This window comes from Typopeltis vanoorti, chromosome 5 (genome assembly GCF_054136105.1).
Source record: "Typopeltis vanoorti isolate ZY-2024b chromosome 5, IOZ_Tvanoo_1.0, whole genome shotgun sequence".
In the NCBI taxonomy this organism is placed as follows: domain Eukaryota; kingdom Metazoa; phylum Arthropoda; class Arachnida; order Uropygi; family Thelyphonidae; genus Typopeltis; species Typopeltis vanoorti.
In genome coordinates, this window is record NC_143553.1 from 112,180,256 (window position 1) to 112,252,344 (window position 72,089).

Genomic DNA, 72,089 nt, shown 5'->3' on the forward strand with positions numbered 1-72,089 from the left:
TCTTCCAATTAATCGTCATACGAAATATGTGTTGCTAGAGAAAGTGAGAACGTGTTTTGAATGTGCAAACTTTTATTTCTTCATCTACCGAAAAATAACGAAGTATCTAGCTTTCGAATATTCATTTATTTTTAAAGCCAAGTGAGAGTATTTTGTGTCATCGTCATTTATTAATTTATTGTGAATTATCACTAATAATAATAATAATAATATTTTTTACTGATTTCTCAAATATTTACATTTGTACAATAATCATCTTGAGTAATATTCAGTATATTATTTTACAATTATATAGGTTCAGAGTTAATCAAGTTGTATAATAATATTACATGTTGTAGTTTACTTTATTTTTTTAAAGTTTGAGAAAGTGTGATTATACAACAGTATTCAGACATATGCAATTAAAATATTATATTTCCTAATTCTCACAAATATACAATGTAAACTCATTATTTACATAATTTTTTATTAATAAGGATTACGTGTAGATCAGTGAGGCAAGTTAATCCCACATACTTCGAAGCTTCGGTTAGCTTTTATGGAGAGAGTGGGATTTAGCGTTCACTATTTATGTTGTTGTTACTGTTTATGCATGGGCTGTAGGCTTTGGATGCTGGTGATTTGTGATGGGTATATTAGTGTTAATGATATATTAGCTTTGTTGGTATATTTTCCAGAGTTCGTGTGTTAATGTTCTGTAGTTATATGTGTGTTTTAAATTTCTTGCTAGGTTGTGGAGTTGCGTGGATATCTGATATGATCTCACAAAAGAACCGCACAAGTTGTTGAAGGGTGTAGGGATGTAGAAAGTTGTTGTAGGTCGTATTATACGATATGTGTCTCTGTTGTTTCGATAGGTGATATTGAAGTAATTCTTTGTTAATGTTATGTAGTGTTTCAGGTTTTTAATGCTCAGGATTCTGTGTCTCGCCATGTGCTGGTCGGATATTAGTTGTTGCGTGTGAGGTGTCCAAATCAATGTTGACACAATTTTCCTGTATAATGTTTCTAATTTTGTTAGGTGGCTGTTTGATGTGTTTGCGTAGACTGTTATAACGTATCTGAGAAGGGATTCGCAACTCTAAATTTAAAGAGAAGAGTTTTCACCACTTGCTTAATGCGACGTATTATTAAAACGGAAGAAATTACAGTTAATAATATTACACTTAACAATTCTTGCGTTCAGCTGCCAAGTAAAATGTAGATTTTCTTGGCGTAATAATCAACCACGACATTAATATAGTTCACTCAATTGTATTTTCTTTATAATTACAAAAATTATATTGTTATGATTTTCAATTCAATTTACTAATTTTTCATCTTTTGTTGTCAGTAGTAGGATTATTCTACTCAAATACCCATACACAAGATATACAAAATATCTTGTGTATGGGTATTTGAGTAGAAATAAAGAGGGTGCTTAAGGGTCAAAGCTGTATAACTGAGAGGAGACCTCCACATAGCCTTTAAAGGAATGCGGAGAACCGACCAGGGCTTCTGACCTAATGTCCAATCCTCACCTTCTCGTGGTGCACCCTGTTGGGTATCTACTTTGATACTGAACGAACGAGGATGGGCTGGCAATTTGGGATTTAGCCGACCAAATTGTATTCTTATTGGTTAAACCAAAATAAAAAATGATGGTACAACATGACAAAATTTCATGCCGGCTGGGGCGTCGCCCGGTTAAACAAGGCCCCCGTTGTTTTCTCCAGGGAACCAGGGCGAACAGCGAAAAGTCAGCTACTGGAACAAATCTGAAAACAAACCCCAACTCAACATCACCAGAGTTAAAGATCGGTACTATCAACGTAAGAAGCCTGAATGGCAAAGAAATGGAGCTAGCTGAGGAATTAGATAAGTACCAGATCGACATAATAGGGGTGAATGAAACAAAAAAGACCAAAACTGGTGAGATCTTTCTGAGCAATAAATACAAAATGTTATATTCAGGCAATAACAATCAAGGAAAAGAAGGAGTAGCCATAGTATTCAACACAAAATACGAGGCTAATCTTCTTGAATGGCAGTCAGTCTCAAGTAGAGTAATGTGGGCAAATATGAGAATGGGGAACTGGACAATGAGACTTATTTGTGCCTATGGTCCCACAGAAGGTTCTACTAAGGCAGAAGTGGAGGAATTTTTGAGGCTTTAGAAAAAGCAACTGACACAATGAAAAAGGAAAAGTTGGTCCTTGTTGAGGATCTAAATAGTAGAGTAGGAAATGATTGTGAGACATACGAAAATATTTTGGGAAAATTTGGAGAAAAGAGCAAAGCTAATAATAATGGCAAATATCTGTTGGATTTCTGCTCAGGACATGGAGTGGTTATTACTAACACCATGTTCCAACATAAAAATGTGCACAAATTCACATGGAGAGAAGAGGCTAGGAATAAGAAAAGTCTCATTGACTATGTTATTGTTGATAGTGATGTTTCAGAGGATTTGAAATTGGAAGTGATCACTATTTAGTCTTGAGCAGGATAAAATTGAATTTCATATTGAAAAGAATAACATGTAAGAAAGTTTTAAAGCGAATAAAGGTTGAGCAGCTCTCAGATGTAAACTGTAGACTAAAATACAGAAATATTATTGAAAAGAAAATGAAAGAGTTTGAGAACAGGAATCAAACCTTGGAGATTCAGTGGCAAACTCTGAAGGAAACATTGATTGATTCTGCCAGAGAGGCATGTGGTGAGGTTGTGTGCAAAGATAAAAAAATCAGAACTCCCTGGTGGACACAGGAAGTTAAAGAGGCAGTGAAGGAAAAGAAGAAAGCATATCAAAATTTCCTGGCAAATACAGTAAGTCAGCTTTTTTCTGTTTTTACATTTGTCTCTGTATTCTTACAGAATACAGAGACAAATGTAAGAAAGCTAAACAGTGTGTAAAACTAGCTAAACAAAAGTCATGGGAGGACTTTGGCAAAAATATAGAAAATAAATATCAAGAAGGTGGTAAGATATTTTGGAGGTTGTTGAAGAAGCTTAGGAATGGAGGAAAGAGTGCTGTAAAAGGAATTAGGGATGATAAAAGTGAAATGAAAACAGGAGAAAAAGATATCCTTGAAGTATGGAGTAATTACTTTGAAAAACTGCTAAATGAAACAAGCAGTGATGACAGCACAGTGATAAAAAACACTGACCAGGCATGCAGTCAGGAATACATATCCATACTTGAAGTAGAAAAAGCCATCAAAGGCTTGAAATGTGGAAAGGCAGCAGGAGTAGATGATATTCGACCAGAAATGCTGAAGTATGGTGGTATAAGGTGGCATTATATCAAGCAATACTTACAGTGGCTGCAATGCATAGTTCAGAAAGCCTGGACAGAGGGACGAATTCCCGATGATTGGAGTAGAGCTCTCATAGTACCCATATATAAAAAGGGAAATAAAACTGAATGTGAGAATTACAGAGGTATTTCCCTACTGAGTGTTCCTGGCAAGATCTATGCAAGTATACTTGAGAAACGGTTGAGAAGAATTGTGGAAGAAAAGCTTGGTGAAGAACAAGCTGGATTCAGGCCAAATAGAGGCTATCAGGATCAGATCTTCACTTTACGACAAATAGTCGAGAAAGCATGGGAATATAACAAAGATCTGTATTTAAGTTTTGTCGATTTGGAAAAGGCATATGACAAGGTGCCCAGAGAGAAGCTATTCAATACGCTGCAGTTATATGGTGTCAATGGGGCATTATATCAAGCAATACTTAGTCTTTATTTGAGTTGTGAGTCAGCAGTTAGAATTGAAGGAAGTACAGGAAGATGGTTTAATGTTAAATCTGGTGTGAGACAAGGATGTACATTATCCCCTCTGTTATTCATTATCTATATGGATCACATTATGAAGGAATGTGGTATTAAACCTGATATCGAAATTGGAGATGTTAATGTCAGCTCTTTGCTTTATGCGGATGATGTTATACTTCTAAATAAATCCGCTACAAGTCTGCAAGATTCTCTGACTAAATTGAATAGCTGTTGTAATAGATATGGTATGAAGGTCAGCAATAAAAAGACAAAGACAATGAAAATAGGCAGAATCATTGAAAATGATTCTGCCTATTTTCATTCTGCCTAAATCATTGAAAATGTCAACTGTGTTCTCCATTCACAACTGTGTTGTGAATGGAGAACCTGTGGAACAAGTAAAACATTTCAGCTACTTAGGTACAATTTTTACTGAAGATGGTAAACTAAATATAGAAATAGACAACAGAATCAGCAAAGCTGGTATCGTGGGAAGTCAATTGAATAAATTCATATGGAATAAGAAAGAAATTAGTCGGAACACTAAATTAGCTGTATACAAGACTGTGTTCAAACCAATTTTAACTTATGGATCTGAGAGCTGGGTCAGAAGTAAAACACTTGATCAAAGACTAGAGACCGCAGATATGAGAGTCCTGAGAAAGATTAGAGGCGTGAACAGATGGCATCAATGGCAATATCATATTAAAAATGAGGATATTAGGAAAGAACTTGACATTGTCAGCATCCAGGAATGCGTTAGCAGAGCTAATCTCAGATGGTATGGTCACTTAAATAGAATGGGAGAGGAAAGATTAGCAAAACAAGTGTTCTCTGCCAGGTTGGCAGGAAAACGACCCAGAGGAAGACCAAGATATAGGTGGATTGATACGGTACAAAGTGCCTTAGACGATAGAAATATAAGATCTGATAATGTTGGAGTCTTGACAAGTAACAGACTGATTTGGAGGAAAATTGTAGATAGGAAGTTAGTAATGATGTAATTTTTTCATGTAGTACTGTCATATCCTGTACACCCCTTGAGGGTACATGGCAGGAATTTGATGATGATGATGATGAAGATATAGAAATCTACGTGTTTGTGTGTGTGTGTGTGTGTGTATTATGTTAGTCAGTTCATGACGTTTGTTACGTTTCAAAACTATATGGGTTTTAAAATCCCAATATCCCCAAATTTCCATAATAATATACAGCATATAATATATGTTATGTATAATGTTGTGTGTTTTTATGTGTTTGTGTGTGTGTGTGTGTGTGTGTGTGTGTGTGTGTGTGTGTGAGTTCATTCATTCAGAGCCTAGTGTTTAACGTTTCTATCCTACAACGGCTTATACTTCCAGATAAAAATACCCCAAAAATAAATAATAAAATAAAAATGAAATGAAATTGTTTTATTATTACATGATTACATTAATAGAGTAATGTCTATACTTCACAGTACTACTCGCACTGTTACGTTATTATATAATATACGAGATACACGTGTGATACAACTAACCAACTTATCCTCGATACTGTAGCTGTTAAATGAATAGAAAATCCTCGACACCGCAAGAAAAAAGAGAACTGAAGAAATATGAAGAAGGAATATATATATATATATATATATATATATATATATATATATATATATATATATATATATATATATATATATATATATATATATATATATATATATATATATATATGAATCTCCATGCATATATATATATATATATATATATATATATATATATATATGCATGGAGATTCATTTACTCGGTTGTTAAACTTATTCTTTAAAAGAATTGCATGGCATTAACCTTAGAGAAAAGGAAAAGGGTTTCATAGTATCACACGACTAGTTTCGGCTTTTTACAGTCTTCTTTCGGCGTTTTTATAAAAGAAAAGAAAAAAACATTAAACATTGAAGATAAAAGCTGTGAACAGCACGGGAAAGTCACTATGCATATTAAACGCGAGAACGTTGTAGTCAACGTATTCCAAGCTGTTCCTTCGTTGGCCACATTGTTGGGTGAGTGAGTGCGTATGGCAACTCGTGAGCGCCAGTATTTGATCACAGCTGGATAGCAGTCTGGGAGGTTGTAGCTTAAATTATTATTTAAATGTACAAGATTGAGGATGATTTCTCTGCATTCTACAATTTTTCTCTCCAATTCGTCATGGCAACGGAAAAAGTTGTTAGATCTGTCCCAAATGATTGTATGACCATGGTTTTTCATCATCAGAATCGGCCGAAAAAAGGATATGGCTGGATAAAACACTGACACCTGTCTTCTTTTAAGCGATGTCCCTCCTGTGCTCCTGCATACGCATTTCAATAGACTTATCTGTCTGATCTGACCAAAGTAAGGAATGTCGCATTCACACCATATCTTTTATACACCGGGATATTTTAGATTGTGATGGCTAGGCTTTGGACGTCTCACTAGAGAGGTTATCTTAGGAAGCGGAGTAAATAAAGTTCTAATGTTATATATTTTAAGAACCTTGGCAAATTTTTGAGAAACTGAACTTGTGTATGGTATAGATATATTGTCTTTAACATTAAACATTTCTTCAATATGGCGACTAAGAGGATTAAAAAGGAATTTTTTAATACTTTTTTGAGAATAACCATTCAGTCTGAAAGTAGATCTAAGAAAATTGATTTCTTTACGAAGTTCATCTGGGTCGTCAAGAAGAGAGCGAGCTCTTTGTCCCAAAGTAGAAATAATTTCAAGTTTCTGAGGAGGGAAATCATGGGCCTGACTATGGAGATATCTATTGGTGTGTGTAGGTTTTCTGTACATCGAAATTTTAAGTTTTTCAGACGAACGGGTGAGTTTCACGTCCAGGAAAGGCAGGAACCATTAGTTTCAAACTCAGTCGCGATTTGGATATTCAGGTGTTGACTATCAAAAAATGTCGTCCGCATATCGTTTCCAAATTCTAGGTGCTAAGGGACAGGAAGAGATAGCTTTAACTTCAAATCTTCCAGATAAATATTGGCAAGTTCAAGAGATAAATGATTACCCATTGCTAGACCATGATTTTGCTTGTAGATGGTGTCCTGAAATCTAAGGTATCCAGAATTGACGCAGTGACTAAGTAAGGCTAACATTTATTTGAATAACGTATCTTTGTGTAGTGTCAAGACTTCGTCTGTAGAAACATTTGTGAACAATGATACTCTGTCAAAGCTAGCCATAATTTCATTTTCCTTAATAGTAATATCCTTAATGTATGATACGAAATCCGCAGAGTTATTAATAAAAGACGAAGACTTGCCGGAAAAACATTTGAGGTATTTTGCGAGATGTTTTGAAAGGTTGTATGTTGGTGATTCAATGCCTTCAACGATGGTACGAAGTGGGGTATTTTCCTTGTGGATCTTGGGAACTCCATATATATGCAAGGAATAAGCGGATGGATAGAGTGAAGAAAAACGCGAATATTTCTAGACAGTTCGGAGGTTGTTTTTTATAAATTGTTGGTACGATTTTGAAGTTCACGGGTGCGATCTGTCTCAAGAATTGAGTGCGTATCACTCTGTAGTAATTCAAGCATCTTATTTTTATAATCTTCAAAGTTAAGGACAACTGCGGCATTGTCTTTATCTGTGGTAAAGATAATAATATTTCTGTTATTTTTCCTTTTCACTCGGTTTATGTCATTCAATTCTTTTAAAAAATATGTTTTTTATATATGCTATTTGATACCTATCACTATTTTTGATTTCTCATAAGGAGAGGTTTATTTATTTTCACTGAAGTATATAACTATACTTTAGTGAAAACTGAAAACAATATAACAGAATTGTTTCATTTTTTTAAAATTAGCTTACGTCTTAGAGATTGCAATTTTAGCTAATTTAAAAAAAAAATGAAAAAATTCTGTTATATTGTTTTCAGTTTTCACTGAAGTATATTTATATTTGAAGGTGCTTATATATCGAGAACTCTTCGTTGAGGTAAGGATATTGATATGTTGTAAAAACTCAATATTAAAATTATGTTATATCATCGTGAAAAAGATGTGCTAATTTACTTAAGGTGATAAATCCTGTCTGAACAAATGCTTAGTATCTCCTATAAAATCTTTACTCTGAAATATAATTGTGAACAGGTTCGAAATGCAGAGTTCATCATGTTATGTACGGTTATTCACTACGCCAAAATATTTATTTAAAATATCACATTTTAATGGGTGGTTGACGATTTCTTTGGTCCATTTCTGAGATTACCATCACCACCACGACCATCACACAATGGTTTCTAATCGAGTGAGTTCTGATTTTCAAATACATACAAAAAAAAACGCCTCATGTCTTCATTCAATACAATCACTTTGAAATGAACTTACTCTTTTAACGACTTTGAAAAGTAACTGGTTATTCTGCAGAGGGACGCCATTAATGGACCAAAAATTGTACATTTTCAGTTAGATGATGTAGGAGAGAAGTTCAGTATAATGACGTAACATTTAATTTCACGTGATTTCATATTAAGCCACATTAAAAAAATGCTACATGTTGTTCGGTTTAATGCAAATACAGTACAACACGACATGTAAAATTCTCTTCTCTTCTACTAGTTTATGATATGAAAGACGGTCGATACTGATGGTTAAAACACCGCATTCGGAAATATACTTAAAAAACGTAAATTGATATATTACTTAAAAAAGTAATATGCCAATTATTTTATCACGCAAGAGAAATTAAAAATATGGGTGTTAGTTAGATTAATTGCTGATAGGAATACATTACTTTTTCCATCATAAGAAGATCCTATGCTTCTCCCCATATTTTTAATCTGAATTTCTTATAGTTTCTGAAATACATTATATAAATATTAATTGCAAACGCGTTTTTGTTACAACAACAATAAAAAGAAATAGTTTTGTTATATCTGAATATAAATTAATAAATTATTGCTATGAGTAAAACAGTTATTTTGATTAGAATTAAACGATCTTACTTAAACCTAAAGAGGAATAGTTCGATGAAGTAATAAAATTTTACAGATGTGCAACACGTTCTTTCTCTGTTTGTCTGAAAATTTCAAATAAGGACTAATTGGGAGGATATTCATTAATGATCTGGTTGATGGAACGGGGACGATAATAATAGACGCTTATTGCGAGTTATTGGATGTCTAATTAAATATTCGTATGGGGCAACGAATATAGAGTATGTTGTAAACTAAACATGTAGCCTGTTATAGCATCAGTCATGATAATCAGTCATATATATATATATATATATGTTCCAACAATTCATAATTCTGTCCACTGTTTTGTATGCTGTTTGGATTCTGGTGTGTACTGGCGAATCCAAATCTCATCCATAGTAATACGTCGACGCACAAAATCAGTTTTATTCTTGTTGAAATGCTCCAAGCACTGTTCAGAGATTTTCATGCAAGTGCTTTTCTGATCTGCCGTGAGCACGCTCGCACCTATCATTTGCAATTCTTCATGAAAAATATATCCTACATGTTCTTTTGAAATGTCTATAGTCTCAGCAATTTCACGCACGTTTACTCGTCGGTCATCCAATATCATATCGTGCACTTGATCAATGATTTCATGGTGTTGTTACACTTTTTGGACGTTCTTCACGTGGATCTTCTTCAAGGCTGCTACGGCCACGTTTAAACTCGGCATCACATTCATTAATTATCTTAAACGAAGGTGAAGAGTGCACATGAACGTTTGTGAACTTTGAGTGAATTTCGTTTGGCGTTAAACGTTCTTTTGCAAAGAATTTTATAAACACACGGTACTCACTTTTATCTGTTTCAAGGAATACTGACAATACCTTTTCTTCAGACAGCTATATAACACAAACTACTTGATAGAATGACTTTCGATTTCACATGGATGCTTATGACAGATGAACGAACCAAGGAAATACATCTTACCGATAGTGTTACCATCTATGGTCGAGGCCGAGAAAGTTTCAGACCAACCACGTATAAATATAAATTTAGAGGAATTAGGATTAAACACCCTAGTCCATTAGATCTAGTTTCGAAAGCTAATCTGTAGGTGACGCTCAAGGAATAAGCCTGAAAGACAAAAGATAATTATTTTAATAATAGACAGAACGAATGTAATAATTTAAATCGAGTTTGCATGAAGGTTTGTGCCCTTACAGTTAGGTGGTTAATTCAGTTATAAAAAAATAACTACGTGTCGAGACGAAAGATAATGAAATATTTGATTGAACAGAATATTGACCATTCGAGAAATTGTAGATGATATCACCATCTCATTCGGCTTAGTCCAATATATTTTTACAAAAATGTTCAACGTGAAACGAGTGAGCACGAAATTCTTTCCGTGCATATTGAGTCCGGGCAAAAGGACAAGCATTTGTTAATTTCTTTGGAATTGGATGATGCGATTTCAGATCAGAACTTTTCCAAAACTTCATAATATTAGTTGAATCTGGAATGGATTATTTTGACATTGACACCAGGATTCAGAGTTCATAGAGGAAAACACTCAAAACACCTCTGCCGAAGATGGCCCGGCAATCACAATCCAATATGAATATCAGGTTTTTTTTAATTGCCTTTTTCATACTTGAGGGAACTGTGCTATCGAAATTCGTACTTATATAACTACGGTTGATGCTGAATATTATAAAGGAGTAGTGGAACGTTTTACAAGCGATTTTAGTCGAAAAAGATCGCAAAAGTGGGCGAATGGTTTCGTGATTCATTTTTCAGCTATGTCGTGATTTATCACGATCACGACATAGCTGAATCGCACACAACTGCTCTTAGTCGACAGAGACATTACATTCATCGTATTAGTCCAATATAACGTCCTGTAATTTTTGTTTCCTTCCACAGTTGAAATTATCGAAGAAGGGAAAGCATGTTGCACCAATACCAGAAATATAACTCTCATAAAATTACTAAAGAAAGGTGACTTTTAGAGCTGATCAAAAATTATCAGAGAATTGGAGCCCTTCAAAATATTGGACAAATGTGTGGCAAGAAGACTAATTAAAAAGCTTAATCGTAACTCACTGCTTTCTTCATAGGGAGGCCTTGATGGCAAAAACATTGGGATAAAAATTAAGATAAGTTTTAGACCAAGTTGTTCAGATGGTAAACTTTACTAAAACAAGACCTGTCAAATCGCGTTTATTCGAAACACTTTGTATCGATATGGATTCACAACACAGACGGCTGCTTTTACACACTGAGGTGAGGTGGCTGTCAAGGGGGAAAAGTACTTACCCGTGTACACGAGCTACGACAAGAACTTCTTGCGCTTTTTGAAGAGATGAAACAATTACGTTTTGTAACCTCCTTCGGTGCGAATTGTGAATTGCCAGGTTACAGTAGTTGGCCGATATATTTCAGCAGCTCAATATTTTGAATACTAGCATGCAAGGGAAAGAAGAAAATATTCTCACATCCACTGACAAAATGAATGCGTTTCAGAGAAAACTACAGATTTGGAAAAGAAAAACTGTTGAAGGTAATTTGGAAATGTTTCCATTGGTAAGTAACACTTGCATAAATGAAACACTTCCAATAATAGTTGAACATTTAACAAGTTTAAAAGAAGAATTGAGTTCTTATTTTCCATCACTTAACACTGAACAATACGATTGGATTAGAAACCCATTTATGGAAACTTCAAGTGATTTTGGTTTAACATTAACAGAAGAAGAAGAACCGGCAGCTATATCCACTGATCGTGGATTGATGATTAAACATAAGGAATTTTCTCTTGAAGCCTTTTGGATTTCTGCTAAAAGAAGAATATGTATCAATATCTAAAAAAGCTTTGAACATTTTACTACAATTTTCAACGTCATATTTATGTGAATTAAGATTTTCTACCCTCACCACAATTAAGTGTAAAAAGAGAGGAACTCTTCAATGTATTCACCAGGAACTGAGAGTTTGCCTTTCAAATATATGCCAAAACATTGAAGCAATCGCTAGGACACATCAGGCTCATGTTTCGCATAAACACAAGAATGAATAAACTTAAGGTATGTTTAATTTTTTTTATCGCATTATTTTTTTTCTGGAATATTTGACTTAATTATTATAACATATTTCTCAGAAATTTGTATATAGTGCGCCTACAATTATTTGTAGGATTTTAAATGCACCCCGACTTCAAAAAGTTTGAAAACCAGTGGTCTAAACCCATACTGGTTCTTAAAGAAGAAGTAGTTTTTTCCTTAAAAAAAAAGTTACTACTACTCTATTTTATTACCATGTAGTTTTTCAGATCATTTTTGCATCCTTTTTATATATAGGTATTAGAGCTTTCTTAAATTTCTTAAATTCTTAAATTTTCACTTAAATGTTTTTGGACAGACACCAGTCATCAGCGATAAATTCAAGATAGTCATAAAATGAGCTACCAGATAATCCTGGCACTCATGCACAATTCTGACATTAATATTATCATTGCTCGGAGTAGAAGAGTTTTTAAGTTTCATTATAATATTCTTGATTTCATTCTCACAAGTTGGGAAAAAAAAGTACATTGAATTCTCGTTTCTTTTAAGTCCGCAATTTATGGATGGATTATTCGGACTATTTACAAGTTTTTTCACTGGCGGTTACGAAGTAATTATTAAATCTTTCTGCTAATTCTTTCACTGTTTATACGATTGCTGTCCTTATTACTAAGTCTTGGAAGTGTTGGGTCTCGGATATTTTTGCCCAGTGTTGTTCCGAATTTCCATTGATTTTTGGCACTACCTTCACATTTCAAATATTCATTACTCGTTTTTTCCTTCTTTCAGTTTTTGACTTACTAGGTTCCTATAATATCTGAAACTATTCTCATAGTACACATTCTTTTTGTGCTTTTTATACATCTTATCTCTGAGTTTTATTCATTGTTTATGTCTTGCATTATCCATGGCTTCGCTACTTTGCACTTGTTTCCTTGCTGTACGACAGTGGCGTGTTGCATTTCGGTATCTATGTTAATGAATTTGCGGTAAGCATCGTCAACTAGAACGGACTGTAGGTAGATTCTTACGGCTATTGGAAAGTGATCTGGTATTGCCTGTTTTAACACTGGTGTCTTGACTTTAGTCGGACTTTGTGTTCTTACAAACACAGGATCCAAATACGAAGTAAAGCCATTGAAATCCCTCGTCTGGACATTTTCACGTTGTTCAAAGCGATGCATTGCTAATAAATCTATTAAATCGATAGCATAACGGGTGTCGCTTATCAATATTTATGTTACCAATTCATGATAACAGTAACATAATCGATGTCATGTAGTACGGTGTCCAGTCTTGTGTAAAGTCGTAAGATGTATGAGTGAGATCTATATGTAATCTATAATGAGATCTATAAATAACCATTATATAGTAACTATAGTTTTCAATGTAAATGTTGACATTCTCAGTTGTTTACATTTTTGTGCTGCCAATGTGTTTAATAGTTAAATGCCTTCGAGCAATGAGCATTAATCCCCCAAATCTGTTATAATCCCTACAGTGATGATTTTTAAACCCTTCTAAATAATACAGGCTAGCTTCATGCCCCTCTATCCTTATTTATGTTAGTATTAAAATATCTACATTATAACCATAATAATTTAATATTAGTTCTAGATGTTTCATTTTATCTCTTGTATTTCTAATGTTTAAATGCAATATTTTTAGAATAGGCTCATTTTTTAAACATAAAAATCTTCCTAATTCTGTTGTGTCATTGCAAATTATACAGTTTTCAAAAGCAGTTATACTAATATCCAGAGGAGACCTCCACATAGCCTTTAAAGGAATGCGGAGAACCGACCAGGGCTTCTGACCTAATGTCCAATCCTCACCTTCTCGTGGTGCACCCTGTTGGGTATCTACTTTGATACTGAACGAACGAGGATGGGCTGGCAATTTGGGATTTAGCCGACCAAATTGTATTCTTATTGGTTAAACCAAAATAAAAAATGATGGTACAACATGACAAAATTTCATGCCGGCTGGGGCGTCGCCCGGTTAAACAAGACCCCCGTTGTTTTCGCCAGGGAACCAGGGCGAACAGCGAAAAGTCAGCTACTGGAACAAATCTGAAAACAAACCCCAACTCAACATCACCAGAGTTAAAGATCGGTACTATCAATGTAAGAAGCCTGAATGGCAAAGAAATGGAGCTAGCTGAGGAATTAGATAAGTACCAGATCGACATAATAGGGGTGACTGAAACAAAAAAGACCAAAACTGGTGAGATCTTTCTGAGCAATAAATACAAAATGTTATATTCAGGCAATGACAATCAAGGAAAAGAAGGAGTAGCCATAGTATTCAACACAAAATACGAGGCTAATCTTCTTGAATGGCAGTCAGTCTCAAGTAGAGTAATGTGGGCAAATATGAGAATGGGGAACTGGACAATGAGACTTATTTGTGCCTATGGTCCCACAGAAGGTTCTACTAAGGTAGAAGTGGAGGAATTTTTTGAGGCTTTAGAAAAAGCAACTGACACAATGAAAAAGGAAAAGTTGGTCCTTGTTGGGGATCTAAATAGTAGAGTAGGAAATGATTGTGAGACATACAAAAATATTTTGGGAAAATTTGGAGAAAAGAGCAAAGCTAATAATAATGGCAAATATCTGTTGGATTTCTGCTCAGGACATGGACTGGTTATTACTAACACCATGTTCCAACATAAAAATGTGCACAAATTCACATGGAGAGAAGAGGCTAGGAATAAGAAAAGTCTCATTGACTATGTTATTGTTGATAGTGATGTTTTCTCCCTGGTGCAGGACACCAGAGTGTACAGAGGATTTGAAATTGGAAGTGATCACTATTTAGTCTTGAGCAGGATAAAATTGAATTTCATATTGAAAAGAATAACATGTAAGAAAGTTTTAAAGCGAATAAAAGTTGAGCAGCTCTCAGATGTGAACTGTAGACTAAAATACAGAAATATTATTGAAAAGAAAATGAAAGAGTTTGAGAACAGGAATCAAACCTTGGAGATTCAGTGGCAAACTCTGAAGGAAACATTGATTGATTCTGCCAGAGAGGCATGTGGTGAGGTTTTGTGCAAAGATAAAAAAATCAGAACACCCTGGTGGACACAGGAAGTTAAAGAGGCAGTGAAGGAAAAGAAGAAAGCATATCAAAAGTTCCTGGCAAATAAGTCAGCTTTTACTCTTACAGAATACAGAGACAAATGTAAGAAAGCTAAACAGTGTGTAAAACTAGCTAAACAAAAGTCATGGGAGGACTTTGGCAAGAATATAGAAAATAAATATCAAGAAGGTGGCAAAATATTCTGGAGGTTGTTGAAGAAGCTTAGGAATGGAGGAAAGAGTGCTGTAAAAGGAATTAGAGATGATAAAGGTGAAATGAAAACAGGAGAAAAAGATATCCTTGAAGTATGGAGTAATTACTTTGAAAAACTGCTAAATGAAACAAGCAGTGATGACAGCACAGTGATAAAAAACACTGACCAGGCATGCAGTCAGGAATACATATCCATACTTGAAGTAGAAAAAGCCATCAAAGGCTTGAAATGTGGAAAGGCAGCAGGAGTAGATGATATTCGACCAGAAATGCTGAAGTATGGTGGTATAAGAGTCTTACAGTGGCTGCACTGCATAGTTCAGAAAGCCTGGACAGAGGGACGAATTCCCGATGATTGGAGTAGAGCTCTCATAGTACCCATATATAAAAAGGGAAATAAAACTGAATGTGAGAATTACAGAGGTATTTCCCTACTGAGTGTTCCTGGCAAGATCTATGCAAGTATACTTGAGAAACGGTTGAGAAGAATTGTGGAAGAAAAGCTTGGTGAAGAACAAGCTGGATTCAGGCCAAATAGAGGCTGTCAGGATCAGATCTTCACTTTACGACAAATAGTCGAGAAAGCATGGGAATATAACAAAGATCTGTATTTAAGTTTTGTCGATTTGGAAAAGGCATATGACAAGGTGCCAAGAGAGAAGCTATTCAATACGCTGCAGTTATATGGTGTCAATGGGGCATTATATCAAGCAATACTTAGTCTTTATTTGAGTTGTGAGTCAGCAGTTAGAATTGAAGGAAGTACAAGAAGATGGTTTAATGTTAAATCTGGTGTGAGACAAGGATGTACATTATCCCCTCTGTTATTCATTATCTATATGGATCACATTATGAAGGAATGTGGTATTAAACTTGACATCAAAATTGGAGATGTTAATGTCAGCTCATTGCTTTATGCGGATGATGTTATACTTCTAAATAAATCCGCTACAAGTCTGCAAGATTCTCTGACTAAATTGAATAGCTGTTGTAATAGATATGGTATGAAGGTCAGCAATAAAAAGACAAAGACAATGAAAATAGGCAGAATCATTGAAAATGTCAACTGTGTTGTGAATGGAGAACCTGTGGAACAAGTAAAACATTTCAGCTACTTAGGCACAATTTTTACTGAAGATGGTAAACTAAATATAGAAATAGACAACAGAATCAGCAAAGCTGGTATCGTGGGAAGTCAATTGAATAAATTCATATGGAATAAAAGAGAAATTAGTCGGAACACTAAATTAGCTGTATACAAGACAGTGTTCAAACCAGTTTTAACTTATGGATCTGAGAGCTGGGTCAGAAGTAAAACACTTGACCAAAGACTAGAGACCGCAGATATGAGAGTCCTGAGAAAGATTAGAGGCGTGAACAGATGGCATCAATGGCAATATCATATTAAAAATGAGGATATTAGGAAAGAACTTGACATTGTCAGCATCCAGGAATGCGTTAACAGAGCTAATCTCAGATGGTATGGTCACTTAAATAGAATGGGAGAGGAAAGATTAGCAAAACAAGTGTTCTCTGCCAGGTTGGCAGGAAAACGACCCAGAGGAAGACCAAGATATAGGTGGATTGATACGGTACAAAGTGCCTTAGACGATAGAAATATAAGATCTGATAATGTTGGAGTCTTGACAAGTAACAGACTGATTTGGAGGAAAATTGTAGATAGGAAGTTAGTAATGATGTAATTTTTTCATGTAGTACTGTCATATCCTGTACACCCCTTGAGTGTACATGGCAGGAATTTGATGATGATGATGATGATGATGATGATCTTTTCTCATGAAGAGTTTACCGTCCTTGATCCGGAGATACTTATAGTCTTTATCCTGTTTATATTTTTTTTTTGCTGCGTACAGTATTTGGTTCACGTTCGCAGTCAATTTAAGTATATTTTGTCGTCTTTAAAATAATTACTTTTGTCTCTATTACTTATTTTGAACTTATGTTCTTGTTTCTTTCTAGCCATCTACTTAGACCTGAATTTTATAACAAGATATTTAGACTTGTTGTTTCGTGTATTATGGAGTCTGTGAGCTGCTTTGATGTCCTTCTCATTAAAATCCACTTGTAGTTTTGTGAAATCTTTTCTTTTATTATTATTATTTCGTACACGCACGCTTTCGTGGGAATCTTGAGGGACACCTACTATTTTCAAATTTCTATTTATGGTTTCTTGACTGAGGTCATTAACAGTTTCATTAATTAATTTAAGTTCGCGCCGTAACTGGAAATTTTCAAGTTCTATATTATTAGTTTTAAGTTTTTTGATTTCTTCTGTTAGCCCAACTATCCCGTATAGAAACTCATCTATTTTGTCATTTGTATATTCAGCAGAGGATTTTCAGTTCACTCATCTCTTTCTTTAAGTCGCAGATCACACTCATTAAATTGGAATGGACATTACTGCACTGGTTGTCAGAAATGAGAGATTCATTTGTCTGCGAGCTCTAGTCAGCACTGGAATGCATATCGCTTTGAGAGAAAGGACTTGACTGCTGTAAGCTTGGTTGCTCCCTAAATTTGCACGGAGTGCATTTCCAGTTCTGCTTTCTGTCTTCTGATAATTTTTTGTACTGACATTCACTCAGGAAATGCGCTGCAAAGTCATACTTTGCAGCGTATCGCCATTTCCTGAGATAGCGGTATGTTAAACCTTTAGTTCTTTGTTCTATATAGTTCAGAAGATTATGGCGCTGTTGGCAGTTCTCAGGTTTCGATATATTTTTCATACCCTATTAGGACATTAGAGGCACACAATTATCAGTTATATCACCTTGTGAGGAAGTTGATAATGTACATAACAACTAAAAGTTATAATAATAATATATAGTTGATGTGACTTTATTTCATTTTATTTTATTTTTTAACTGAGTAACACAAATCATTTAATGACTGAAGAATCCTTACATTTCCTTTGTTATATGAAAAGATTCTCTGAGGTTGGTCTTGGAAAGAGGCGTTTCATATGCATGTATGAGACTTTTCTTTTAATAAATATGAACTTCAGAGATTGTTTAAAAGAATCCACAGAAGCAGTTAAAATGGGGAAGGATAAATTAGGAAAAATAGTACAGTATACAGAATGATGATATGTTGTTATTTAATAATAACTTCGGTATTAATACATAAATCTAATGCAACTTTAAAAATATAATGTTTAACAAAAGAACAGTTCGATTAAATTTGATATACAAAAATATTACGGGTTTATTATTTTAAAAGCAGAAATAATCTCATTATCGAACGAAATGAATATCGAGAAAAGGAGTTTTTTTTCGTACTGTAGTCTCGATAGATGGATCGATAGAAGTGATAGTCACGAACTCGATACTACCACTTCTACTAGAAAAGATGAGGGTTCGACCTCTCAAGAAATCAGCTATCTTTATAAGAAGATTTAAACTAAAGTGAGTTAGTTGTCCTAATCCTGAAATAAGGAGTTTTTTTCTATCCGAAATTCTGATTTTTATTCTTCGAAACATGCAAACTGGACAGACGAACGCAAGCAATTAACTAACACGCTACTCTGGTAGCGTTTACTTGCTTTATCAGTAATTTTACGAGCAATCTATGTTCAACTGATGTAAGTGGGTGGTCTAAAAAGTTATCTGCCTAACAATGAACAAAGGAATTTATAACTTCAAAATTATTTTTATTTTTTAAATGATTTCCGTTAGGAATAATACATTTATTACAGCGATGCTCCATCGCCATTATCCTGTCTATGTAGTGGTTCTCAGTAAGGTCTGTAAAATACTCCTCTACAGCTGCAATCACCTCTTGATTCGAAGAAAATCGCGGACCAGCGAGGAAGAGTTTGTTTTGAGAAGAGACAGAAGCTAGAGGGAGCCATCAAATCTGAGAAATAGGGTGGATGTTCCAACATTTCATAGTGCAGATCTCTTAATTTTCCCATTGCCAAAACACCTTTGTGGGCAGTTGCATTGTCCTGATCAAAGATGATTTTTTTTCTTCTGCAAACCGCGACTTTTCTCACGAATTTTATCGTTCAGTCTGCTTAAAAGATCAGAATAATATTTCCCAGTTATTGTCTTACCCTTTTCAAGAAAAGTAATAACGAAAATGACTTTAGCTTCCCAAAACACCGATACCATAGCCTTGTCTTATTTCGCACTGCAGGCTTCTGCCCACTGATTTGACTGCTGTTTGGATTCTGGTGTGTACCGGTGAATTCAATCTCATCAATAGTAATAATTCGAGGCACAAAATCAGTTTTAGTCTTGTTTAAACGCACCAAGCACTGTTCAGAGATTTTCATGCGAGTGCGTTTTTGACCTGCGCGGCAAAAGTCCTGAGAAAAGTTTTTTCATTCCCAATTCTTAATGCAAAATATATCCTATACGTTCTGTTGAAATCCCTATATATGCAAATTTCACGCACTTTGACTCGCCGGTCAATCAATATCATATCGTGCACTTCATCAATGATTTCTGGTTTTGTTAAACTTTTTGAACTTCACGTGGATAACCTTTAAGGTTGGTACGGCCATGTTCAAACTCTACAGCCCATTTTTGAATTGTCGAAAGCGAAGAAGAAGAGTGCCCATAAAGTTTTATGGGTTTTATAAAGTTTGATTTCTTTCCCATATTTCCCCGATATATTAAGTTCAGGTCCCATCACTTTCTTCGTATATTATTTGTTCACTATGCACAAAAGGGATGTGCAGCAGCATCACACTTAACTATTATCTCTTGTAATCTTCGTTTCTGAAGCACTTATAATACAAGCGAATTTTCATAATTGGCATAAATCAAAATCGCAATAACGTGTCGACCGTTGGAAACAGACGAGCGAAACGTGTGATACGTTTTGTAATAAGAGTTAAGAGGTCGGCTATTCTCGGATGTAAATTTAACCATTAAACGTGACAAGAGCAATTATCAAATGCAGTCTTCAGCATAGCTGAAGACTACAGTTGATAATCTCAGCTTAATACTAATTTATTAAGTGCAAGAAAACATATCATCACATAATCCCTGCCAAGCGTCTCAAAAATATTTCTCTCTATCTATTGTTGTTGTTTTTGTTTTTATGTGCAAATGTGCTTTTGTTTTATAGTAAAATTAGTCATAATTATAAAAGCCCCGCTTACAGTAATTACAGATAGAATGGACCAGACAATAAAGACAATTTCGTTTCCTGAGAGAGTAAGATGACAATTTCTCCATATATATATATGGAGAAGTTGTTTTGGTAAAATACTTATAAGCTCTGTATTACTTAATTTTTTGGGGGTATTTCTAAGCCTGACTACCACTGATGAGACCTCAATAAAGGTCGAAATCGGTTTGGGTAGTGGCTCCTTGCCTTTAATGCATAGCATCATACATCTCCTCAAGGAGTTGATCTTTGCATTAATGGCAAATATTAAGAATAGTGATCAGAGCTTATTCCATTTTTACCAAGAGTTGCCTAAACTTGTACTACCTGGTGCGTAAGTTAGACTCATAATACGTGCAGGCGCAAACTTGACTTATTTGTCTGTTTGCATACTAGGGAAATGGAGTAGAACCAGATTTAAAATAGCTTGGTATCTTTAACATATATTATGCCCAAGGTAAAAAAACTTTCTTGAGCAGGATCTTCCAGTCTTCTCTATTCCTTGCTGTTCGAAAAAGTTCCTTATGTGTTCTGCATCCCGAGATATTCTTTATTAATTTCAGCCAGGTAATTCTTGGTCTTCTAGGTCTTATTTTTTCAGTTGGAAAAATATTGATTAGGACGTTAGGAAGTCTGTCTGCGTCCATGCGTACAGTGTGTCCAAACCATCTCAGTTGTTGTTTTCAAATTTTTTCTATTATTGTCTTTTTATACGATAGTTCTTGTCTGACTGTGATGCTTGTTTTCTTTTCTTCTATCCAACTTGTTCTATTTATTTTTCTTAAGCATTTCATTTCAAATGCCAGCAGTTTTTTCTCCTCTCTTTTTTTAACTGTCGACGCTTCTGCTCCATAGATGACTGTTGGTATAATTATTGCTTCATATGATTTGATTTTGGCTTGCTTAGATACCTTGTTTGTTTTCCAGATTTTCTGTAATTTTCCCATGGTGGTCCATCCTATCGCTATTCTGTGTTTGATTGTTTTGAATTCATCTATTGTTTCTTTTAGTTTTGATTCAAGGTCTATGAAGTTGTCTACTTTTCTATTTGTTCTCCGTTCAGGGTGGCTAAGATAGTAGTTCTGTTCCTCCCTATTTTCATCACTTTTGTCTTTTGTATATATATTGTCATGTCATATGTTTTACAGGTTTCGTTTAGCTTGTTGATCAATTTTTGTAGTTCATTTGGGGTTCTTGCAAGAAGGAGGAGATCATCTGCATATTTGATATTATTTATGTTTAAACCGTTGACATTGATTCCAGGCTCATTGTCTATTGCCTTCTTTACAACTTCTTCTAGATATATGTTGAATAGGCATGGGGATAATGGGCATCCTTGCATTACTCCTTTTTGGATCTCTATGGGTTCTGTTGTGAGTGTGTCCTTTTTAATTATTGCATTTGTCTTAGAGTAATATTTTATCAGAAATTGTATTATATATTTGTCTTTAGTTAGTTCTTTAGTTCTTTATGGTCTTCTCAGCTGATCTCTGCTAGTTGGTGCAATGTGAAAATTTGGTCTATTGTTGAATAGTTTCCTCGGAAACCAGCTTTTTCTATGCGTATAATTTCTTCGTAAGTGTTTTTTAATCTATTTTGTAAAATTCGTATGAATATTTTATAGGTGTGAGTGAGTAAATTGATTGGTCTGTAATTTCTGCAGTCTCTTTTGTCTCCTTCCTCGTATATTGGGATGATCTTTCCAGTTCTCCAGTCATCTCGGATCTCTCCTGTTTGTAATATTTTATTGAATAGGGTTGTTAAACATTCTATTGATATGCTGCCTCCATATGACCACAGTTCAGTAGGGATAGTATCACTGCCTGGTGCTTTATTGTTTTTCATCTGTTTTATTGCGTATCTCACTTCTTTTTGTAAAATGTTTGGGTGATCATTATTTTCTTCTATTGTTGGCATTGTAGTTTTGTTTCCTTAGTGGAATATAGTCTTAAAATGGTTTGACCAGATTTTTCTTATATATTCAATATTCCCAGTTAAAGTCATCTTGTTGTTTATCATTGTTACTGCTTTTGCTGAGAATTTCTTTGTAATTTCTCTTACAGTATCATGGAAGACTTTTAGGTTGTTTTGTCGGTATGCATCTTGGCATTTCTTAGCTTTTTCCTCTAACCATTTTTCTTTGGCCTCACTTTTCTCTTCTATGGTTGCTATGATTTCTTGGGTTATCCACTGTTTGTTTATTTTGGGTTTGGAACCTAGAGCGTCTTTTGCAATTGATAACACTGTTTCTTTTCCTTCTTCCTAGTATTTTCCGCTGTTCTAGAAGATAGTGGGTTTTAATTTCAAGCACATCTGTTCTAAAAATCGACTTCTGCTTGAGCTATCTTTTAGTTTTGAGAGGTTGATGTTTTCTTCTTTTCTGATATTATTTTTCCTGTCGAATTTTATCTTCACTTTGGCAGTTAATATTTCGTGGTCAGTGTCAAAATGAAAACTTCTTAATGTTCGTACATTATTTACTGATCTTTTCCATTATTTGTTTATGACGATATAGTCTATGCGGTTCTTTATATTACCATCTGGGGAAGTTCATGTATATTTATTATTAGGGTGTTGATAGAACAATGTGTTTGTAATCATTAGATCGTTTGCTTTACAGAAGTGGAGTAATTGTTCTCCTCTGTCGTTAAGCTCCCCGTATCCAAATTTCCCCATCACATCTTTTTTGTCTGCTGTGAACTGTCCTATTTTTGCATTAAAATCTCCCATCACTATCATGAGTTCTCTATTTTTGGGATTTTCTATTTCCTGTTGTAGTTCTTCATAGAAATCTTCTATTTCTTCCTCTGAATGGTTACTGTCTGGTGCAAATATTTGGATTATTTTAATTGTTTGACCTTTTTTTTTTGCTTGAAGTTTGGCGGCTGTTATTATTGTAGGAGACACTGGGTTTATTTCAATTAAAATTTCAAATTATATATATATATATATATATATATATATTTGAAATTTTAATTTTAATTTTAATTGGCGCATACAGGAAATAACACTATAACCGATATTATATTTTTGCATTTATTCCCGTTAAAGATTTCCCTAATTGTTTGCAGACTTTGCGTGATTACTAAAATTAAACAAAATATACAATTGTTTTATTGCTGTCATTAGGATTGCTGTCACTTCATTATCACTAGGATAATGAAACATCAGTGCTTCATGAAGAGGGTACTTTTCGACGCGTAAACATTGCGTCACATTCGCATTAAATAGCACGGGTCTGTTTTCAAAATGCATACACCTTTGAGCCTTTTGAAAAGATGTAAAGAGGATACAGGGGATCTAATTCGTAACGTTCTAGTATTCCAATGTTCCTATGAGCTCACGTCGCTCCTTGGAACAATGATGACTGAATTCTTCGCCATATCAGACTTGATTTATCTATTGCTGAATTATAGTTTCGTGTGTCTCTTTATAATACAGACATTAACGGAATATTCAGATGAAAATCCATGTATTCGAATCCTTTATAATATACAAGAAGCTTTTAGATGAGCAATGCAAGTGGTCGTGAATAGCTTGATCGGCATTATTATTTCATTAAATAATAATGAAACATTCCGAAGTGAATAATAACCATTTCTTTGAGAAAAACAGAGAGAATGTGTGTGTGTGAGAGAGAGAGAGAGAGAGAGAGAGAGAGAGAGAGATGAGAGGATATGATAGTGCTGCCATCTTGTAGCAAATTTTTAAATTTAATTTATTGCATTGCAATCGTAGAGAGAGCAAGTGTTTGATGTTGCCACCATCCTTTAGTCAGTTTCTAAAATTATTTTACTACGTATAAAAATAAATAAATGGAAGACTATTCTTATACCATTGATATAATTAACCTTGAAGTGTAGTTTTCTTGATAAATTCTGATCACGTTATTTAGATGAATGAAATTTATATAGCCAGAAACATCAGTGTAAGTAATAAAAATATTACTTTCTAAAAATATAAATTCTATTATTGTATTGTGATTACAACAATTATATTGCTATAAAAATTTAGTTCTTACAATAGTTTTACTCATTCCTCAGAATAAAATTGTTATTCCAAGATTATTTTTGAATATTGAAAAAAATTCTCATTCTACAAATAATTGGGAATTTTTCCTGTTCAAAATTTAAATCTTTCATCTCATACATGATTTTACTCTTTTTTATTTAATACTGACTTAAAAAAATTAGAAATTATATCTCAGACACCGGATTTTTAATCCTGTAAACTCAAGAAAATCGAGTATGGAATATGTGGTATTTAAGACAATAATATATTACGTCAGTATTATGGGATACTAGATAGCATCAGGTCTATACCGTACTCCCTTCATTAGATGACACTTATATCATTGACAGGTTTTGTCTAGCTATCTCTAATTAACTATTGGTGGAGACTGAGTGCTCTGAGTCTCCCAGTGTTAGATATTATATGTGTGGTCCTTCTTCCACAACAAATCAGATCCATGCAAATCCAACTTAACATACACGTGATTTTAATTTTATCATTCCAGATTCCAAAGACTCATTGAATGAAAGCACATAATTACCCACTCTTTGTCTCCAAAAAATACAACAAACTGCAACTACCATCATCATCTACACCAACAGCATCTACAGCCCATCAACGTGACTAATATTTTCACAGGCAAATATAAACATTCATGCCCACAGTAGGATTGAAACATGTAGCCTTTTTGCTGGAGAGCTTGGGCATGGGGTCATTTCCAGACTAACGCAATATGAAATGTGTGGATCTCTGCTTTCTATGGTATCTGATCTTAGTACTGTTTTGCATAACCAGTTATTTTGATGTAATGTAAGCAAGAAACAGTCAGTAATGAACATATTCTTTATTGAACTCATTGGAAAATGTTAAGAGTGTAAACTAAATATTGTGAAATATTTTTAGGTACGTTTGAAATTTTTCTCCATAAATATACTTGTAAATAATATGTCAGCAAAATAATATGTGCATTTGTAAACTTAAATGAACAAAGATGTGCATGTTGTTGTTGTTGTTGTTGTTGTTGTTGAGTTTTTCACAGTGATATTGTTACTCATTTATTTTGTTTAGAATTAGATATATGAATCCATAACTTTATATACCTTAATGTAATTCTGTTTAATTATTGTAAAAAAATCACTACTGTGAAATTAATGCCAGGAATGGGGGAAAACTGATATCCTGTAATTAATTATTTTAGAAAATTTTCTAATGCGACCTATTGACATTATTTGAGTTATCTGAAAACAGTTTGTGCACATACTCGAAAATCGAACTGATAATCTCAGATAGAATATCGGTGTCGTTGGAACACAAAAGGACCACTCAAAAACATAAAAACAGGATGAGTCATGATAAGACACTTCGAGTTTTACACTCACCTACACATATCACCACTACTAAAGTTTTAATTGTTTGGAACTTTTAAGGAACCTTTTAAGGAACTTTGAAATAACAAAATTGTGGGGTTTTAATGGATAAAGTAAAAAATGAATTAAATAGTGACAATTTATTACTATATTAGATGTATACATCAGTTCAGAATAGAAAAACCAAAAGAATATTAACCCGTCACGTTGTTAAAACTCTTAAAAAGTTTTGTGTAGAAAATAAAAAGGTATCTAACTGTTCAGTAACACAAATACAAATTTTGGGGAGTATGATTACAGGATAAATAAATGTTCACACAATGTAATGAGAAGAAATTGGCAGAAAAAGTGTATGCTGCTGTCAAAAATAAAGAGAAGGTACATTTTCTTTTCTTTTCACACATTTGTACGTGATAAAAGTTTAAAATCATGTGACTTAACATAATAAGAAAAAATAATATACAAAACCATTTGAGCCAGATAACCTCTGTCCTGTGTTGTCACAAAGTAAGATAAAATCACATCAGCATCATATCCATCACTATGCGCAAAACAACTCCATGAGTTATGTCCACAAATGTCACATTTTTGAAGAAACTGTCAGGTTAAACAATTGAGTCGAGTGTCTTTTCACTTAAAGAACTCGTTCATCCACTGTGCGTATCATATTGTGTTGTGGTGTTTTGTGTCCGGAAAAGTAAAAATAAAAATAATGGGTGAGCCAGAAACATCTTTGAAATTTTCTTCGTGTAAAATTCTAATTGTATGGAATTTTGTAACAGAAATGTAACATAAAATACAAGATCAGAGTAATAATCACTGAAATAATAATAATTACTATTTATTTGTGGTGCCAAATGAAGTAATGCAAGAAGAATGAAGGAAAAAGATTATGAAAAATCTACAGTGGGTGAAAAATACAATGATTCAGTTCTCATTGGTATAATTGATGCCGTTTATATAAAGCTTCAAATTTATTTCCTGAAGAAATTTGTATTTCGAATGGAATTATTGTAAGATATGCATTGACAAAATCACCATGTATATGGAATGAATTACCTGAAAGAGTTAAAAAAAAACAGAATTCTTGGTTAATAAAAAATAATCATCTGCTGAACTAGACAAACTAAGAGATTGGATAATAGAATCAACATGCAAATATCAAATATTGCTTGCCAAAGGAAGAGAAAAATCAAAAACTTTAACGTAGTTAATAGGGAGACCTGTTCTTGATTTAAATGAAATTGGATGCCTTAAATGTAAAAACATACCAAGTACTTTTATATGTTTTTGGAAAAATAATGAAAGATTTTTTTGTTATTAACAATGCTCAAAAATATATGTATTGTCTTAAAAAATTAAAATGTAACTCTTAATTTTACTACAGTAACAATTTTCCCAAATTTTCGCACATGCTTGGGAATTCATATCTATGACTCTTAATGTTACAATAAGAGTTAGGAACAGAAATAGAATTCACTTTTCACTTTATTTAATTTCTGAATGTTAGATTAAAAAACAGGACATTGTAAATAATATTTCAGCCAAATAAAATGTGTAAACTTGAATGAACAACCTATGGTGTCATTGATGTGTTATGGAAATTAAGAAGAGCCTGTGTAGCACAGTAGATGTGGCATTTTCACACCACAGCACTTGGCCGCATGAAGGAAAACATGAGTTCAAGTCTAGTCAGTGACTAGAGGCAGATTTTCTAAGCCTTTTTCGATCGAGTGTGTTGATCTCTGATATGGGCAAGCAGGGTAAACTCGGGTTTTTTGTCCTATACTCAAGAAAATCAACTGTAGAACCCACATTATTTCATACATTAAATACTAGTGTTAGGGTTAGGGACCACGAGATGGCAGCACTTGTTGAGCCATCACTCTTCACTGCATGCCACTTAATTAGTGATAACCTTGGGCCACCTATCTCTGATAGGGTACCAGTGGAGATTGTACTGTCCACTTAGTCTCCAAAAGTTAGATAGTGCTAAAAACGACCTCACCTCCTCCCTATATATACTGTAATAAAAAGGTGTTAGCTGATTTTTCTTTGATTAGAAATTAAGAAAATCGTATCTATGTTTGAACTATCCCTGAATTCACATGCAATTTATTTATTTATTTATTTAAATTATTTATTACAATTCTAGGCAGAATAACTGAATTTATTTAATCCAGTTATTCTGCTTAGAATTGTAATAAAGATATTATATTCAGTTGAAATAAGAATAAATAATTATTTATTTGTGTTAGAAAAAGTACCTGATATAATAAATGAGTTAAAATTTAATGCTTAAAATTAAAATAGAGGAAAAACAACTAATCAGATTTTAAAAACATATGTAGAAGCATATCAAAAACCCGCATTGAGTTATGCCAATTTCAGGTTGCAAACTAAAATTTAAGAAATATTGTTCTATCTGAAATACAAATTTCTTTAGGAAATAAATTTGAGTCTTCATTATAAAGAAATTCATAATGCTAAGAGAGTTTTATATTTTAACTGATACTATATACTTGTCATCTTAATTCCTCTGATGCAGATTACAAACGAGATACATCCATAATTATCTGAGAGGACGACAGTCAGTTGTGCCTAACTGAAATAAGTCAAACCTGGGACTTGACACCTTTCATTCTTTGCATTTGCACATACTTGATGGTAAACTGTTGCCTTTCTTGTAAATTCATCGCTAAACTTGTTTTGAAAGTGACATGGCGAAAATCAAGTGAATGCCATGTACACACCCATGGGAAACATACACAACCCTGGCAAATCATACCCTTTTGGCATCAGTACAAATGCTAAATGAGAAGAGTAAGAAACGAAAATAGAGTGTCTTTTTAACTTTATTTAATTTCTGTTTTAAAAAAAAAAGCAAAATGCCTTTCTATTTCCGTATATATAGGGAGTAGACGAGGCTGTTTTTAGCCCTATCTAACTTTTGGCAACTGAGTGGGCAGTTCAATCTCCACTGGTACCCAATCAGAGATAGCTGGCCCAAATCTATCACTAATTAAGCAGTACGCAGTGAAGAGTGACGACTGAACAAGTGCCGCCATCTCGCGGTCCCTAACCCTAACACTCGTATTTAATGTCTCAAATAATGTGGGTTCTATCGTCGATTTTCTTGAGTTTATGGGACGAAAAATCCACTTGCTTGTGCCAGAGATTGACTAACTCGGGAACTGGTCGAAAAAAAGGCTTAGAATAATTTCCTCTAGTCGCTACTAGACTCAAAATGAAGTCTTCATTCGAGCTGCCAAGCGCCGTGGTGTGCAAATGCCACATCCACTTAGCTACACAGGCTCGTATTGTAAATAATATTTCAGTCAAATAAAATGTAACATAAAAATTAACAAAGTATACTACAGAGCTAATATTCATTTAAAATATAAGAAATTGCTAACGTAGAGTTCCAAACCCAAACACAGGAATGCGAATTTTTGGTTCGATGGGAGGGTGTATACTAGTCATGAAGAAATACGTTGAGTTTTATGCTCATCACTGTGGGAAACAACAGAGCCATGAGGCAGACTGGGAATGATATAAATGAACGAACGGACAGAAACCTAAAGGAACATGAGTAAATAAAGTTTTAAATGTTTGGAGCTTTGTAATATTTGGAATTTTTTAACATAGAAATTAACATTACAAAGCTCCAAACATTCAAATTCAAATGATTGTTAACTCATTACTGAGCTAACAGTCATTTGAAATAATAAAAAATAACTATTTATATGTGGTGGCAAAAGAATTTTCTAATAGGAAATCGCTAAGGGAGAATTCCTGAAGTCACATATAAGCATGACAAAAATGTGTTACCAATTCAACTGTATGATGTCACTTTGGACAGAAACCATTGGAAAAACATAGCATGACCCCTTTTTTTGCACTTTTTTTACATTATTTACAGCAATTTCATTCTTTCAAACTTTGTGTTTTGTGTGTGTGTGGTTATAATTCAATATATGGTTATAATTCAACTTTTGGAATTTCAGAATATCTATTTGCATTCAGAAGAGCCATTCTGGAGAGTATGTAAGATAATCTAAATTATCGTTAGAATTTTTCTAGACTACCTGCAAAGGTTCTTGTAGTCCATTTAAAACCGTTTATTTTTTTTAAATGCCATTTTCTTCAAAAAATAACTCATTTTTATCTCTAAAGGCTGATGCCATCACTTGATTCTAAACTAAAAACTCCATTAACCAAAAACTTATTCAATAAAGATAACATTAATTAGAAAAAGTAATGAATTTTAAGATCTTAAAAAATTTTAGACAAAGCAGAATATTGGGATGAGTTATGTATATGGGAAGAAATGTGTGTTTGAAGGTGAGGGACACCCAGCGATAGCTAGAAACTAAACTTCCCACACTCAATAACAGGAATTAAATACCACACGCTTATTTGAAATTCATGCTGCCACCTATAGAGAACCAAACTGCACGTGAGGTCAATGATGGATGGGTGTCACCCTGGGAAATTCCAAGGATTACATACTCTATATTATCTCTAACCATCACCCACAAGTCCATTTTCAAACCAAACACACCACGTGATGTCCCTGACACATGTTCCCAGAGATTTTCCAAACATTACAGACTAATGACGTCACGGATACTTATCTCTAACCACCACTCACAATTCCATACACAAACAAAAACACAGGACCTGACCTCAATGACACATGTACCCCAAGATAAATTTCAAATATTCCAAATTCATGACGTCAAATACAATATAGTCAATGATCTTATCAGACAAACACGTCATGAATCCTTATATTATCTTGATCTTCGTCTTGTCACTAGTGCCCCTACTACTTACTACTAAAGATGAATTTCCATTAGATTCATAAGATTAATTTTAAACTTGAAAAGGTATCCAGTACACATCCAAATATACTAAACAGTCAAAAGCTCAATGTGCATTCTGGTTTTAATAACAACAAAAAATGGTGTGTCTCCTTATGTAATTCCGAATCTAAAACACAAAATATGCGATTTCCGTTGAAAGTAGGTAGATGATCTATTAGAAAGGGGATGGAAAGTAAAACTCTACCACTGCTACACAAGCTTTTCTAATTTGCAAAAGAAAAAATGCAACTGAATAATTGGTATTAGTTACTTAGCAAAAATGTCAAGTAGGAGTTTTACATTAAATATCTGGCTCATATAAAATATTTACGATCTGCACACGATCCATTTCTTCATTAAATTTGTGCTATACTCTCAAAGACAAATACGCGTCTCAAAGCATTCAGTGCTTCAAAGATAGAGAGGCAGACAACGAGAAAGAAAGCGAGAGAGAGAGAGAGAGAGAGAGAGAGACAGAGACAGAGAGAAAGAGGAAAGAGACAGATAGAGAGAGAGAGAGAGAGAGAGAGAGAGAGAGAGAGAGTCGTTCTTGAAGGTGAACATCTCCAATTGTAGTCATACAGACGAATGCATGCACTCACTTTTCTAAAGAGAGGTGCATGTAATTTTTCTATTCTAAAGATGATACGAACGTTTTATTAGGTGAGAGATTTCATAAAATATTTAATTATCTACAAAGATCAAGAAACATCTCTTACAAACCTGAGTAACGAAAACCAAATTTACTGCATTCCTATCTCCAAGGATATTTGTTTTTAGTTTCATGTCAAGATGCGTCACAGATTATAAAGTAGTTTCGAAACAAAAGAAAAATAGCAGGCCTTTGATGAGTTGATGTAGAGATTACTATCAATATTTACAAAAAGAATGAATCCTATCCCATAATGTAGACCACGTAAGTTATATTATATGAAAATATTGAATATAAAAAATCTATATTATTTCAAACCCGCATGTATATTAAAACCTCGAAAGTTTCGAAATTTGTACAGATAGATTATAAGAAAACGATCTACGCAACTATAGTTGCACTACTTCACACTGTTTAAAAGACATTGACGTTGCACAAGTGTCCATATATTGGTGATGACTTTTTTCATTAGTGCATTTTATAAACGTTTCACTGCCCTATGTCATAGAAGCATTGAAAAATAAAAGACGAATATTTGAACCTATCTGCTTTATTACTGTAATTAATTTAAATAATTTCTTTGGAATAGTTTACAATAAGTTAATTAATCAGTTGACCGTTAAACAGTAATTTTGCATTCGAAATAAAAGACAATTCCAAATGTAATCGCATTTTGAGAGAGGTGAAGAAATAGTAGCAACACGTTCAAATGAACAACACGTTCTCTCTTCCTCTTGGTAACACATTTCAGATGATAACTAATTAGAAGAGGATGTTTCTTAATAAGGGATTTATGGTACTGAGAGTATAATAAGAGATCTTTATCACTAGATGGTGGATGTCTGGTTAAGTATTCGTATGAGGAGACGATCATAGTGTATTCTGTAAAATCTAGACGTTTGGTTCAGGTTTAGAGTCATCATTATAAATCAGTTATATTATATTTTTTATATATAATTTCACATAGAAGCATATTATACGCGTAATCATATAATGAATTTACAGCTTCCATAGAATGCTTTCGACGATGAGTTTTTGATTAGAAAGGCATTTCTGCATTTTCTATGCAGAAAGAAAGGAAATGAAGACAGTTGGATTATATCGAAATATTTGAAAAGTGAGGTCGATAACGGTTTTGCGTCATAGATCGATGAATTCATACTGAAATAAATTGTAGAAAATGAAAACGCCTGACGTTTAAATACAAGTATAACAAATATCTATTTTCTAATATTATGTACATTCTGAACTTTTGGTTTATATTATTATATACTTAGGGTGGAAGAAATTCTGTTGAATAGCTGTGTGTATTTTTATTATGATTCTGGGATGGATTTTTCTAGTTGAATTTACCGGAGGATCTAGTAAATTCAATTTTCATTGATAACAAACAGAAATTCAGAGGTTCAGATGAATTATTATTTTGCATTTATTCTTTGAAACGCATTGCATTCGATTCTTTTAGTTCAGTTAATGATTTCTTTCTTCACCTTGGTTAAAAGAACTACTCAGTGGGCAATGAACAACCACCGTCACATCTCCAAACGACAGTCAGATGGATCAATGTCACAAAAACCTAATCCGAATTCGTTTCAGATTGGGATTGATTAGTTGGCAATACGTACATCTAATGAAAGTGTTTAATCCTGTAGGGTAAAATCTGATTTCCTTTAATACCCTGTTAACTGTTTGTTTTTTGATATTAAAGACCAGTATTTCACTTTTACTTTAATTTTTAACTTTATTTTTCCATATATATTTATTAGCGAGCACATTAAACAACGGTAGAGTATTTTTAAATTAAATAATAAAATTTTAATTAATTTCTCCCCAATTCAGCGGTAAAATTAATTTGAATATTTCTTGAAATTCATAGCTTCATCCTTTTGAGAAAAATTGATAGAGTAGTTTGCTCATTCACGAGCAATTCACATGATTCGAACAGTATACATTTTCTGTATATCTTAGCTTTTAATATCGGTACATTTTGTTGCAAAATCTAGTTCGATATTTAATCAAAGGCCGAAAATCTTTTGAAATCCTTATCATCATTTAATAATGATGGTGATTTACAGGACTCAAAGGGAAACGTAAGAGTTTGTCTTTTATATTTTCATTCAAAACAGGGATTACGGTTAGAAAAGTGTGTGTGTGTGCGTGTGTGAGTGTCTGTGTGCGCACGTGCGTGTGTGTGCACATGCATGTGTGTGTGTATGTGTGTGTTTGTGCGTGCGCGCGCGCGCGTGTGTGTGTGTGTGTGTGTGTGTGTGTGTGTGTGTGTGTGTGTGTGTGTGTGTGTGTGTGTGTGTGTGTGTGTGTGTGTGTGTGTGTGTGTGTGTGTGTGTGTGTGTGTGTGTGTGCGCGTGCGTGCGCGCGCGCGCGCGCTCGCACACATGCACATGTTAGTTACAATATACAGATCCCAGAACCTCTGAGTTGCTTCGGCACAATTCCAAAAGTTCAACCATCGAAAAACACAGAGAAAGAGTCATTAATGTCACAAACAGTGTAATGCAGCAGATGAATTTAATAAAACTTACACACCATAAATTCCGTTCAATTTTCTAGTTTATTTAAATTTTATATCGGAAGAGGTTTATTTATTTATTTTTATAGTTATTGGAATCATATTGAATTTAATGCTTACTTCGTGTGTAGTATTGAATACAAACGCTCAGCTAGATGCAATAGTTATTGTGATTCACATTGCTGAAGAAAAATGAACGAAATTTTTCCACTTAAATACTTTCTTTAAACGTTACTTTAAATTTTGAAGTTCACCTTTTTTTGTAGTTATTTTATTAAAATTTTATTCACTGCATTACAGTGAATAATATATTATTATTATTATTCCTGATATCTCCAAGGAGTCCGAAGACTCATCGCGGGAGGATACCAACAACTGTCTCAACCACTACACCGAACCTTTACTACGAATCATCTCCATCAACGCCATCTACCGCCCACCACCACAACTAGTATTTTTTTTCTGTAAATTGCGTGTGTTCTGAAGGGCCGATTTGTCTGTATGCGGGATGAAAAACCCGAGTTTCCGGGAGAAAAAACCCTGCTACCTACGTATGAGATCGGCTAACTCACCTTCGATTGAAATCGTCCAGATAAAGATTCCTCCCGTCGTGACGAGAATCGAACTTAGGCCTATTCCAATCGAAGGGCGTAATGTACTGTCGTTCTTCCAATTGCGTTTAATATATAATATATTTAATCCAGTAATTGCAGAATAGGATATTTGTTTATGTTGCTATTGAACATTCAGAAAGCAACGAATTAGATCTTCATATTTCGCTCTCTAGTGAAGCTTTAGAACGCTCATCAATTTTAAAAACAGACAATTATTCTTCAAAATATCTTTGAAACATAAATGGACAAGAAAATGTTTATTTCACTTCTGTACGCTGGTGGCCAATAAGTTCAAGAAGGTGGTTAAAATGTAAATAAATATTTTATTATAAATTTTTTCTTCTAAATGTTTTTCATATATTCTACACAACATTTGAAAATTAATCGCGGAACATTTCATAACCCAACAACGAACCACGATCATTCAATTTTATTTTGAAATCAGCATATTTTCACGAGCGAATAATTATGCTAAGATCTACAATGATTTGGCCGGTACATTATACAAATATATAATATTGTGTAGAATATAACACTTGACCAGAGGTATATCATTAATGATATAGTTGCAAAGTATTTCCGTCTTGGATTGAGTTTTAATTATTTTTACAACGTTCGTTGTATACATCATGGTGCTAAAGTTCTACCTACACGAAGGGAACAAATCAAATTCCTTCCACATTAAGAGTGCTATAGTAGAAAATATGTTTTACTAAGATAAACCGAAATATAAGTTTTTTATAAATAAGAAAAATCTCATCTTTCCTTTAGATTTAGCAAATTTCAAAAATAGCGCAAGAATATAACTTGAATGATTATATTCGTGCAATTTCTAATATATAGACATTAATTTTTATTCGGTATATTCTGTGATTGCTATAAACGTTTATATCATTTATAGAAACTTTTGTAAAGGTTTATTATGTAAAGGTTTACATAAAATAATGGCACAAACGTTTCCTTTTTATTTCATTTGTTTTCATATAAAAATTGTTGCATTCACCACAAAAACTAAGGGAGATATTGCATACATTTTGAAATTATTTTCATATTTTTAACCTACGATTTATTATTAACAATGATGCACGCTCATTGGATCGGATGCTTATCATTTTAATATATCCGACACTTCCAAATGTTAAGTTTTACGTGCTCATTTAAAGAGAAATATACATTAAGCAAGGAAACTCGGAAAAAGGACTTTTTGATGGTGCTACCATTTACCAATAAATGCTGCGGCTTCAACAATACAACTCTTAATTTTTACTTAAGGATTATAGTAAATCAATGTATGCATTAAGAGAGTGTATGAATGTATTTGAATTAAAAAAAACAATAAGGATGTCACTGTTTTACCTTTGGACAAAGTAATCATGGGACGCTTCTAAATTATCCAAATAGTTTACAAAATTTACAAATTGTAAACTATGTAATCTATCTCGATCAGAAGATTTATTTTATAAATACACTTTGGAAATGAGGTTCTTTTATCGAGAAAATAACTATTTCAATTTACTCATGTTCAATAAGTGTTGGTAGTATAAAAGGTCAATACTTCCTATATATGTCTACTGTGTGATGTACAACATGAGAAGAAGAAGTTCAAAATTTACTGCTAATATGTGTTTTTGCATTACCCATTCGTCCAAAGGTTTTGATAAACATTTCACAGTATGAGGGCTGAATGAATTTTCCTGTCATTCATGACGCGGTAGATAGGAATAATATATGTAAGACCAGCACCAGCTTTTCGGCCACCTCAGTTGGCTTGGAAAATTTTGTAATTGTTTGCTAAGATTATTATTAACTATCACCTATTTAAGTTCTTAATGTCCTATACCTTTATAGCTTCTCGTGCGTGGAAATCATGAGAAATGAAGAAAAAATGTATATGTCAACTGCAATTTTACACATGTTGAATGCCTTCAAACATTAACCGTCAAGTTGATAGCTATGAATAAATATGTACTTTCTATGTGTTGTGAATGCACTTTAATTTCTGTATACATATATTCTGATTAACACTGACTGGATGAAATTTATTTCAATGAAAGGTATTTCGCGATTTTATTTCCACTCCTGGTTATCTAAATTAATAAGCGTATCTTTTCCTTAACCCACATCCTTGTTTTATAAAAATTCCAATGAGAACATACATGCTTATTATTGTCTTTAGGAGAAAAATAAATATCCTTGCATGGTGCAATCTCAACAGGTGTCAGAATATTGGTGAAACATAGCTGAATGGAATAGTGTTTCGAAATTATTTCGTAAATCATCTTTCCGTACTGATATTAAGGTATTTTTTTATTTATAAAATATCCTAATTTTATATTTCTTAGAAGACTTGTCTTACCTTGAGAGGTGTATATGTATCTCTCTATACGGATAGATCGTTGTAAATGACTGAAGCACATGTTCTGCAAATATTTATTGACATATAAAATATAAAATATCTGTGAATATCATAAAATATCTGAGAATAATATATCCATTCACCTAAACATGATTTATCTTAGAAATCATTTACTGATATTAAAATATTTGATTTCGTCATGAATAACTGGATGACGTTTGAAAGTCCAACCCACTATACTGCCAAAGCTAGCCAAGGAACGGCCAACTTTGTGTAATATGATTCGTTCTCGTTCGTAGATATAAAGTCGTTATCACTGAGATCTAACTTTGAATTTCCGCGCAGCTACACTAGCGCTAACAAAACCTCGAAGCGATAGTAATAATTTGCTATTAAATACGACAGTGAGAATAACTCCAAATGCAATTTATTATCGAGTTGAAAGAAACATGATTTTGACATTAATCGCATGAACGTAAACATGCAGGGTCTTAGTAAAAATTTAATTCAACGGTAGGAAAAAATCGTCTAATTTCATATTCCTCTGTATAACTAAATAATTCAGTTAGGCAGACGGGCCAAAATAAATACCATTGCGAGCCGCATGCGGCACTGGGGCCGTATGTTGTGCAGGCCTGCTCTATATGCTCATCTACGGATAGATTGTTGTAAATGACTGGAAGCACATGTTCTTCAAATATTTATTGACATATAAAATATAAAATATCTGTGAATATCTTAAAATATGTGAATATCATAAAATATCTGCGAATAATATATCCATTCACCTAACATAATATTTATCTTAGATATATTTTAATATCAGTAAAATATTTGATTTCGTCAAGAATAACTGGATGACGTTTGAAAGTTTATCTTCTGAATCTGTAATACAGTGCTGGAATTCAAGAGAGGTGGCGTTGTAAATCTGCAAAGAAAGAAAATGTATCTGGTTCAGACTGAATTAGATATCAAACTAACAGGTTTTTAAACAAAAGTTGAATATTTAGGACACGTTTTGTGGGATGTGAATACTTTTATATATCCAAAGTATTCAACTATTTGAAAAGTAATGAATTTAGTTTTACTACCGTTCTATAAATGGTTAAATAACGAAGTGAGTTCCTTCCTGAATACTTATTTAATTACTATTTGTTTGAGTATTTTAATAAAATTTAAGAATTAATATTTTTAGAAAGAGATTCCCTGAATATAGGTTGTATCTTTCCAAAAGTAACTGTAATCTTACTCTCTTTTTGATTTGTCTTATCTGGACTTTAATAAAGTAAGATTAAGATAAAATTAAGTAGAGACGAGAACAAAAGTAGATTATTGTTTGACAATTTATCCAAATCACTGGGGAGCAAGAGTTAACCTTTTCCTCACAAATAAGGTATTTAATACTAATAAGGATAATATCATGATTTTTTTATATTACGAAGCGTAATGAAGCGATTTAAATATTTACTTACCTCTATATGATAGACAAGTTAATGCAGAAGCTGCAAAGTATAACCTCAATTACTTTAAGAAGAATGTCAAGGATCCCTATGATTGAAACAATCAGCTTGACGAGATCCTGTATGAAAAGAGTTTTAATTAAACTCTTAAATGACAAGTTGTGAAATTTTTGCAATTTTTGAGAATAAATATAATATATAATATTGGCACATTTTATAGTTTGAATATTAAGAAAATTTATAGATTCAGTGAAAGTTTTCAGTAAAGTAAACGGTTTACTATTTCAGTGTCATATAATGCAAAGTACACAATACATTGTAAAATGCAATGCATAATTGTAAGGCAAAAACCAAGGTTAAATTTTTTTGGTATATTTCACGTATATTATCCAAGGTTCTATATTACATCCAAAAACGTTCTACATCTTTCTCTCATCCAGAGATTTTTATTAAGAAACCTTTTGTCTACTTGTATATGAGACATAGATATCTTCTGCATTACTTCAACCTTGGTATCTCTCCTGGCCTGGTTCCCACTGAAGAGACCTAAATAAAGGTCGAAACCGGTCTTGGTAGTGGCCATACCTATTTTGTATTATATAATACACATTCGAAAGGGGGTGTGTTTTGCATAATGGGATACATACTAAAGCAAGTGATATGAAGTCATAAGCCTCTATATACAAGTAGCTCAGACGTGAATATATTTCACGCGCAAAACGTTGTTTTGCTTACTTCGGAAAAGGATTAAAATCAACTGTGAAAATTCTTGGGATCTTTAACTCTTTAACACACACACACACACACACACACACACACACACACACACACACACACACACACACACACACACACACACACACACACACACACACACACACACACACACACACACACACACACACACACACATATATATATTTAAATATATATATATATGTGAAAAGGTTTTTTATATTGAGGATAATATATATTAAGGTTACCAAGTAATTTTATAAACTTGGTTTTTTTACTCCTTCTCCCAAGCAAAACAGTTAAGTTTGCGCCTGAACGTAGTTCACGCCTAAAGGTAGTGCAACACCAGGACAACGGTGTTGCACTACCTTTAGATCTTTAGATGCATTCCTCGTGGTAAAGGTGTATTAATGTATATGTATATATATATTCTAATTGGTATTTACTCGGATAGTAGACATTTTAAATCATAATTTTACTGACGAGGAACACCGAGATAACGTAAGATAAAAAGTTTAATTGAATTTAAATATATATATATGTTTTTTTTTCTTTTAATATATTTTATAAACTTAGTTATTTTACTCCTAATCCCAAGAATGCAAACAATGAAGTTTGCGCATGAAACATAGTTCAAGTCTAAAGATGGTACAACACCAGTGCAACTCATTGTAAAGGTGGGTAAAGCTCTGATTACTATTCTTAGTATTTTCCCATAATGTAAAGCACATCTCACTAAATGATGTATACTGCAATACATTATGGGTGGGGTCACTACCCAGATCGGTTTCAACCTTCTTTGAGGTCTCCTCAGTGAGTAGCTAGACCCTAGATACCAAGATTTTAGTAATACAGAGCCTTATCAACTTTGCCTATATAAGTTGCAACAAGGTATTTTTATTTTTCATAAAAATCTCTGGAGGAGATATAGATGTAAATTAGTTTGTTTTTTTTACCTTGAGTAATGTATATTAGGGTTACTAAGCCATTTTATAAACTTATTTTATTCCTAATCCCAAGTATGCTAACAATTATACATTACCCAAGGTAAAAAAAACTAATTTACATCTATATATCCTCCAGAGATTTTTATGAAAAATAAAAACACCTTGTTGCAACTTGTATAGGTAAAGTTGATAAGGCCCTGTATTACTAATATCTTGTATTTAGGGTCTAGCTACTCACTGAGGAGTTCTCAAAAAAGGTTGAAACCGGTCTGGGTAGTGACCCCACCCATAATGTATTGCAGTATACATCTCTAAGTGAGATGTGCTTTACATTATGGGAAAATACTAAGAATAGTGATCAGAGCTTTATCTACCTTTACAATGAGTTGCCCTGGTGTTGTACCATCTTTAGACTTGAACTATGTTTCAGGTGCAAACTTAATTGTTTGCATACTTGGGATCAGGAGTAAAATAACTAAGTTTATAAAATGGTTTAGTAACCCTAATATACATTACTCAAGGTAAAAAAACTAATTTATATATATATATATATATATATATATATATATTCTAACTGGTATTTACTCGGATCGAAGACATTTTAAATGATAATTTTACAGACTAGGAACACCGAGATAAGGTAAGATAAACACTTTAATTAAAACACAACTAGATTCGTCGGAATGCTGATTTCTTCAGATGAACAAATTATCACAAAAACTGTAAAAATTGCAGGATGAAACATGGACTTCTCCTATAAACAATTTAGGAATAACAACAGTCAAGTTTCAACTGGCGTCCACATGGCAAGTCTAGAGTGAGACATTAGTCAGTGGGAACTATTTCGAGAGCGCCAGAACTGAATCACTGCGCTGTGTGAGGCAGTTAAGCTATAACTTAAATTACTGTGCATGTGTGTCGGGTCCAGAACTATTTCTTTTGATTCTAAGATGCGTCTTTCTAGTTCGAAAGAGAATTTATGGATATTAGTAATAAGATTCCAGTCTATCTGGTGTTGACGCTATTCTGAATTAGAGTTGGCAGAGAAAAGGACATGACTGTAGAGGGCGCTTGCACGGGTTCTGTTGTAAGCGGTATCAAGTTGATGCTCTTCGAGATGTAGTGAGACCGACTTATCGGTTTGCCCATAATATGGTTTTCCGCAACTGCAGATGATTTTATAAACTCCTGGGAACTGAAGATGGTTAAGTTTTGGCTTGGGTTGACTCAGCAAAAAACAAAGTTTTGGTAGGGTAGTGAAGTAAGTTCTATGTTAAATTTCTTCGTAATTTTCGTCAATTTTGGCGATAGAGCACTTACTTCAACCCTATTGCACACATTAAATTATACATAAGTTCTCTATCACAAAATTGGCGAAACGTATGAAGGAATGTAAAATTAGACCTTACTTCATTACCCCCACCAAAACTTCGTTCTTTCCTGAGTCAACCCAAGCTAAAACATAACCAGCTTCAGTTCCCAGGAGTAAATAAAATCATCTGCAGTTGCAGATCATTTTCATAGGTAGTGAGACCGATAAGTCGGTCTAGTTGTATTAGGTAATGAGACCGATAAGTCGGATCGAGATGTAGTGAGACCGACCTATCGGTCTCACTAGGTCTCGAGGATATCAACGTGATATCTCTTACAACAGAACCTGTGCAAGCGCCCTCTCCAATCATGTCCTTTTTTCTGCCAACTCTAATTTAGAAGAGCGTCAACACCAGATAGACTGGAATCTTACTACTAATATCCATAAATGCGCTGTTGAACTAGAAAGACGCATCTAAAAATTAAAAGAAATTGTTCTGGACTCCTCACACATGAGTAGTATTTTAAGTTATAGATTACCTGACTCACATAGCACTGTGATTCAGTTCTGGCGCTCTCGAGATAATTCCCACTCACTAACGTCTGATACTAGACCTGCCACGCCGACGCCTGTTCAAACTTCATTATTGTTATTCCTAACTTGTTATATGAGAAGTCCATGTTTTATCTTGCTATTTTTCCAGTTTTTGTGATGTTTTGTACACCTGTAGAAGTCGGCATTACGACGAAACTAGTTGTGTTTTAATTACAGTTTATATTTATATTTATATATTATTTATATTTATATTTATATATATATATATATATATTTATATTAATACAATTACAATTACAGTATATATATATATATATATATATATATATATATATATATATATATATATATATATATATATATATATATATATATATATATATATATATATATATATATATATATATATATATATATTGTTGAAATTAGGATTTACTCGGGATGTATACATTTATAAAAATAAATTTAACTGACTAGAACCCGAGAAAGTATAACAAAAACCTTTAATACATCACAACTAGTTTCATCGGTGATCCGACTTCTTCAGGTGAGAAATAAAAACATAAGACATAAAAAAGTTCATTTTTTACCGTGTTATTTTATGTCTTATGTTTTTATTTCTCACCTGAAGAAGTCGGATCACCGATGAAACTAGTTGTGATGTATTAAAGGTTTTTGTTATACTTTCTCGGGTTCTAGTCAGTTAAATTTATTTTTATAAATATATATATATATATATACTGTAATTATAATTGTGACCAGATGAACCAGATGAACTCCAGAAAGAAAGAAATCACTTCTCTCTTATCTTTAAACAAAATGGATACTCCGAAAAAATGATTAAGAAATTTCTTCTGGATCCTCCTAGGCGGTACATCACAGAAACTATTAAATTTAAAGGTAACATCTCCATTCCTTACATTAGCATAGTCTCTAACAAATTGGCCAAGGTCCTTAAAAAATTCAACATCAGGACGTTCTTCACTACTCTTCCAAAAATCCGTTCTCTTATCAGCAATCCGAAACCTATTCTTCATAACCTAAAATATCCAGGTGTACATAAATTATGGTAGGATTGCAATATCCCTTATTTTGGACAAACCAACAAATTGAACAACGTATAGAGGAGCATAAGAGAGACATCTGCTATAAAAGATCACGTGCAACTGCGTTGTACAGTTATGTTCTTTTTTCAAACATTCCTAATGATGATCTTCAAAGCCACTCCGTTTGCTGGGATAAATGAGAAAATATATCTCGCTGTGGTGATGAGTTCGAGAGAAAAATTATAGAATCAAGGGAAATCCTCCTGAATCCTGTACACTTAAACAGCAATTTGAGTTATAACATCCCAGATAGCCATACTGCAGTTATTCAATATTGGCGTTCACGAGAGCCTGCACGCTTTCACGCAATAAACAATAGTACGCCATTAGAACAACTTAAAATACAACGTTTTTGTTTCAATTATGTGTGGCAATTTTTACCTGTAATTCCCAGTCTTTTAGATACGTCAATGTTTATTACTATACTCTTTCTTTAATGAATACCTGATGAAGGCTGTTATAAGCCGAAACTAGTTGTATTATACTCAATAAAACTTTATAAGTTATCTCGGTTTAAGTCATTAAATCTTTATTTAAAAATGTATCAAAACAACCAAGTAGAAGTCAATAATTACACACACACACACACACACACACACATATATATATATATATATATTTATTTATTTATATGTTAAGTCAAGTCAAGTCTGCGCTTGACTTGTTTGTCTTGCTTACTTGGGAAAATGGAGTAAAACCAGGTTTTACTCCATTATATATATATATATATATATATAATGTAGTAAATATATATATATATATATAAGTATATATAATATATTAATAATATATTAATAAAGTAAATATATATAAGTATATATATATATATATATAAGTATATATATACATACATATATATATACTTATATATATATATATAAGTATATATGTAAGGGACACGAGACTTCATCTCCGATTGCATTACTTTTTGTATATTGCCATGGATTGTAGGAAATATCACAACGTAGATAAATTTTGATTTTATTTAAGTCTGAACAGCGGTAGCTTGGATTTACTGACACCGAATATAAAGAAAGAACCGTATTTCTTTATACAAGTAAACAAAGTGTATCAGCATATTCTCAAAACGTTGATTAGATAAGTCAACTTTCATTTTTCCAGTTGTGTGTTATAAATGTTTGTTCTACCCTACATGAAATTCAGATCTAATTACTTTGTTGTCGTTTTTCGTATTTAAATTAACCATTTTTAAGTATAATCTGTATTTTGATAAAAATCGAAACAAGAATCATGTCTTATACTTACTGTAAGCACAGGTAAAATGAAACACAGGCGAATTTCAATGTCAAGAAGCAAACTTAAATTGAGCAAAGAACAGTCACCCCATTCAGCTGATGTGCTTGATTTACATTTGATTTCTGTGACGTTGCAGGATTGACACGCTCCAGAAGAATCACAGGCAAGCACTTCTCCTATAATGCCTATTATCTTAATAAGTATGGCGACCACTAAAGTATAATGAAAATATATTTACTTACACTATTCTGAAAGTGATATCTGTTCTTTTTTTAAAGTACATAAATAGATATAAATAGTATAATCGTAAGCAAAATAATTTAATTGGATGGCATCTCTGAATTATTGGACTACTACAATAAACAATACAATAGAAGAATGACACATGAATCCGACAGTAGAGAAGAATACAAATCGGTACACTGAAACATTTCACCTAATTAATTATGTGTTAGTTTCCCAAAATTTATTTAAAATACTTCTATAACTATGCAATGATTTGGATTGATTTTATTTATTTTTTTATTTTGGGTTTCCACCCACGGAAGCTTATTATAAAACCCACGTATATTTGTACAGTGAGTATGTTGGGTAAGGAATTTTTTGTGTATATCAATTTCATATATTTTTATAAATGATTTTAACTGGTCCCAAAAAAACTGCTTGAAAGAACAAATGTAAAGGCTTTCCAGTCATTTCGGCTTCCAGTATGGTTCTGTGGTCCCTCACCGGTCGAAGATCTTCATGTCCTGCTTCACCGAAAGATAATCACAAACATTTATTCCCGCAAAAGGATTCGAACCCGCTGTACATTAGTTGAAGATTGGGTAGGATAAAAAATCTGCTTATTAGGCATGTAACTAGGATTATTTTTACATTTGCAATTTTATTCAAATATAAAAAGGTTACTAGTTTCATCATATAACATGTATTTTTTTACTCAGAAAATAGACATTAGTTAGAAAACAATGAAGTCATAATCTATAAAAATGAAATAACTGTATTCACTCACCTCCCTTCACTACGATGCATTGTGGTCCTGGTGTCACTGGACAAGGGTCAGTTGTAGCCACGTCACAATCGCCAATAGTGCATGATGTCACATCTATTGGTTGTCCTTTTAACATAACAAAATAACATACAATCAGGAAAATTATTTTCTCAGTAAAAAGGTAATAACTAAATATGAAAATACCGATAATGTGTTACTACGAACTTCACTCAATATAATCACAAATAAGTGCAATATATTATGAAAAGTGCGGGGGTATGCTCAGATTTTATTTTTTTTTATCGTGAGAAATTCAGAACACACTCGGGATTTAATGCTAGGCGATATTTCAAGTGTAAAAATTATTTCTAATTTCCGAATAAAGTTAGTAATACTGGACTCCCCTGATCAATTCATGTACTTTCTAATAATGGAGATGGCTATCTTGGTTATATATAAGTATTGCTTTCCATTAATTTTGAGATGTTCTATGAAATTCCGGATGTGTCTTCGAATAACGCTCCAGTGATTCCATTTAATGTTTCGCAAAATTTCATTCTCTATTAATTGCTTTTTGATAATTAGTATAATCGGTTTCTGATGCTGTATGGTCAGCTTCCAACACACAACCATAACGTAGAATACTCTATTTTACATAGCATCAGTGCCGAAGTACATATGCGAGTATATATACTCGCTTTTTCTTAGACACTTCCCACCTAAAATTGATAATTGCAATTTCATAAATAGCATGAACATCTTAGAAATATGACGTATACTAAAACACGTCTACGAATTTGAAACGTTTCCACGGTTTGGACCAGTGTTTAGACAGTACTAATTTCACTATGTCCGCAGTTCAAGTTCTGAATATATTAGCCGAAGCCATCGACAATTCTATTTAATAAATTTGAACACATATAGCATTTCCTTAAAAATATTGGCACTAAAGACTCTACATCCCATTTATATCGTGCAGGATTGTACTTAGAGGACTGCTAGTTGAAGTCCCATATGTCTCCTATTTCCAAGTCATATTCAGTAGTTTATGAGCTAATTGAGATATTCACGTAATCTCGTTTGCTCCGCTACTGATTTCAGACTCCGTCTAACAGGTTCTGTCAATGTTTAATTTTCATAATTAATAAATCTTTACAGGCGTGACTTTCATAAAAAAATTACTCTGACGACTCTCTCTCTCTCTCTCTGTCTCTCTTTCTATATATATATATATATATATAGTTATTAACTGACTTAAACACCGAGAAACTAAAAAAAATATAAGCTATTTACAGCACCAGAAAGTATTCTGGTGCTGTAAATTAACATTTAATTAAACATCTTAAAGATATATTGCACTTTAAAAAATACACCTGTATTCACCTGATGAGGTCGGCGTTTCCAATGAAATTAGTAGTCAAATCTTATTAACAATCTTATATTTTTTTTTTTCTGTGTTTAAGTCAGTTTAAAATTATAAAAATGTCATTAAACCGAGTCACTCACTTTGTTAATATATATATATATATATATATAAATCTTTCTCTCTCTCTCTCTCGCTCTCTGTATATATTCAGAGAAAAATTGTCTCTGTGTGTATGTGTGTGTGTGTGTGTGTGTGTGTGTGTGTGTGTGTGTGTGTTCCCCACCCCCCCCCCCCCCCACCCCCCCCCCCCCCCACCCCCCCCCCCCCCCACCCCCCCCCCCCCCCACCCCCCCCCCCCCCCACCCCCCCCCCCCCCCACCCCCCCCCCCCCCCACCCCCCCCCCCCCCCACCCCCCCCCCCCCCCACCCCCCCCCCCCCCCACCCCCCCCCCCCCCCACCCCCCCCCCCCCCCACCCCCCCCCCCCCCCACCCCCCCCCCCCCCCACCCCCCCCCCCCCCCACCCCCCCCCCCCCCCACCCCCCCCCCCCCCCACCCCCCCCCCCCCCCACCCCCCCCCCCCCCCACCCCCCCCCCCCCCCACCCCCCCCCCCCCCCACCCCCCCCCCCCCCCACCCCCCCCCCCCCCCACCCCCCCCCCCCCCCACCCCCCCCCCCCCCCACCCCCCCCCCCCCCCACCCCCCCCCCCCCCCACCCCCCCCCCCCCCCACCCCCCCCCCCCCCCACCCCCCCCCCCCCCCACCCCCCCCCCCCCCAATTGACAACAGGATAACAACGTTCCGCACTCGATTTCTTCTTAATGCCCTACAACAAGAAATAGCACACAAATGTACCACTCAATATATTTTCACCTCTGCCACTAGAATTCTGTAGTAGAATGAATGAATGAATAGAATGAATACTCTTTACCCGAGACTGATGAAGATCAAAATGAAGAGGCTCCTCAAATGGAGGAAAAATTAAGTTTAGTAAATTCTGACTCTACTCATTCAGATCAAGGAGAGAGGTACGCGCGCAAAAAACGCAAAACTCTCGCCTCGGTGTCAGCAAACGAAAATGGCATGGATGAAGATGCCCCCAACACAGATTCCTCCGCCACCACCAACGAAAAGGTGCCTCCAGTCATTCTCAGGGAAAAGCATAGATGGACAGCCTTAAGGACCACCATGGCCAACCTGCAGATAAATTACTCTACTGCCAAGAACACAGAGGAGGGCATCAAAATTCAGCCCACTCTTTTACAACCAAGGAGTTGGATCTAAGAGATATACAATACCATACCTTCACACTTACATCGGAAAAAAATTTTAAATTGGTACTCCGAGGAGTATCTGAAGACATTGAAACAGCCGAAATAGCTGCTGACCTCAACATGCAAGATGTGCCGCTCATAAAGGTTAGTAGAATCTACAGATCAAACAAGACCCCTATGTCTATGGTGTTGGTGGAAATACACAATATCTATAAAGATATTTATAACTTGAAGACAATATGTGGGCTAAAGGTCGCAACGGAGCTACTTAGTAAAAGGGCCCATTCTGGGCAGTGCCATAGATGCCAAACATTTGGACATGCCCAGAAGTTGTTCAAAGCTCAATACAGATGTTTAAAATGTGGTGACACCCGCCACACACACACCTGCTCCCAAACAAAAACCACCTGGCTAAGTGCGCTAACTGTGGTGGCTCCCACCCTCCAAATTACAGAGGGTGAATTTGCCACCCAAAAAACTGGAAAACTGAGTTAATCAGTCAATGTACTTCACTAACAGAAACGAGAGCCCCAGAAGCTCAAGTTCATCAGGCTCCTATTAGTTTGAACAAGATGATAGGTGTTCACCCACCATCAACTGAGCCCCCCCCCAAGAAAATAAATCTTCAACACCAAACAAGATCATATGCTGACGTGGCTCGCCCCTAAAAAGCAATCCATGACCAGAATATGCCAAATCCACATTCAAATATAACAGCCATCATCTCCTTTTCTCTTGTAAATATGTTACAGGATTTCAGTAACGCAAATCCATCACTAAGCACTAGAAAAAGTTTCTTGCAGCAAACACAGTCCATTTTCTCTGCGTTCTCCAATACATAGGAAAACATTTATCCCAGATTCTCTAATGATTATGGCATGGAATGCCATCGGCCTTAAAAATGAAATACTAGAAGTGCAGGAATTCAATGACAGATATAATCTGGATATATTATTAATTAATGAGACTCACCTGAGACCTGCTGACAATCCTAAATTCAAAGGATATGAACTCTACAGGAATGACAGGCTGGATTACAGAGGTGGTGGCACAGCCATCCTCACCAAAAATCACATCAACCATCATGCTGTAGCCATTCCTACAACCACTAATCTCGAAGTCACAGGTATCAATGTCATCACAAATTATGTCGGAAACATAAAAATCTATACTGCTTATAACCCACCATCTAAAACAATGCTGCAAAAGATCTGGATGCTATCCTTAGCGTTATTATTGCCTGAGATTTTAAAGCAAAACATCACGCCTGGAGCAGTAGGTCTATAAATAGGAATGACCGCATCCTCGTTAACTACACCAGCTCAAATTGAGCAATTGTGGCTGGCCCCTCAGTGCCAACTCACCACAGTCCTACTGACTCATCCCACGTCTTGGATATAGCTGTCCTTCAGAAAGTCAACCTACAATACACCCTGGAATCATTAAATGAATTATCATCAGACCACAATCCTATTCTGCTCCAACTGGGTTATCAGAGAGGAGTTCCCCCTTCGCCTCACACCTTCATTCCCTGGGAAAAACTATCCAAAATGCTTCCAGACTACATTGATCCCATCCCTGATATTAATTCCAAGGAAGAAATTGATTCTGCAGTCAATAAACGTACTGATCAAATCAACACAGCCATAGCATTTATCACCTCAAATTCAATTGCTAAACTACTACCAGATGGCATAATGAACTTAATCAGGGAAAACAATAAAGAAAGAAAAAGATGCCACAACACCAGAGAACCATAAGACAAAACATATCTTAACAAAATGATCAGTACAGTGAGAGAGATGCACTTAAAGTCCATAGAAACAAACTATGGGAAGACAAATTAGCCTCCATATCACCGGGTGATCAAACCGTTTGGAAGTTCCATCAAAAACAAAAACAAATCTCTTCCTCCTCTCAAATCTGACCTGAACATTGTTTACACAGATGCCGAAAAAGCCGAACTATAGCTAAAAATTTAGAAAAACAGTGTAGCCCTTCATACAATAATCTAAATTTCAATCATATTTACAAAGTACACCGCCACGTCAGACACGTATTAAAACGGCCTGATACTTGTACCAGCCAACTCACACCTACTTCCCCAGCTGAAATTTATGACAATTAAAAAATTTAAAGAAAAAAAAAAGCTCCAGGGCCTGACGGCATATCCAACAAAGTTATTAAACTGCTACCCCGAAAGGCTATCGTATATCTTACAACAATAATAAATGCTATGTTCAGGTTATAGTATGTCAGAAATGTCCAATTCCACCGGGATACAAATTTCCCCAACATCTACTCTTTCCTGCAGTCTTCAGCAGTAAAGTTCTTCTCAGCATCCTCTTCACATCCAAATGAATTAGTGCAACAAGCAGCAAATTATGCGCAGAGATTCGAGAGTTTGAGTTCGATCTCTTAAGGTTTTTGACTAAAGATAGCAATTTGAGTCTCCCGGGAAGGTGTTCTCCGGCATGGTCCGCTGAGGGGATTTGTCGGTGAATGCTTTTCTTCTAATTTGAGCGGTTCTGCTTGGAGGTGGTAGTGGTGGGTGGAAGGTCATCACTGAGTGGGGCCAACGCTGAGATGGACGGTCTTTCACCCACAATTGAGTGGCCTACGGATCATCCGAATTTTTAGAGACGGCTTTACCTTTAAATATGGCAATGCTGTAGCTAATGAAGCTCTAACTGAGGCTCGGCTATTGCTGTTACCCTCTTACCATGATGCTTTAATAGCTCAATAACACCTTATCCCTACACTCTCCTCTACAGAAAACGGGGAAGATGAAAAGCATTCTTGCTTCGCCCCTTTAAGCCAGTCCTTATATTGCATTCTAAAAATATATATACATATATTTGCAGGATGCTACTTTTCCCTATAGACTGATAACCAGTTCTGAAGAAAAGCAAAAAGTACATCACTATGCTTCTTGCTTTATGCAAAAAGAAATTATACCACACACGATATTTGGCCCCAAAATCTTCAACGGCTTACCGCTCTTAATACCAAAGGAAAACAACATGAACACACACACACACACACACACACACACACACACACACACACACACACACACACACACACACACACACACACACACACACACACACACACACACACACACACACACACACACACACACACACACACACACACACACACACACACACACACACACACATAAGAATCTTAAGAACTTGTTTCGAATAACTGTATGCTATGTAATTAACCAAATTATACCAAGCGAAATTAACCAATACGAACTCTTCAAGTAATTACTGAACTGCATTGCACTTATTCCACGTCGCTCCATGTAGAGCACCTGTTCGTGGCGGAGGGGACCTACGAGTGAACAGGTGCCCCCACACGGATGACCTGTTCACTGCTAGTTACTAAAGCACCTGGTCACCGACATGGAGAACCTGTTCACCCTTGCAGGCAAGCCCATTAGCCGATTGATCCTGGCTGAACCATCCAGAACCGCCCGTTTTGCCGAAGCAGGAGCCAAAGTAGTGCAAGGCTACCAGGATAGGATACCCCTTTCCGGATGTGTACGGGTCTCACTTGAACTATTTTGTCCCTGCTTCGGCAATAATCTATACTATATTCTATATACTATATTCTCTGTATATATAGTATATATTCTCCAGAAGATGACCTTGATGACCACTCTTGTGCAATGGAACAAAATGTTTTTTCATAAAAAAATATTTTGGTCGTGTGTGTGTGTGTGTGTGTGTGTGTGTGTGTGTGTGTGTGTGTGTGTGTGTGTGTGTGTGTGTGTGTGTGTGTGTGTGTGTGTGTGTGTGTGTGTGTGTGTGTGTGTGTGTGTGTGGCCGAAAGGTACAGTAAAGTGACTATGTTTGTAAATAAAATACAACTTCCAGAAATTTGGAAGAACGATCCCCAAGCACTTCTCGCATTTCAATAATAAGCTGAATGCCTTTTGGCACTCTCAGACGCTGAAAAGAGAGAAGGCAGATATGAAGCTCTTATCTTAGCGAAAAGTGTATTACCCGTTTTTGTCAATTTAGTATTTGATACAGGTCCTAAGATATTATGTTGATTTTTAGAGCTAGCATAGAGCGCTGAGCTGATTTCACCTTCGTGTAAGATGCCTAAGTGTTGTGTATCATCCAAAGGTCAACTAATTGATAAATTATCATCATAAACTGAAACAAACGGTTAAGGAAATAATGACTGTCCTCATTATATATAGTAAAGTAAAGACAAAAATCCATAAAATTAATATCAATCACGTGGTTATTAATACTTAAACACCACATAAGAAAAAAATCAAACTAACAATGCAATAACAGAAATTGAGAAATGTTTTATTTAATGATGTGGGTGGGTTTGCATTAAAACTCACAATCTCTTACCGATAGGAATAAACGGTTTTGTTACATACGTCTATTATATTTATTTATTTATTCTTTTGAAAATCAGTGAAAACGTCTCTTTAGAGTGACAGATATTCCCTTCCCAACTGAAAATATATTGCTAATTAAAGAAAAATAATAAGCTTTATTGTAACATTAAATATAGTACGAACACAATTAGAGACGATGTACTCCACATGGAGAGAATTGGTGGAAGTTGGAGACAATATGGACTGAAAACGCACCTACTCTACATACTAAACAAGCATCCAACTACAGACACTATATGTTATCGCTAATTAAATACTTTGTCGTATTTAATTAACACTTAGTAAATATGTGCCTGGTCAACACTGACGGGACTTTTGTACCGTTAAACGAGGTCACTCTTGAAAGAAAACTCGAAATATGACCAAGTCCCGAGTTAACGTGTAATAGAGTATCTTAATCTATTATATATACTACGATATTTTCTGTTACCTTTGATTTTGAAGAAATGTTGATAGCGATCAGTTACACCGATTTCACTGCCCGTCACTGGTGGCGACCTGCAGTTTGAAAAACACTGCAGTAAGCCCTCCAGACTGGAGAAATGAACAAAATAAAAATTTTGAAAAGAAAAAAGGACTCTACGAGTAAAGAGCGCAAAGTTCCAAAAGCGCAGAGTGAAATATTACGTATCACTTAATGCACGTTTTGCAGTATGATTGACCTATATGAAAGAGAGTAATAAAAACCCCACTTGAATGAACGTCAGCTGTGGGAGGAAGGTAACAGTAGCGATATCTCTAATTTTGAAGACAGAGGGAATCTCAAGCTCCACCCTTAGGCAATCGGAGATGGCGGCTTCAAATAACAACGATATTATACATCATCGAGTAAAGAGAGTACGGCAGAGACCTGGCTCCATCTTGCGGTTTCAAAACGCAACGGAAATATAAAACTGTCTAACTGTATGAATAGCGTGCTTCGGAAGCTTCAGTGAATGGAAAACCTCCCCCTTACTAGTGCGATAGAATGACTAATTCAGTATCTGATATAATAATGCTTTTATTTTTTATTTTTATTTTTTTAAGGTAAGTATTAAATTAGAAAGAGGCAAGTGAATACATACACAATTACAGAATACACAAAATATTATTATTATTATTATTATTATTATTATTATTATTATTATTATTATTATTATTATTACTAAAGAGGGTGCTTTAGCAGCAAGCGGTCGCAAGCACGCTATTTCGATGCTCCCATATTTGAAGTTGCAAAGTAGTGCTTTTCTTGTGAATTAAAAGTTAAAATACATCAGTGAATTCTGTTCTTCAAGGCGAATATACTGATGTAAAAACTGTAAGAATCTGTTAAGTAATAAGTAAAATATAAGTATTCAAAGTTCGAAGTATACGTTGGTCAACCTCGCGAGAAGAGAACAAAGGAAGTCGCCATATTAGAAATTACAGTAAGATCGTCAAACAAGAAGTATGAAGTGCTACAAATGTCAAGAAGACTTATCGGGGGAAGAAAACCACATAACATGTAGGAACTGCCAGAGAAACATGCATTTTCTATGTTCAGGATTGTCAGAGGCTACTTGGCAGCGAAAATCAAACAAGAATCGTGACGAGTGGAAGTGTCCCCATTGCAGAGACAACAAAGGAATGTCGCCTTCGACCGCAGGCGCAAAACAGCACATGCAGAAAACAACCGCAGGCAGTAAACAGCTATCAACAACAGAGGGAATTAAAATCAAAGAAAACAACAACGGAAACCCAGGTGAGCCAACTTTAAATGCATTACGTGAAAATAAATTACAAAACCTAAAAGACTGTTTAATCGATTTTGTTGGAGAACTATTTAAAAAACACACCGCACAAATTACAGAAAAATTCAACCAATATGAGGAATTTCTTAAATTTAATAATAACTCGATAGAAGGTATGTTACAGACCGTTAGAGAAATTAAAAACTGCGTCAAAGAGCTAACAGAAAGACAGCATAATTTAATTAAAGAGACAACGGAACTATGGAAAGAACTAAACTCTTTAAAGCACAACAGTACGAACGCTCAAACCAACAGCAGCACAAAAATGATATCCTCATAAATGGTCTCCCAGAAATAGCTACGGAACATCTAAGAGATACCGTAATACAACTAAACGAAAAAATAGGCTCTCCCATTGAATCAAGAGACATCCAGTCAGTGCATCGGTTACCACAAAAAAGGAAAAGAGAAAATAATACCCATTCTTCTCCCGTCGTAGTAGTGTGACTCACCAACAGCCAAACAAAAACTACACTTATAAAAGCTAGTAGGATTAAAACACCAGTAGTCAAGGATCTGAAATGAGGCCACGACAACACCCCAATATACTTGTACGAATACCTAACTCCATATTATCAGAAAATATTCTACCAAGCAAGGAAAGTAAAAACAGAAAACACTTACCAGTTTATATGGATAAGAGACAACAAAATATTCCTTAGAAAGACACAAGATGCAAAACCAATCGAAATAAAATCCGTAGACGACATCAACAGGCTGCCACATTGAAAGGAATATTGACAACTCGTAAAGAAGGAACAGCACACCAACCAACATGAATACAGACCATCAAGCAGACGTAATCACCCCGGAACATGATAATTGCCACAATCTGAATTCAATAACAGAATGGAAACAAGTGACAATTCCCAAAAAAGGACTATCTATTCTCCACATCAACATAAGCATACAAAAATACTGGCTGAACCTGCAAGCTTATCTGGAGGAAGATATAGACGATAGAAACGCAAGAAACATTCCAGCACGAAAATCAAGAATTGCCGAAAGACGTAAACACACTCAAGTGTCAAATGAAGCACATGCTACAAAAAGAAACATAATGCAACTGATCGGCAGCAAAATTGTAATTCAAATCGCAACCACAGATATCACCTATATCAACCGAGGCCCACAAAAAAATAAAGAGAGACCGCCACCAATCATTGCTCGTTTTACCAACAGATATCTGAGAGACTCCATTCTTACATCAAGCAAGAAAACAAGGCCGCCAACAACGATGCTAAATGATAAGAAACTCCCAACAACAATCTATATAACAGAACCCTGGACTCCATTCTTCAAAAATCTTCTATACCAAGCAAGGAAGACAAAAACAGAGAAAAACTACAAGTTCCTGTGGATAAAGAATTCCCAGATATTTTTGAGAAAGAATGAAAACACTCGAGCATACATAATTACAAGTGAATCCGACTTACACAGCCTACCAATATAAAACACTAACTCTTTACATCCTTAAGAATAAGATTAGAACTCAATTAAAAACTATATAATGGAGATTTCAAACATAGGCGAACATATCCAGTCAGACAACATAAACGTCAAGGTCTTTGACTCTTTGAAGAAATGGTCAGACAACCTTTCCACCAACACCAACTTCACAATCAAACACACAAACATAAGAAGTATAAAAAAACACTGGCACACATTGATAACACAACACAATTATACCATGATAAATATAGATGCGCTAATGCTGACCGAAGGTGCAATTAACGACACAGAAATTTACGCATACAAGATAAATAATTATCAAACCTACAACTTATGCAGACCAAACAAAAGAGGAGGTGGCATTGTGGCATTTATCAAATAAAAATACAATGTGACAGAAAAACAAACTCACTTCGAACATGCGGAAACACTAATTTTGGAACTCACAAATAGCCACAATAGCATCAAATACACAATAAACACAATATACAGACCCCCAGATAATAATCCACTCAGTTTTCTTCACGAGTTAGAAACATGGCTAAGCGGCATCGAACCGCGTACAACACACAGGCTCATCCTAATAGGAGACATTAACAGAAATACTCTTGACCACGCTTCTTCAACCACTAACACATATCTTGATATACTAAGTCAGTACAACATGAACCCTATCATTAACTCCCCAACAAGAGAAGAAATACTTAATAACTCACTGATCATATCAATATACGGGCTCCCATCCATATATTTACATCATCAGTAATTAACGTAAAAATTGCCGATCAATACTTTGTCTCAACTTCGTTTAATTACATTTCCTATCTCCCCTCCCACCACCACAAAAGTCAACAAAACTCGATCATACTAAAGAGCATTGTCGATAACAATGTAAAAATTAGAGACTGGAATTCCCTACTTAAAATAAACGATCCTGTAACATTATACGAGAATTTTCAACTAAATTCACAGAAATATACAAAAAAGCAACAAAACCTACACAAACGAGGAGACAAACAGACAACAATCCATGGAAAATGACGACATACTAAATACTATTACTGAAATTGAAAATCTATGGAAAAAACTTAAAAAGTCACCCAGCAACACACATTTACAAACCTTATACAAAAACACAAGAAATAAACTAACAACAAAAATTCGTAGGGTAAAAAGACGCCACTACTTCCAAAAATTCATGGAATATAACGACAACATTAACCAAACATGGTGCTACACTCAACGAATTAGTAACCCGAAAAGAGAAAACTTCAGCACAAGATTTTATTGCAAAAAGCTTCGGTCAGGACACAAACCAAGAGGAACTAGCAGACTCATTCAACCATGCTTTCACAAACAACATCACACAACTCAAAAAAGACAAACTACCAACGATAAAAAAAAACTACCGACACAAAGTCAACAATAAACGATGCATTTTCCACTCATAACAAAACAGGATCTGAAAGAAGCACTCCTAAAACTAAAACCAAAGACTACTCCAGGAATAGACAAAATAAGACTCACAGACCTTATAACACACTTTGAATAAATAAATCCAATACTTTTGAAACTCGTGAACATAATATTCGACATTATTATGAGAGGAATTATTTCACAACAAATAAAAACTGCAGTAATTACGCCAATATACAAACACGGCAAAAGAAACGATACTCAGAACTACAGACCAATAGCTACACTACCAGTCATCTCAAAAATTATAGAAAAAATTACACACACCAGAATACAGAACTATCTACAGAGGTACAACATCATCTCACAAAATCAATACGGCTTTCAGAAATCAAAATGCACCATTACTTTATTAGAAGACATCGCCGACACAATAAACAAAGCTCTCGACAAAAACAATTACGCAGACCTTAAACTGCTGGACCTAACCTAAGCATTTGACACACTTGAACATGACATACTACTCACCAAACTATACGCAATAGGTATAAGAGGAACACTGCATACATGGTTCACAAATTACCTCTCAAACAGAACAAAAGTAATAAAAATAGGTACATGTCACTGTCGGAGTATACAAGTAAAACACAGTGTACTTCAAGGTGTCATATTATCACCCACTCTATTCAACATATACATTAACGATGATCATAACATATCCATAAGAAGTCAAATATTTCAATACGCAGATCCCTGCACTACTAGCAATCCACACACACACATTAACGCAGCTCTCTGCAAAGCACAACAAGACCTAAACGAAATAACAACATACTACCCCCAAAACGCAATTCTAATCAACGGTACCAAAACACAGATGCAGATAATACACAACCCAAGAATCATACGCCCAGCATCACTATCGATACACTGTCACACATACCGCTGCATTAACGACAAAAATACCTGCCAATGTTCCGAAATCAAATCTGTAACACACGCAAAATACCTCGGTCTGTATATAGATTCCCACCTTTAATGGACAAAACATATAGAATAACTACACACCAAACTCCGGATCATCGCAGCAAAACTCTTCCAAATTAAAGCCATTATTCCACCCAACATAAAAAAAATTCTATATTACGGTATCTGCGAATCCCTACTAAGATACGAAATAACAGTCTATACAAATACATCAAACAGCCACCTAACAAAATTAGAAACACTACACAGGAATATCGTGTCAACAGTGATCTGGACAACTTACGCGCAACAACCAATATCCGAAAAGCACATGGCGGTACACAGAATTCTCATCATCAAAAACCTGAAAGACTACATGACATTAACAAGGAATTACTTCAACATCATGTATCGAAACAACAGTGACACATATCGTATAACACGATCTACAACAACTGTTTACATCCGCACACGCTTCAACAACTCATACTGTTCTTTTGTGAGATCCCATCAGATACCCACTCAACTCAACAACCTACCAAGAAAGTTTAATACGTAGATAACTACAGAACATTAAAAAACGAACTCTGGAAAATATACCAACAAAATTAATACACCATTAACACTAATATACACATCTCAAATCACTAGCATCCAATGCCTACATCCGATACATGAACAGTAGCAACAACAAAAATAGTGAAGGCTAAATCCCACCCTCTTCATAAAAGCTAACACAAGCTTCTAAGTAGGTGGAATTAACTTGCCTCACTAATCTACAAGTAATCCTAATGAGCAAATGCCGAAATTTGTATGTATAATCATTCTTTCTCAAACTTAAAAAAAAAATTAATAAATAAAATAAAATAAATTAAAAATAAAATTAAAAAATTAAAAAATTATACAAAAAATTCTGTATAATCTTCATTGTTAATATTAGAAGTACATGTGTTGTAAATACATAATATAAAGGCAAAAATGTATTATTTAAAATATTTTAATTGAAATCCAATGTAGGAATTGCAGCACTTAGTGCTGAACTCTGTAAAATTATAAGATGCAATATCACACAAGATGTTTATTGTATGTATAAATATTTTAGCAATCAATAAATATATTTAAGTTATATTTTATTATTATTGTTATTATTATTATTATCATTGAGAAGGCGCTGTGTAAGCATACGAAAGGGCGCACGGTGATATCGCTGCTCCAGTTTGTTATAGTTTTAAAGTGGTTCCAACTGCTGTTTTAAGATGAAAGTGTTCCCACGTAACCCTACTTATCATGCCGAAGACGATGAAATGAAATTCAACGAGATCGGCTAAGAGATGATACCAAATTTTTAAGTGTGGAAAAGTGAACAGAGAGGAAGAAAGTGAACAAAGGACGTCGCCATCTTTACAATCACGCCATAACTGCCTAAGGGAAGAAAGGTGAGTCACGAAATGTATCAAATTTATGGTCCAACGGAAATAGTATAACTTGTAGAAATGCAGTAGCATTCTACACTTAAAATGTGGCGGCTTTTCAGAAACAACCGGGCAAAATAAAAATAAATCCGATGTAGCACGCGAGGAATGGAAGTGCGTGCTCTGTAGGAAGAACAAAGAAACGCACCTAAAGCAGCCACCTATGACCCAGCCGATTATACTGGGGGCAAAATTAGACGACGAACTGAACTGAACCCCTATAATTTCAACTCTTTAAATATACTAATAGGAAACGGTCTAGAGACCATAAAAGCTAGCTTAGTATACATTGTGCAAGATCTCTTTAATAAACAGAACGAACAAATAACAAAAACATATAATAAGTATGAAGATTTGGTAAAACATGATAATTTAGCAGTGATAGAAGTGTTGTAAACGGTAAAAGCCATTATAATGGGCATATTAATGCACTAAATGACAGGCAACACAATTTGATGAAAGAGACATCCGAACTCAGTCAAGAACTTCATTCTCTAAAACATTCAGACCATAGGATTCCTAGGAAAAGCAAAAACCAAGGCTTGCCACTACCTGCACCTGTCATAATTAGTCTTACGAGCAAGTCTACAAGAGACAATGTCAGAAACGCCAGCAGGCAGAAAAAACCAGTTGCCAAGGACTTGAACGTAGAACAAGACAATACCAATATTTCTATCTGAATATTTAACACCATTCAACCAGAAACTGTTGTACCAAGCAAGAAAAGCAAAAATAGAAAACGATGACCGATTTTTGTGGACCAGAAATGCAAGATATTCATAAGGAAGTAAACCAAAATCGATACAAATTAAAAGCCCAGAAGATATAGAATTGCTGCCACCGTAAAAAAAAACCCTACTAATTAGCTCAAAAAGAAGTCCCCAATAAAAAAAAATAATGTAAACCATCAAGACAGATGCAATAACACAGGATATATATCGGCAATTTCACTTTGATCAGACCTTTCAGTCGTTCATTTGCCCTCCCAAACACCTGCCTACTTCCAACACAGCAACCAAATCAATAATATATATATAACCAGTGTGGTCCTCAGATAAGCTAATTACAAAGCTTCAAGGATGTAGTTGAGACATTACATCCCAGTAGTAGTATTTATATAACATTATTTACTTAACATTCTGTAATGAATACTTGTAGTAAACAGAAAATGTAATAGTAATACTTCAGTTATATATTTAAATTTAAAATTATATATTTCATTTATATATTTAAATAAAAAAAATATTATTATATAAACTGCAACATAAGTAATATTGTTTAACTTATGCAATTATGAGTATTTAAGTGTAAAGTATTACTATGATTATTATTAATGGTAATAATACATGCTTTTTACTCGTGTCAATGAGAAATTCTGCAAATGATAATGATATTACTAGTAATTATAATTTTTACTGAACCATTTGCAAGAAAAAGTTACATATTTTATTAATTAAAATGCGAGGTAGTAAATGAATCACTTATGCAGCACTCAGTGCTGAATTTTGTAAAAATTACAAGCTGAAATGTCACTAAAGACGATTATTATGATTGTGTAAAAAGATTTCGGAACTATATGTGATTTTTATAATCTTTAAATTTTGTAATTTCTATAATTTATAATGTAATTATAATATGTATGCAAACAAAATAAAGTGTTAAAAAATTAGTAAACGATTCTAATCGTCAGATAGGAGGGCGCCGTCCTAATTACTACAGTCTCAAAAGTACTTTCTCAAAAGATGAAGTATCCTTTGAGAAATTACTACGATTGGCGATTAGAAAAGTACTCCTCCAGAATCTAATCCTTAACTTAATCATGGTAATACAGAGCAATACGTTATTGTAACTTTTTAATATTTTTGAAGTTAGAATTCATAAAAAACTGTGTATGGACTACAGTATGTATAAAGCATACTTATAACACTTAAAATATTAACCATCTGTACACTATCAATACATGAATAAACTCTCTTGAACCAAAAATAAATAAATAAAAAAATTATTATTATTTTGAGACCTTAAAGGAGTCAAGGACTCATCGAGGGACGCGATGAATTACTCAACTTAGCTGGCAATCAGAGTTGGCAATCCACATACCAGCAATCTCTCCTCATAATCTAAATCCCATAATCCAGTTATAATCATGGTAACTCTTCTTTGCACCCTTTCCACAGCTTCGTGTTCCACTTGGAACCTGGGAGAAGAAATATGCGCAAATAATCCTGGTGTGGTGTTATCAAATTCTTATAAAGAGGAAAAAGACTTTCTTATCCTTACATGATAAAGTACGTCTCAACATCGCAATTATCAGCTGAGTTGGAACTTCAAATTCCTACCCACCAATACGCCAAGATATCTTGCCTCCTCAGTTTCTTCTTTCGCATAGCATAACCTCGCTATATAATATGCGGCTGGAATTCTAATCATTCCAAAGTGCATAGCTTTACACTTACTAACATTAAACCGATAGCCATTTTCGTTTGCTCAATTTCCAGTGTATTCAAATCATTTTGTAAGTGCTGCATATCAGTAGCATCCCAGATATCTTCGCATCATCGGAAAAAATTACACATCTGATGTGAGACCCTGCCAAATGGCAGTAATGTACTAATTGAATTACAAAGAGCCAAAGAATGAATCCCGAGGTATACCACTGCTTAATTAAATCAAAGTATAATTAAATAATTGTTTAATTTAAATAATTCAAATAATTAAATATAAAATTAAATTCGAATTACTTTTTCTTCTGAAAAATGACAAAAAATGGTGAAAGAAGTAATATATATATTTCAAAACAATATAATTATTATATAAAGAAATATTTTATTACTTACACTGATTTATAGACATTTTCTGCTGCATAAATGTAATACTAGTTTCTATAGCTCGTCAAAATGTCTTTAAACAATGACCTGAAATTATCAGCATAACTACATTTCATTTTATCAATAGTATAAGAAATAGTTTTATCTATTTATTTATTTTTATAAACAATAAAATAAATTTCAAATTTGACTAAAAATGGCGGTACCGGTAAACTACTGTTCACTCTATGACGTAAAAGTCACTTCACTTTCATTATTTTTTGATAATGCAGAATGTTCAATTTGGAAAGTCGACTGAAAGATAGCAGCACTGATCAAACAATATTTCTCTCGAAACATGGTAATTCGAGTTTTATTCTTAAGCATGTTTCATTATTATTTCCAGCAGATTTATAAGTAGCAATGTAACCGTATTTGGTGAGACAGTTATCCAGCCTAATTAGAGTATTATGCTCATAGTTGGAATTACTGATGAAGCAAATTGACAAACCCTTATCAAAGGTTTCTTGAGTTTTAGACAGAATTGTAATCCAGATAATTTCTCTTCAATGGCAAATGGCTGGACTACTTTGCGAGGCATACCACACTCTAATTAAATAATACGTCTTTAGCTCAACTCGTTTAGTGAGAGATAATTGTGTGCGTTATTCATTCAGTATAACTTATACCAAGACAGGGTTGGAAAATATTCAATTAAGATAGATATACAAATATTTCTAATCACATAAGGTGGATCAATGAAAGTGTAATAGTTTTAAAAAAAAGAAACAGATTTGAATATGGACTGGTTATTCCAAATGCAATGTTCCCACGTAAAGGTTTGCACAAATTCACATGGAGACAAAAGGCAAGGAATAAGAACAGTCTCATTGCCTATGTAATTGTTAATAGTGATATTTTCTCCCTGTTGCAGGACACCGGAGTGTACAGAGGATTTGAAATTGGAAGTGATCACCATTTATTCTAACGTGGGATAAAATTGAATATCATATTGCAAAGAAGAACATATAAGAAAGTTTTGAAGCGAATAACAATTCAGCAGCTCTCGGATGTGAACTGTAGACTAAAATACACAAACATTATTCAAGAAAAAATAAAAGAGTTTGATAACATGAACCAAACCTTGGAGATTCAGTGGCAAGCCCTGAAGAAAACACTGATTGATTCAGAAAGAGGCAGTGAAAGAAAAGAAGAAAGCGTACAAAAGTTCCTGCAAAAAATCAGCGTGTGATCTTAGAGAATACAGAGACAAACGTATGAAAACGAAACAGTGTGTAAAACTAGCTAAACAATAAATATCAAGAATGTGCAAGATATTCTGGGTGTTTATATTACAAGGTGATTTATTTTTAATAAAAATCTCTGGAGAAGATATAAATGTTAATGAATGTTTAATTTGGGGATATTGTATATTAAGATAACCAAGTAATTTTATAAGCTTGGTTATTTTTACTCCCAATCCAAAGTAAACAAACAGTTAAGTTTGCGCCTGAAACGTAGTTCAAGTCTAAAGATGGTACATCACCATCTTTATAAGCAAGCTTATAAAATTACTTAGTTATCCTAATATACAATATCCTCAAGTTAAAAATTCATTAACTTCTATATCTCCTCCAGAGATTTTTATTAAAAATAAAAACACCTTGTGGCAACTTGTATAGGTAAAGTTGATAAGGCTCTGTATTACTAAAACTTTGGTATTTAGGGTCTAGCTATCCACTGATGAGACCTCGGTAGGGGTCGGAACTGGTGGGGGCTGGCTTTGAGAGGCTCTGCTTGGGGATAGGTTTTTGCCTGTCTCTGAGTAGGGTCACCGCTGAGATGAGATATGGCTCTGGCTGGTGGTGATGTGAGCCTGTCACTGGGTAGAGCCAACGCTGAGAAGTTCTCGGTGATGGAGTGATCCTGTCACTGAGTGGAACAACGCTGAGTTGGACGGTCTTTCGGCCACTATGGAGTGGTCTAGGGATCGTCCTACTTTTTAGAGAGGTCTTTACTTAAATACACCTCAAAAAAGATTGAAACCGGTCTGGGTAGTGAAACCACCCATAATGTATTGCAGTATACATCTTTTAGTGAGATGTGTGATTTCGATTTCATAATATATATACCTTCTTCTTCATATTTCTTTTTTTTTTCTTGCGGTGTCAAGGAATTTCTATTCATTTAACCGCTACAGTATCGAGGATAAGATGGTTAGCCCTATGACTCGTGTATCTTGTATATATGTTACCGTGAAAGACCGAAATTACAGAATATCAATATTCTCCGGTGAATGTCGACACATACCAAATACGTCGGTGAAAGACCGAATATTTAGTTATATTATTATACATTCGAACCATCGCCGGTATATATCGACAAGCACAGATAAGCTCTGGTGGTGGTCGAAACGACATGCCGAGAATAAGACACAGCCAGAGAAAACCAACAAAAACGTCATCTGTGTTGAATTTTTTCTTGACAATTATTCATAAGACTATTACACTTTTTTATAAAATCTTTATCAAGTAGCTTTATTTTTATCCTCCTACATGTTTCGCCAATCCGTTTCTATGGCATCCTCAGGGAATACAAATCAGTAAGCAAAAATGAAGGATACAGACTAGGTTATAACCGATGGTTCTAAATCATACAAAAAATTGGTATTGTGCGTGACAATGTGCGTGTCTCGTTAACGTGATTTATTCGTAATGACTCATGACGTAATTGTTATGAAAGTTCATTTCTTTGATATTTAATGATCTGATAAAAGTTTTCCAAATTTCTGGTAAAATTAGACCTTGATTCTTGTTTAGGTTTTCTGTTTTACGGACGACTGTAGCTGCTTCTTTAAAGGTTCTTGAATGGTAGTTATCTTCTATGTATGGCATAAGGCTCTTATCCCACTCAATATGATGGTTAGTAGAGGCAAAGTGGCATGAAAGGCCTGAAATGTCTTGTCTGTTATTTCTGACATATCCTATGTGTTCTTTCTTTCTCGTTTCGAAGCTTCTAGAGGTCTGACATACGTAACTAATACCACATGAACAAGGAATATTATATACTACAGAGTATTTGTAGAATGGGTGAGGATCTTTCGGTGATCTTAAAAATTTCCGAATAGTGTTGATTGGTTTGAATGCTACTCTGATCTTATGTGGTTTTAAAAGGTTAGCTAATTTTTTGGAAAGGTTGTTGACAAAAGGAATCGTAATTGTACTGATGTATTGGACGTCATCACATTGTCGATGTGGTATATCAGTAAATAGAATCTTGTTATAGAGTCTTTTAGGGTAACCATTTAAAGAAAGTTCACTGGATATTGTGGTTAATTCCGTGAGTAGGTCATCCTTGTCTGTCGTATATTGTATAGCTCTTTTCTTGAGACTATGGATAATGCTAATTTTCTGAGCTATGTGATGAGCTGAGTCGAAATGGAGATAACGTCCAGTATTTGTAGGTTTTCTGTATACAGATAGGTTGATACTATTATTGGATTGTTTCTTTATTAAAACGTCAAGGAATGGCAGTTTTTTATCTTTTTCCATTTCTAATGTGAATTTGATGGTATTGTGGAAACTATTAATTTGGTTGAGGTAATTCATTAGTTCTTCTTTTGTATGACCCCAAATGATAAAGATGTCATCTACATATCTGTACCAAATTTTCGGTTTTGGAACGATCTGGGTTAAGATTTTTTTCTCTAGATCTTCCATGAATAAGTCAGCAACAGGAGGTGAGAGGGGGCTACCCATAGCTAATCCAGTTAGTTGTTTGTAGATCGTTTCTTGCCAAATGAAATAGTTAGAAGTTAAACAGTGATTGAACAAAGTAGTGATGTTTCTTGGGAACAATTTCTTTAAGATGTTGATGACTTCAACCACTGGAATGTTAGTAAACAGAGATGTGATGTCCAGGCTTGCTAGTATATCCTCTTCAAAAATAGGGATATTTTTTATTTTATCTATAAAATGTTTTGAGTTTTTAATAGGAGGATAAAAATAAAGCTACTTGATAAAGATTTTATAAAAAAGTGTAATAGTCTTATAAAAACGTCATCTATTTGTTAGACACTCGAACACTGTGCTGTTTGTCAGTGTTATGCAAGGTTTGCTGGTCCGTGCAACGTTTAGTTAGGTTCAAAGGAAAATATTGAAGAGGAGCTGCAACTTACCACGTCTTCATATCAAGCCCTGACTGAACAACACGAGTTTATTTCTATAAAAAGAGCGGCCGATAGAGAATCTTATACTGCAAGAAACGAAAATGTTACGAATCTCAAAAAGAAAATTTCCTCCTGCTGAAATTGGTGATAGCGTTCGAATACAAGTCCCTAATGTCGACCGTGGTCGTACAGATGTCTGAAATGTGTTGGCGGTTGTTGTTGGAATAAAAGACTCCGAATTTTATAAATTAGCAAATAAAAATTGTACCCTCAAGCAGCTTTATACCCGTAATCAGTTCGTAATTTGTAACGAAAAGTTACTTTCCATAGATCAGATTTCTTCTCAAGAAATGTCGCTGGAAGAAGCAGCTGCTTCTAATTCGAGAAGTGGAGGGCAACGCTATCCACGCTGTTTTTACAAAAAGAAGTGTTCCACGACTAAATGCATTTGTAAAAGCAAGGGACTCTTGTGCAATTCAAAGTGTCATAACAGATTCAGTTGTTGTAATAAATAAGTCTATATAACGTTAATCACATAATTTATATGTAACTTTATTATTTTGCCAGATATAAGTCTTTCATAGTAATATATATTACTACACCAAGCGACTATGTGAATGCTGACATTCGCCGGAGAATGTCTACATTTGCCAGATATCGGTCTTTCACAGTAACATATTTTACCGTCACACTGGAGAATCTCGACATTTGCCAGATATCGGTCATAAAACAATTTCATTTCATTTTGATTTTATTATTTATTATTTGATATTTTTATCTGGAAGTTTAAGCCATTGTAGGATAGAAACGTTAAACACTAGGATCTGACTGAATGAACTCACACACACACACATACAAGTCGCTCAAGCTCGGACGCGAACGGATGAACGAAATCGTTCCTGCTTTTACCTTGATTTTGTGCGGTATCGAACAGAAAAACTGGATGTATCTAGTATCGATTGATAGCTCGTACAGTGCTCTATTTAACAGAGAGTAATTTACTCTATGGAACAGATTACTCGCTGTTAAATTTGATAGCTATAAGCGCGTATGACTGAAATTTTATTCCATCTTTTTGAACTGAATACTGCTGTGGTCAGACTATCTATTGTTCAACTATCTCAAACCGGCGATAATAGGATTAGCTGCTACAGCAAGGGCAACCTCCCCCCCCCCCAACTGCTGCCACTGAGAGGTACAAAGGACACAAGAAACAACCCTCTAAAGCCTAATTCAATGGAAGCGTCACTACTAGGAACAAGTAGGAAAACTGTAAGTTTACATTCGTAAACTTTGTTTCTTAGAAAGCGTAGCAGTTCAATAGGAAAGCAATACTCACACAACTTTAAGTAATATTAAGATGGCGGCACGGAACGAATTAGAGTTCGAAAAAGCCCTAGATTTGCTGCGTAACGTTGCCAAAGTAAGCGGCAATCTCAGAAATGCTTTAAAAAAGGACATATTAGTAGCAGTAAGCGAACTAACAAATCTATTTAATAAAATGAAAAATGCAACTAAAGTATCGATAGAACAACAGACTACAACAAATAACCAGGGACAACCTAACTTAACTCAGCCTATTCAGCTATACTCGCAAGTAGTTAAAAACAAGCTAAACACAAAGACGGATCCGAAAACAATCCTTGCCACAAATTAATAGTCAAACCGATAGCTCAACTAAACAGGGAAGAAATCAAAAATCTTATAAAAGAAAAAATAGACCCAAGAAAAATAAAAATCGGAATCACAAAAATGAAAAGTATTAATAACGGAGGAGTGTTAATTGAATCAAAAGAAAAGACCGATATAGACTTGTTACATAATGAAATATCTAAGGAATGCAAAGACACGTTAGTAGCAAATCCCAGTAAGAAATATCTTCCAAGGCTGATAATATATGATATGCTCAGTGAAATAGATACTAACAACGCAATAGACTCAATCCGCATGCAGAACGAAAAACTCTTCATCGGCGACACAAAGAGGACACAAAAATTTATCATTACAAACAAAAAAACGAACAAAAGAAACTTGATTATAGAAGTCTACCCAACGGTGAGAACCAAACTACTGAAAACCGGTTTTAAAATCCTATGGAGAATTTGCCATTGACTATGTAAGCGTTCTGAGATGCTTTAACTGCAATAAATTTCACCATCATGCACGAGACTGCAGAGGAAAAACCACCTGTCCATAGTTCAGCGAGTGATCACGAAATAAGTCAGAGATAAATTACATAAACTGGAAAAATTACAACAAGCATGCCAAAACCAAAAACGACAGCAAACACACGGCATTAAGCAAAGACTGCCCGACATACAAATACTACAAACAGCTCAAAATTCAAAACATAGATTATGGAAAGCAATAAGAAAGCTTGTAGAAACAGCACTACTTCCCTGGCATGTCTTCAAATAAATCTACAACGCTCTATGAAGGCTGTCAATAACTTAACAGAACTCATAAATATGACAAATATAGGACTTGGGATTAATACAAGAACCCTACAACATCAACAACAAAATATGCGGCTTTCCAAGTAATTTTAAAATATTTTCCAAAGGATCTGAAAGAAAGAGAGCTGCAATACTCGTGGTCAACCCTGAAGTCGAGGCAAAATAAATTTCTCAGCACAGCAACGAGGACTCGGTACTTATCGATATTACGTACAGAGGAATTAAAACTTTTGCTGCAAGTATATATCTAAACTATCACACCGACATAAAATATGACTTAGAAAAAATAGGCGACATCGTGGATTTTATCATCAACTACGGCTTAATTATGGGAATAGACAGCAACGCCCATTCGGTTTTATGGTTTAATGAGAGTACAAACAATAGAGGTGAAACACTGGAAGGGTTCATGGTATCAAACTCCCTACACATACTAAACGACGACAGTAACTCTCTATCATTTGAAAATACCAGAGGAAGCAGCTTCATCGATCTGACACTGCAAACAACGCTATTTTACCCCTGGTTTCTGAATGAAAATGCGAAGAAGAGGAAAGCTGTTCTGATCATCGCATATTAAAATTTAATATCAATAACAAAAATATAAACGGAATAAACAACACAAACCATCGTATTAATATTAAGTATCAAGTATTTCACCAACAAAACCAATCTATAGATATTTGCTAAAGTATTAAAAACCGAATTTTCATGCCTGATCTCAGAACATCACTTAAATGCGAACAGCGAAAAACAGATCAGCTTAGACAAGAACCTAGCCATCTCGGCATCAGCAAAAACTGGTATAGATTTCCTTGCTTCTGCGCTTTCATCAGGACTGAAAAAAGCTAGCGATCAATCACTTAGAACAACCAAGAAACAAAACATAGATGGAAAAAAATCAGTAACGTGGTGGAACGACGAACTAACAATCCTAAAAAAACGTTTTAACGCACTCAGACGACTATACAAAGAACATACCATAACCAAGATTTAAGAGAGAGCAGAAGACAGAAATACTATAAAGCCAAATACAGCTATCAGTCGAAAATTACAAACGCGAAAACATAATCATGGAAACAATTTTGTACAGTTTCAACCGTATCGAATCCTTGGAATTGAATATATAAATTAGCATCAAGCAAGAACAAGACAACACCTATACTATCAACTATCAAGAAAACAGACGGCACCTACACTACAAACTTAGCAGAAATTGCAGTTATTATGATTGAGAAGTTTATTCCCGATGACGATGAATCAACAGATGAAGAAATCCACAAAACTTACAGACAAAGAATAGAAACAGATATAGACTTTCATGACGACAATTCATTTGCAACTAATGAACTCGAGTCAATATTAAGATCGATGGATCCAAGAAAAACTCCTGAAGAAGACGGGATAAGCAGCGACATACTCTTAACAGCGTTTCTCGAATTCCCCGAATTCATAACAACAGTTCACAACAAATGCATAAAAAGAGGATTATTTCCTTCAATATGGAAACACTCAAAAATCATACCTATAATCAAACCAGTAAAAGAAACATCCGACGAAATTAACAAATACAGACCAATCAGCTACATAAACGTTGCTGGTAAGGTATTAGAAAAACTTCTAATAAATCGAATAATGCACCACGTCTACTCAAGAAAATTATTAAGCAGCAATCAATACGCATTCAGACCTCATTCCAGCACAGTAGACGCAATGATGGAAGTGAAAGAGTTCGCAGAACACAGTCTACAACAACAAAAAAAAAGATGTACTACTGATCTCACTTGATGTACAAGGAGCCTTCGATCTTGTACATCAAGCGAGCTTGGTGGCCAGCCATAATCAATCAATTAAGAGATTTAAAATGCCCTAAAAGGTTACTCTACCTTACAAAAAATTATTTTTCAGACAGAAGAGCAACTATGACACTAAAAACCACAACTATAACGAAAACAGTCAAACGAGGCTGTCCACAAGGTTCCTGCTGTGGGTCAGGTTTCTGGAACATCCAGTACGACTCGCTTTTAAGACTTCCTGTCACTACTGAAACAAAAGTCATAGCCTTCGCCGATGATAATGATTCGGGGAAGCGACGACTTACAGTTAGAAGTAACGGCCAACGAAGAACCCTTTAAAATTGCAGAGTGGGCACGCGAGAAGAAAGCGACCTTCAAAAGCATGAAGTCTAAAGTGCTCCACATCTCGCGAAAAAAATCAAAACAACCTGTAACAGTCTTCCTAAACGGAGAAGTTCTCGAGTTAGCCAGTGAACTAAAATACCTGGGAGCAACAGTAAACGAAAAATTCACCTTCAATAATTACATCTCATATGTTGCTGGAAAAAAAAAACTTACAAATAGTAAACTTCCTAGCTAAGTCGGCAAGGATTAAGTGGGGATTAAGCTAACGAGCGCTGAAAACTATATATACCGGTGCTATATTACCACTGTTATCCTGTGCTGCACCCGACTGGAAAAATAGTGCAGCTCTAACACCGATCTGCCTGAAAATACAAAAATACAAGAAATCTCTCATATATGAAGTCACTTCTGGAAGATATATCGAAAGTTACAACATCGATCCAAATTGCTACGAACGTCCTCTTCACTATAGTCATTGGCCTCACCCAGCAAAGAAAACAAATATTAAGGAGAAGGAAAGCTCTGAAAGTGAAGAATTCCAAATATACACTGACGGAAGCAAAACCGAAAGGAACGTCGGTTGTTCATTCACTGCATACAACAGACAGTCCATTATACAAGAACACTGTTCTAAACCGCATTCTCTGTTCCAACAACAAAGAAGAACTTTCCATAGTTCAGTCACTCACATATCTCCAGGTAATACAAACACAGCAACAATCTACAGCGATGGTAGAAGTACTATAGACGGCATAAACAACCAGAACAACCATATTGCACTGATAGAACAGACAAGAAATCTGGTTCGAAATCTCACTCTACAGGGATGGGAAATCAACTTTTTCTGGGTGAAAGCGCATAGTAGAATGGCAGGAAACAAGAGAGCTGATCAGTTAGCTAAAGAAGCAGCTAGAAACGAACGGCTAGAAACAAGTTAACAGAAATTCTCGAAATCTGAAAGCTTAGACATGTGGGAAGAAGAATGGAAAACATCAAAAAACAGATCAACAACAAAAGAATTCTTTCCTAGCATCAGAAACATACTCCGGCTGAAAAGACACGCCATTTCTCCAGGTTCAGCCACGCTACGAACGTGACACTACCTACACAGATTCCATATCCTGGAATCACCATCGTGCATTTGCAGTCCACACCTTAAACAGACTGTTGTCCAATAGTTGACAGTCGTAAAGTATTCGATAAGACTCTGTTATGACACTGCCCCTAATACAACACGTCATCACTTTGGAGACAAGTGGCCAGTGTCATAACAGAGTCTTATCGAAAAGTATTACATAGAATTAATTAATTTGCTAATAGAATCAACTTCCAGTCCCTATGATCTAACATAAATACTGTTATTATGTGAATTATACTGTATAGTGTTAATATATGTATATATAAATATA

General features: G+C 34.7%; 1 long non-coding RNA gene across 1 annotated transcript; it reads right to left on the reverse strand.

Moving 5' to 3' along the window:
* Positions 1 to 36,658: 36,658 nt before the first annotated feature.
* Positions 36,659 to 45,087, reverse strand: LOC150106730 (uncharacterized). Its single transcript, XR_016548326.1, has 4 exons — positions 44,981 to 45,087; positions 43,978 to 44,180; positions 38,069 to 38,175; positions 36,659 to 37,524 (listed from the first exon to the last, which is right to left on the reverse strand). It is a non-coding gene; the product is annotated as an uncharacterized LOC150106730 (long non-coding RNA).
* Positions 45,088 to 72,089: the final 27,002 nt, after the last annotated feature.